Here is a 60,948-nt window from a genome sequence, read left to right on the forward strand (position 1 = left end):
TCTCTCTCTCAGTGCAGTATTCATGTACTGGAGTGTCCAGTCAGTGTGTCTGTATTAATATTAATTGTAGGGGTCAACAATTTTGAAACCTATTTTTGCAGAACAAAGTGTACTACTCAATAAAATGTTTTGTGTTTGAAAAATCATTGTGTTAAAACAGAAGTATACATATATTTGAGTCTAATACATGACTTGTTGTTTATTTTATACATTCATTTTTGCTCAATTTCATGAAGGGTGCCACTAATTCTTGAGTTGACAGTATATGTCCACTGTACTCTAACTGTATCTGTATCTGTAGATATATTCCCTAGATAGATATATTGTATTTATGTTAAACCCCTGTGCCTGCAGCAGTACCAGTACTGTATCTGTACTGTCTCAATATTTGTACTGTATCTGTCTATAGTGCTCTATCTGTACTGTATCTCTATTGTATCTTTGTCTGTATCTATAGATGTATTCCTTAGATCTATATTGTATCTGTATATGTTATTATTGATATATATTGTATATTTGGAACTGTGAAAAAGTTCAAGTAGTGAGCCAATAGGATTGGTAGCCAGAGTAGGGGTCAGTATGCGTAGTCTCCAAAGGAACAGTTAAAAGGTTTATTCCTCCTGAAAAGAGAAGAAAACACAACGTTTCGGCTGTGGAGCCTTCTTCAGGTGTGAACTGTGTCTATAGAGACATGTCTCTCTTCTCTTCCCAGCAGGGAATAAAGCTGTTACTTGTTCAAGTGTACAAGAGTTGACATTAAAGCGCTAAGTCGTGTTTCTATGCCAGGAGCTGTTACTGAGGATCAGCTGGGCGTGAGTGTTGATGTACCGGAGCCCTCTGCTTGTGAGAGAACCATGAAGCTGCGACATTAAGCGACTCTAACTTGGCAGCACCTTTAAAACTAGAAGTCCCCTAAAACCTACAAAAAACCAAATCCTGGACAAGTCACATTTATAGCACAACAACACTTTGTACATCCTCAAGACTACTGTAGGTGGAATGTGATAATGAGACCCACAGGTAAGAGGAAATTGTCATTCTTCATTCTTTTTTTGCTTTCTTGCAATCTTTTTGTTTTTATATTACTTCCTCCTTGCAAACTGACACAGAGCTGTGCTCTTCTAGACAGGAAAAAGTCTCAGTCCTGACAAAACAAAAATGTGCGCCTATTCAAAAATACCTCAGATCTATTCTACAGACCCTCAGCTTTTTTTTTGCCAGAAAAGCGTGAGACCCCTCCATGTCCATCACTGCACAGTCCCCATCTGGGAACAGGAAGTGGTCTATAAACCCCAGCAATATTAGCAAGGACACTTATCTGACAAAACCCATGTGGAGCAACAACAGGGGCGACAGACTGAAACTGGCGTCGAGTCCGGAGGTCAGGAATCCTGCCCTGCCCAGCCAATCATGAGCCTCACAGCAACGCCCCCGCAGAGCTGGAATTACTGGAATTACTGCAGTGTTTCCTGATTGCACAAGTGATGGAAATTGATTAATCATTAATCAATCTTCACATAGATAGATACTTTATTGATCCCGTGAGGGAAATTGCAGTGCAACAGCAGCTTAACACACACAACACAGCCACAGTGTAACGAATTATATAATAATAGTACAATACATACAATACAATACAAGAGTTACTCACAGTCCAGACGCACAAGAACAAACTAGAACAGAACAGTACACAGAAAATCATATCACACATATGAATATAAATATAGATGTAACTGTAGATATAAATATAAATGTATTGCACAGGTCCCTGGCATATGTTGCACAGAAAGTGGTTGTAAACGGGAAAAAGAAAAAGAAGAAGAAGAGAACAGATGTAGCAGTAGATGTGTAGATGCGTTCAGTCCAGAAACAGGTCACTGTCGATGTTGCCTCTGCCAAGATGCAAGGTGGATGCGTTGTACAGTCTTATGGCAGACGGCAAGAATGACCTCCTGTAGCGCTCCCTGTCGCACCGTGGATGAATCAGTCTATTGCTGAACGTGCTCTTCATTCCTGCAAGCCTGTCATAGAGGGGATGGGAGAAGTTGTCCATGATGGCCTCTAGTTTGGACATCATTCTCCTCTCAGCCACTACCTCCCAGGAGTCCAGGTCAGACCCAATGACAGAGCTTGCTCTCCTGATGAGCTTGTTCAGCCTTTTGGAATCTACTGCTCTAATCCCAGAGCCCCAGCACACCACTGCGTAGAAAATGGCGCTCGCTACCACCGACTGATAGAACATGTGTAGCATCTTACTACACACATTGAAGGACCTGAGCCTCCTCAAGAAGTAGAGTCGGCTCTGTCCCTTCTTATAGATGGCCTCGATGTTCTTAGACCATTCCAGTCTATCGTCGATGTGCACTCCCAGGTACTTGTACGAGTCCACCATCTCCACGCCACTCCCATGGATGTAGACAGGAGTAGGTTTGACCTTTTTCCTCCTGAAATCTACCACCAGTTCCTTTGTCTTTGTAACATTCAGTTCCAAGTGGTTTACCCCACACCACTCCACAAAGCTGCTGACCAGTCCTCTGTACTCCTCCTCCTGCTCACCCTTGATACATCCCACAATTGCAGAGTCATCTGAGAACTTCTGCAGGTGGCATGACTTTGAGTTGTACTTAAAGTCCGAAGTATAGAGAGTGAAGAGGAATGGAGAAAGAACTGTCCCTTGAGGTGCCCCTGTGTTACTCACTACCTGTTCAGACACACAGTTCTGAAGTCTCAAAGACTGTGGTCTGCCTGTCAGGTAGTCAGTGATCCACGAGGTCGTGGAGGCATCGACTTGCATCTTCTCCAGCTTCCTCCTTAGAAGTAAGGGCTGGATGGTATTGAAGGCACTGGAGAAGTCGAAAAACATGATCCTTACAGTGTTGCCAGCCCTGTCCAGGTGTGAGTAGGCCCTTTGCAGCATGTAGATGATCGCATCCTCCACACCAACACTGGGCTGGTAGGCAAACTGTAGGGTGTCCAGTGATGAGCTGACCAGGGGTCTCAGGTGGGATAAAACCAGCCTTTCCAGTGTCTTCATGATGTGAGAAGTCAGTGCAACTGGTCTGTAGTCGTTGAGGACAGAGGGGCGCCCTTTCTTTGGTACCGGGACCAGGCATGATGTCCTCCAGAGCACCGGGACTCTCTCCAAGCGCAGGCTCAGGTTGAACAGTTGCTGGAGCACTCCGCTCAGCTGATCAGCACAGGCCCTCAGAACTCTGGGACAGATGTTATCTGGTCCTGCGGCCTTACCCTCGTGCAGCCTCTTCAGCTCCTTCTTCACCTGGTCAGCTGTGATGGTCAGCCTGGCCTGGGGGATGGTGCTCATAGCGCTTTCAGTGCTGCAGGTGTTAATGGCGGAGGTGTTGGAGAGTGGCAGCTGTGGGGGATGGGTGGGTGAGTAGCCGTCGGGGGCTGTGGCTGTAGGCGGCCATGTTTCTGGGGGGATGGAGGAGGTGTTGGGCAGTCGCAGCTGTGAAGGGTTAGGGAGCGTGTGGCTGTGGGGGGATGGGTGTTGCGCCACAGAGGACCCAGAATCAAACTTGTTAAAGAACTGGTTCAACTCGTTGGCCATCTCCAGGTTCCCCTCTGTTGCACCCCCAGCCTGTTTGAAGCCAGTGATCTCTCTCATGCTGTTCCATACATCTCTCACCCTATTCCTTTGCAGCTTGTCCTCTACCCTCCTCCTGTATGCGTCCTTGCTCTCTCTTAACTTCTGCTTTAGCTCCCTCTGTACACGCTTGACCTCTTGCTTATCTCCCCTCCTAAAGGCTCTCTTCTTGTCAGTCAGAAGAGCCTTCAGGTCGCTGGTGATCCAGGGTTTGTTATTGGAAAAGCAGTGTACGTCTTTGGTGGGGATGGTGTTGTCTACGCAGAAGTTAATATAGTCAGTGACACAGTCCACCATGCTGTCTATGTCGTCCCCATGTGGTTCGCACAGCACATCCCAGTCGGTGGCCTCCAAAGCACCACGTAGATCCTCCATAGCCTCCAGAGACCATCTCCTCACAGTCCTCATGGTCGCAGGTTGGCGCTGGACAATAGGCGTGTATAGTGGTGTAAGCAAGACAAGGTTGTGATCTGATCTGCCAAGGGGGGGAAGGGCTGTGGAACTATATGCATCCTTAGCATTGGCATATAATAAGTCCAGTGTTTTGTTTTCTCTGGTCGGGCACTTAACAAACTGGTGGAAAGTAGGCAGAGTGGTGGAAATTGATACATGGTTAAAGTCCCCTGAAATAGCTATAAAAGCGCTTGGGTGCTTTGTTTGTAGCCTGGCTGTGACTGTGTTTATGACGTCACACGCTACCTCTGCGTTTGCCGTAGGTGGAATGTAAACAACAACAAAGATGGCGCATGTAAACTCCCGCGGCAGGTAGTACGGACGCAGTCCTACGGCTACCAGTTCGATGTCCGGGTTGCAGACGCGCTCCTTAACATGAGTATGTCCAGGATTACACCATCTGTTGTTTACAAGCACCGCGAGCCCCCCTCCTTTCCTCTTACCGCTCTCGGTGTTTCTGTCCGCCCGCACCGGCTGAAAGCCGCTGATTGTAACATTCGAGTCCGGAATAAGTTCCTGCAGCCACGTCTCGGTGAAACACATGATACTGCATTCACGATACTCCCTCTGGCTTCTCACCAATGCTCCCAGTTCGTCCATCTTGTTCACTAAGGACCTCACATTTCCCATGATGATCGAAGGAAGGTAGGGTTTAAATCTCCTTCTCTTCGCCTTTCGTGTCGCACCAGCCCTACAGCCTCGGCTTCTCCTCCTCAGCTCCTCCGGCACCGATGGCTTCTCTCCAGTGAGTAGAGCCGGACGCGCTAGCGCGATCAGCTGGTCCCGCGTGTAGACAATGCCTCTGTGGCTATCGGCATTGCAACTCGATAGCCACAGAGGTCCAAGTATCAGAAAAAACAAGAAAAAGTTTCTCAGCTTCCTAGTATCCATCATGTTGTGATCGCAAATCTAGTTGCCGGCAAAGGTATGAAGAAAAAACACTAACACACTAGCATTAACTAATTGAAAGAAACAAAAAGACAACAAATAGACACAGAGCTGCTGTAGCAGGCTGCCACTAACACAGCGCCATCTTGGTAACACCAATTCTGCCCAGGCAATAGCAGAGATTAGAAGTCTGAATCAAGGGGAGTTCAGACTCCACTGAGGTGAATGAGAGTTCAGCAACTGAGTATAATTGTCACAGGGGTGTATTGTAGAGGGGGCTGTAGTTGTGGTTCTGGTTGTCTGACCAACCATTGCTACTGTGTGTAAAGATTGTGTGTTTTTAATTCACCATGACATTCGTTTCAGAGCTCTTCCCCTTTTATCTCTTATCTAACCTGGGCTCTCCTCTTTATGTGCATGAATAAAAGGTTGATTACTGTCTCACCCAAATCTTAACAGTTACAAGAGTAGTTAACAGAGCTATTTATGCATCTTTGAGGGTGTCAGTAAGAAGAGCAAGACAGTAAGGACAGAGCAGAGTCAGCAAACATGGTCTAGTCCCCTGATCGCCAGTTCTGAAAACTTACAGAACAAGAGGCCAGTAGGGGGCGCTCACCCTGCAGTCTGTGTGGGTCCTTATGCTCCAGTATAGTGACGGGGACACTATACTGTAAACAGGCGCCGTCCATCAAATGAGACATAAAACCAAGGTCCTGTCTCTGCGGTCATTAAAAATCCCAGGGTGCTTCTCGATAAGAGTAGGGGTGTAACCCCCAGTGTCCTGGTCTTTACCCATCATGGCCTCCTAATAACCCCCCTCTCTGAACTGGCTCCATCACTCTGCTCTCCTCCCCACTGAGAGCTAGTATGTGTGGGGAGATTACTGGAGCATCATTCAGGTGGGGCTGCACACTGGTGGCGGTAGTGGGATTCCCCATTACCTCTAAAGCACTTTGAGTGGAGGGGAGATGGGAAATTCTAAAAGACAGCAGCTTGGTGATCAGAAAGTTGGTACGTGGTAAAAGTGCTGTAAGTCACCATGTTGTCACAAACCCCTGGGCTCACCACAGGCGAGAGCGAGAGCTCAGGAGAATTGTGGCCCTTCCTGCTCACTAGTCCCTGAAATAACTAGTGTAATGTGATTTCTGAGTGAATAAGTGCAGGTTGTGCAGTAGACATTTCACCGTAGAAATGTTCCAGAGTGAACCCTCGAGGAGCTGAAATTTTTAAATGTCTGCAATTTGCAGCTGCATGCCTTTTCTACACATACAGTATCGCCTTTTCCACGAACAGTATTACTTTAAGATCAGAAGTGTGATTTTTTTTTCCTGCATACTAAAATATAACCGAGACCTGGTGACCACAGATTGAAGGAACGAATAAAAAGGTTTATTCCATGCTGTGTCTCCACAGCCGAAATGTTTCTTTCCTTCTCTTTTCAGCTGGAATAATCCTTTACTTGTTCCTGTGCAGCCCGCGCATGCTGACGCAGCGCCCTACTTGAGCTACAACAACGGGATGAGTTTATTTGTTTGGGTTTTTCTTACGCCCTCTCGCCTGCGGTGATGGTGTGGAGCTTTCAGGACCAGCTGACTAGTTGTGGACTAGTTAACACACCTGACAAACTCAGATCTAACAAGCTAACTAACACCACACCTGGTGCTGTGTAGGGCTGGAGTCCTGCTGATCTTCTGAGGTGTGCTCTGATCCAGCTCCGGGGACAATTGCTAGGATCTGGGATTCACAGTGGTGTACTAAGTTGCAGTACTGTCCAGTAGTAGTTAACAGGGTACTGCCTAGTACTAGTTAGTACAGTACTGTAAGGATGCAAGCAGTCACAGCACATTGCAGTGAAGGTTTTAGATTAGTTTAATTGTAAAGAAAATGGCCACTTCTGGAGAACACTGAAGGGGTATTTCTTGTATGACACCTCCTCTGCAGCTCAGAGTCTCACTGTCTTTTCTTCTCATCAGATTGGCTGCTGTGGGGTCAACAGATTGTGCTTCTTCTCATCATTGTTTTTATTAGAATTCTTCCTTTACATATTAATATCACTGCTATCAGGTTCAACAAGTGAGGATTGTGGACGTTTGTCTTTTACAGTGTAAGCAACAGAACTGACAGTAATACTTAACTCTGCCCTATAGTGGAAGACATGGAGAAGTCAATCAAGTGTCTTAAGGTCACTCACCCATCTAGATGAGCTCTCAGTGTCCCCCAGGTGTTTGATACCCTGTCACTCTGAGAGACCTGTGCCAGCTTTGAACTCTCACTGGTGTCTGTGCTAGCATAAACACAGTAACACAGAGCTGGGACTGTCCTGCAGGACAGACACACTTATATACAGTACAGATACATCTGATACAGGAAAGTGTGACTGTAAAACTATAAAACTCGATACACAGCAGCTAGATACTTCAGTCCCATTTTAAATAGTGAAGTGGTATCCCATTTTTTTACTTTGAAATATAAAGACATAGTTAATCAGAACTGTCTTGCCGATTTAATGGCACTTTTACTTAAACTCCTGCCAAATCAATGCCAATTTTACAAATAAGAGCTTGAAGAGAATTTGTAAGGGATTTTGACTCTTTTCATTGACTCATACTGGTCATATATAAACAATTAGGTCTTAAAGTGTAGTCATTTACATTCAAATTACATAAAGCACTGCTGCCACATTGTACAAAAGGTAAGTTTTACAATATTTTGCGTATTGTGGTTTTACAATTAAGAAGGAATAATAAATGTAGTGAGATGTAAGTAGAGGTGAAACACAGAGATCTGTAAATTCCAACAGCAGTGTTCCTATTACAGATCCCTGTGGTCTCTCACTAAGTATATCAACCCAGGCTAGTATTCACCCCTAGTCTGTACCCCGACTCCTGTCCAGTAACAAATTCTTACACATACTGCCCTGACAGTCTTCTGCCTGCAGGGGGCAGTCCTGTGCTCTCATGAACAGTGTTATTATGGACAGTTCTGGAAGTTTTGCCCCTGCTCCTCCTCCCTCAGTGACCAGCTAAGCAGCTATTTGCTAAGGGTTAAGTGCAGTGAAATTCAAGGTCATAGTAAAAAGAACAAGAAGCCAAAAAGGAGACAAAGCTTAAGGTATCCAAGACAAAAATCATGGTCAAAAAAGGCAAGCAAAATATCAACAGCCAAAAAGGAGTTCAAGGGACATCTCACTATAACTAATACTGAGCACAGTTGTCACAGGGAGCAGGGTTTAAGTTAGAGGGGAGGCTCGATGATGGGTGAACAAGGACTGAGAGTGGATGAGGTGTGTACTGTGGATTTGGGTACCCTCTGGTGGTGGAATGTTGTTACTGTAACATTCATATACTCTTGTTTGGACCCATTACAGCTGTTGCTTGTTCGATGATCTCCTAGGGCTCCTTACTAGGAAAAAGAACACCAGGAGTTCAGTGTCCTGAAAGGATTATGGAGAGGGTGTGCCAGAATTTGCCTTAACCTGCTTGGCTGAGGGGCAGCCTCCTGGACGAGAAGGTTAAGACCCTCCAAAAAGAGCCAAAGCAAGAGCCCACAGCACCAATGCAGAATTAGGGAAAGCAGAGAGAGGGGTGATCTCAACACTGGGTCCTTGCAGCAGCTGCACAGAAAACTGATTGGTGACAGGTTTAGAGTATGTTGGACAGGCCTCAGGTAACCAGTGCCCGAGCTGCTCAATGAGACAGGAATGCGTTGCTGAGCCGTGGAGGAGGCGGCTTCAATCTGAAGCCATGGCCAGAATCGATCAGCAGCAAATCCAGACTTCAGTTCCACTAGAACTTGCAAGAGGTCCTCACAGGTACAAGACAGTTATGGGGGTTTACATTAGCGAAAAGAGTAGCAGTGGGTGATGCTCCTTGAGAGCCTCGAAGCTGTTGGAAGTAGATTAAAATTGGTCATAAACAGATATTCAGGTGTTCCTTACAATGGAAGAGGAAGTAAGAGGTACAGAAGGGGAAAGGATTGAAAACTTAGAGGTGGTTCAGTAGGAGCTCAGGTTGTGAGAGTAAACTGCTATCTGGAGTCAACCATTTTACTATGTGTTTTGAGTCAGTTGGAGGGAGGGATGATCCAGGGGAATCCAAGATCTGAATGAGGAGGAGCTGAACAGGGATCCTGTTAGCATCCAGGGCTAAGATCTTTAACTCTGGAAATGAGAAGAAATTGGCAATATAATCGACATGACCTGGGATGTGAGCTGCAACAATCAGAAATGGGTCTGAAAAGAAAGCCATTTGATGACTGAAGACTTGCATGATTCCCTTTGTTGATTTTAAGTAGCCACGTTCTCTGAAGGGATAAGGACCCATCGTTTCCTGATGAGGCCCCAAGAAGCAGCAGCAGTGAAAATCGGAAACCGTTCGAATAAAGGGCTGGAAATGAGAAAGAGAGAGAAAGGCCAGGACAGTGCTCAGGACCGACTTCGATAATAGCCTCCTGAGCTGTGACTGTAAAAACAGCACAAGACTCATTGAGATACAATACAGTACCTTTCCAGTTTGTTCACAACCTAAGTTTTATGCCAAATGGGAAAGAGTGGTGTAAAGATCACATTTCAGGAGCTGAAATAACAGTAGCAGAACCGAACCGACGGAAAGGTGGAGAGATCCCATGGGATGCAGGCATGAGGCTGAGATGCAGGATTAGTGGAAATGAGAAAGTTTTGAGGATGCAGGAGAGCTGGTGTGATAACAGGCGCCACAGTTGGGGGTTGAGCATGTAGTTGTGGGGTCTAAATGGGTATTGATATATTGATATGTAAACGAGCGGCCAGCTTGAAGGAGCTACTGAGCCACATTAAGCTGTTGACTTTGTGAACTACTTGTGTGGCACAACCAGCTAAGTGTAGGGAACTGCTGGGTAATGCGGATTCCTGCAGACTGTGCAACACGACTGAACATATTGCGGATGTATTGAACGGATGACAGTGTAGGAATACTGTACAACCAAGTGGACACCATAGAAGGGAAAACCAAAAATGATTCTTATTAGAAAGCCATTTGATGACTGAAGACTTCATGATAAGTTGAGATGATCTTCCATTGTTGAGTTTAAATGGCAACGTACTCTGAATGGATAAGGACCCATCGTTTCCTAATGAGGAATCAAACCAGTTAAACATGAACATGCAGCTGGGAAACCATCAGGTATTTTTCCACATCTGTCAAGAACTCAGGTTGCGAGTGCTCGCTTTCACAATTCTGCTTCTGGACTTCATTTCATTTTCACCAGAGGTGCCTGAACTGTTTTATAGCGCCTTTCCAGTCGGCATGGACACTGCTGCGAGGTGTGAGAAGAGGTGTGTGTAGTAATGTGTAGCAGTGTGTGTGTGTTGCAGTGTGTATTTATTTGTGTGTGAGAAGATGACCTCTTGTGTGTTGGGTGGAAGTCCGTTTGTGTTCATTCACAGCACTGGGTTCACCGGTCAAAAGTGAAAGCGCAAAATGAGTGCAGATCCCCAGACAGCAGGAAACAGTCATAAAAAAGAGAAACTAACTGTATTTTGTTCCCTACAAATAGTTAAATCCCAGTAGACAGGGTAATTCATAATAATAATTAATTGAAGCCCAATGACACTGTACATAGTGATGAAGAAAATAATTTAAAATAAAAAGTAAGACAAAATAACCAAAAAATGAAAGATGTGATCTGTGGTAAACAGTAGAGTGAGACAGGAGATTGCTTCTGATCTGTAATGTCTTCTTCGTTATAATGATTACATTGTCTTCAATGGAGAATAATTCAATAGGTATATTATAAATATTATATTGTTTCCTACAGGTAGTGTAGTTAAATCCCAGTAGAGAGAGAGCTCTTCATGTATAATGATCCAACCATTCTAATTATATGATATATTGAAAATGTTATTTCATTTATTATAACATAATTAAGTGGACTATATTATAAAAAAAAACAATAATATATCAATCATAGGAAACGTATGTTAATATTGTATCAATCACGAATTGTCCCTATGGCTGACATAAGGTGATATTGTTCAATTCAGTTGATCTAAATCATGATCTATCTTTGAGGTTAACCTTTAAATTAAATATCGAATTAAAATATGTAGGTCTCAGTCATTGCTGCTCACTATTCACTATCACACAATCACTATTACAGCAAGCAGACTCTCCGGTCTTGATTTTCACAGGTTTGTGCACGATGCCGATTCTGAAATGATCGAACTCCGACTTCTTGTGTGCTGCTGTGGGCAGTGGTGATTGACCAAAACTTCTGAGTATCTCTGGGGATCCTGTTGGAGACATGGACTCTGAGCTGAAGAGGTGAGAGTAGTTCAGAATCATTGAAAATCTTTGAAATTTTGAGATGGAGGATTGGAGATGAAGAAAGCTGTAACAAGACTCCTCTCATGTTTCTTCACAGGGTCCATCAGAGACCAGTGTCCAACTGTGTTTCTGAAAAGAGTGTCCAGTCAAAGGATGAGCCACTGACCTTCAGAGTTCGCCTGCTGCTCCCAGGTGCAGTTAAGGGACCTGTGAAAGAGTTTTTCCCAAAGGCATTTATCATGTGACCTTCAGATAGAGAGGCGGTATCTGTCTGTCCAAGAGGGAGGTGTGAAAACTGTCTAACTTTACACTAATGATCTCCAGGAAGAGAGTCAAAAAGGTGTGATGAGTCCTTTCCTGTCTCTTCACAGGGTGAAGCAGGAGAGGTCAGTGCCATGACACCATCTGTCTAAAGACAGAGCAGGACCTGACACAGGTAAGGAGTTTCAGTCTGCAGAGTTCGTCTGAAAGATAAAAAGATGGAGAACCTGTTATCAGAGGATATCTGAAATCTATCAACAGTCTCACACACCTTTCCTGCTCCTCTATACTCTCAGTGAGTGTTCTCTGTATTGAAACAGTTTGTTGCAAAGGGCACTACAGTACATAAAGAGTGATTCATTGATCAATATCTTGTATAGTTTCTTCCACACACCTAATCCTCGTGGACCTCTGTGGTGTTGAACATGCATGCTATATCTCCATCTAGTAGCTCCCAGTTGGCAGTCCTACTGGAGCTCAGCAGGTGTGAGTCTGGTCAGTACCTGGATGGGAGACTCCTGGGAAAAACTAAGGCTGCTGCTGGAAGAGGTGTTGGTGTTGGTGTTAGTTGGGCCAGCAGGGGGTGCCTGTGCAGGTCCTAATGCCCCATTTTAGTGACGGGGACCGTACATATGAGAGTACAGCTGGTGAAGAGTGGCCTGGAAGATGGTCTTCACTGTCCACACCTCATCACACCTCAGTCATCACTGTCCACACCTCATCAGATCTTAGCTCAACTACAGATGTCATACTGTATCATGGATTATAACAGTAATATTCTGCAGGTATTCTAATCTTTGTTTTCCCTTATAGATTCACAAGGCCACGAGTGAAGAGGACACATTGACTGTAGTAGAAAGTGAAAGAGATCTGGCTGTGACACTTCAGGACACTGGCCTTGATAAACTCTACTGGTTAAAGGTGTTTGAAGATGGGCTGTGTGTTACCAGTGCAGCAGCTCTGCAGCACTTAGGAGACCAAGAGTGTGAAGCTCTGAAAAAACACGTTCGCAGGGACTGGGAGACACGAGCTCTGCAGAGGCTGCTGGGAACTGAGGGCAGCAAGAAAACAGCTCCTCATCAGGACTTGGCTGAGAAACAGGTGACGTACACAGTAGAAAAACCCACTTTATTTAATTTGTTTCAGAAGCTGGAGATGAAGCAGTTCTCTTACAGTAAGATAAAAAGTGATGTAAATATGAATAGATCCACACTGCATGTATGCGTTGTCTCTCAATTTACATACTAATCATAGACTGGAAGGCGATTAGGTACAGCTGTGGTTACTATCTGTTCCTCCCAGTGTGCTGATAGCCAGTGCATCAAGTTTCTGCCCATTAACCTCTATTAACCTAAACAATACTGATTCTATTAATCTCTACACATATAGGGTCATGTCAAGTGGTCAGTGCGTTAATGTATTAATGTATTGGAACAGCTCCCTCTTCTTCATTATTTCCCTGTGCAGTTCCTGTGGAAGAGGAACCTGTGGTCTTTTCTCTTCTGGGCCCAATTAAGTTGTGACCCAAAACCTCATTTGTACACCTTTTCTCTTTTCTGATAAACTAAGAAAGGATGAAAAACCCAGAGGAGTCTTTCAGAGAGAGAATAGACCAGGTGAGCAGGTTCTTACGGAGCTTACGAAACTGCACAAGGGAGGCAAAGACCGGAACAGTGCTGAGGTGAGAGAACTGGAAGACAAGATTCGCTCGGCTTTTGACGTTCCTCAGGAGTGCTGGGTACCTACTGGAGAGTCTCTAAAGGAGCTGGTGGAAAATCTGCACCAACTGCTCAGTCTTCTGGAAGACTCCTCCCTGTCTCCCCCGGGAATGTTCCTGATGAGGAGGTGTTAAGAAGCACGTCTGGAGGCCTGGCTCTGCAGGGAGTCTACTGCACTGGGATTCTGGAGGACTCGCTGGAGAAGAGAGAGCAGCTCATTGAGGTTCCTGAGTGCTTCTCACTGCACAGACCCCAGCACAGCTCAGCACAGCTCCCTTTGCTCTTGTCGTATTCAAGAGTATTCGCTGTGTGAGCTCCTCACTGCGTATCCTGTGTGATTTTGTTTACATGATCTGTGTGGAGTAAAAAAGCGTCTTGAATTTTTTTCAGTATATAAAAAACGCTAAGAACATAAAAAGTGATTTACATTTGCTACAGTAAATGTTGCTTTTCTGATTATGCCTGTCCTCTAATTTTCTTTAGTGACAGGCCATTTCTTTCCGAGCGGGAATTGATCACATACAAAACATTTTCATGAAGAAAACAAACTTGTTACCTGTAAAGTCACGGTGAAACTGGTCTTTCAATGTAGTAATAATAATCATAATATATTTTTTCATGGCAGCATAACAAGAATCATTTTTTTTATCAAAGAAAGTTTAATACAGACACACTGACTGGACACTCCAGTACATGAGCACTGCACTGAGAGAGAGAGGGGTTAATACACACACACTGACTGGACACTCCAGTACATTAACACTGCACTGAGAGAGAGGGGTTCATACAGACACACTGACTGGACACTCCAGTACATGAACACTGCACTGAGAGAGAGAGGGGTTCATACAGACACACTGACTGGACACTCCAGTACATGAACACTGCACTGAGAGAGAGAGGGGTTCATACAGACACACTGACTGGACACTCCAGTACATGAACACTGCACTGAGAGAGAGAGGGGTTCATACAGACACACTGACTGGACACTCCAGTACATGAACACTGCACTGAGAGAGAGAGGGGTTCATACACACACACTGACTGGACACTCCAGTACATGAACACTACACTGAGAGAGAGAGGGGTTCATACAGACACACTGACTGGACACTCCAGTACATGAACACTGCACTGAGAGAGAAAGGGGTTCATACAGACACACTGACTGGACACTCCAGTACATGAACACTGCACTGAGAGAGAGAGGGGTTCATACAGACACACTGACTGGACACTCCAGTACACGAACACTGCACTGAGAGAGAGAGGAGTTCATACACACACACTGACTGGACACTCCAGTACACGAACACTGCACTGAGAGAGAGAGGGGTTCATACACACACACTGACTGGACACTCCAGTACATGAACACTGCACTGAGAGAGAGAGGGGTTCATACAGACTCACTGACTGGACACTCCAGTACATGAACACTGCACTGAGAGAGAAAGGGGTTCATACAGACACACTGACTGGACACTCCAGTACATGAACACTGCACTGAGAGAGAGAGGGGTTCATACAGACACACTGACTGGACACTCCAGTACATGAACACTGCACTGAGAGAGAGGGGGGTTGATACAGACACACTGACTGGACACTCCAGTACATGAACACTGCACTGAGAGAGAGAGGGGTTCATACAGACACACTGACTGGACACTCCAGTACATGAACACTGCACTGAGAGAGAGAGGGGTTCATACAGACACACTGACTGGACACTCCAGTACATGAACACTGCACTGAGAGAGAGAGGGGTTCATACAGACACACTGACTGGACACTACATTACAAAGAGAGAGTGGGGCAGAGTGTGTGTTGCAGTGTGTGAGTGTGTAGCAGTTTGTAGTAGTGTAGTAATGTGCGATGCCAAAGTGCGTCTCTAGCTGAAACTGAAAGTAACTGAATACCGGGCATATCGAAGGCGCTGTGGACAAGATGCTCGTGCACTTTGTGGACCTGGGACATGTGAGGAGCACAGAGACGGTTCAGGGTCGGGTTCAGTGTGGTCTGGGCTGCAGGTTCGGGTCGGCACGGAGCTGACGGCAGAGAGTTTCTCTCATGAGCGGTGTGTTGGAGATGTTTGGGCTCATTAGACCTGTTGAATGCATTAAACACGAAGCTCTCATCGGGTATTTTTCCACAGCTGTCAAGAACTCGGGTGGCCTCTTTCCTCTCGACTCTTCACTTCCTCATCTCTAATGGTGTCGTTTTCACCACTCAAGTGTGTGTGTAGTAGTACTGTGTGTGTAGTAGTACTGTGTGTATTTCAGTGTTTTCACTGCACATCAGAGGCGACTGAACTGTTTTATAGCGCCTTTCAGGCCCACACGGATAGGCTGTGTGGTGAAAAGTTGTGTATGTAGCAGTGGGTGTCACAGTGTGTGTGTACAAATGTCTGTGTAGCAGAGTATGTAGGGTAATAATAATAAAATTAATAATAATAAAGCGCCTTTCCTGTTTAACTGTTCCCTACAGGTGGTTGTTATTATTATAATAAATATTCACAAGATGCCTTTCCAAGTCCAAGGATGCATATAGAAAATAAAGTACAATAAAAAGTGAAAGAAAAAATAACCAAAAAATGAAAGACAGAGACAGCAGAGACAGACAGGGGAGAGCTTCTGATCTCTAATGCCTTCATTCTAATTACTGTGTACATGCTTAGTAATTATTACACTGTCTTCAATAGAGAATAATTCAATAGGTCTCATATAATAAATATTATATTGTTTCCTACAGGTGCTGTACTTCAAATCCCAATAGAGAGAGAGCTCTTCATGTATAATGATCCAACCATTCTAATGATATAATAAATATATTGTCATTACTTTATTGTAATTTATGATTATAGTATAATTGAGTGGATAATGACATAAAATATAGCAATTTTAGAATATGAGTTATTAATATGATATCAATCATGAATTTTCCCTATAGCTGATCTAACCCACGATCTGTCTGTGAGGTTAAACTTGAATTGAATATTGAATTAAAATATGCAGTTTGTTGTTCTGTGAAGTCGCCCTCCTATGAACAGCACAATAAGCTCCAATCACATTGGCTTGAGACAAAGTGGCATTTGTGCTGCTGTCTTTATACACATGTAGCGGCAAGGTTTATTAATAATACAGGAATAAAGTTTTCTGCTCCCTTGCCAATCCCTCTCCTTGTTCAGCAGTGGTGCTGAACACAGAGAGGCCATTCCAGTTGGTTCACATTTAAGGTGTTTTTCTAGCTGATAGAGTGTCCTGATAAGGAACAACCCCCAAGGCTGAGATTCTCCAGCCACCCTAATAAAGGGTCATCTCTGGCGCCTTACTGTCTGGGAGACTCCAGGGGAGAGTCTCATCCCATGAGTTTACCACCCTAATGTCAGAGAGCATGGTTACTCATCCTCCACCTCGATCAGCCAATCAGGAACTGGTAGGGCAGGGTAACCCCACGTGGCTCTCTGATGCCTGCGAAACATTCAACCAATGAACGACCGTAGTTCCTCCAGGTAAAACAGGCAGCACAAGGCTCCTCCAGGACATTCTCAGACTCAGCTCGGACAACCACGTAACGGCCAGTGTGTCTGAGTGCCAGGTCTTTACTTTGTTCTAAGTGTCGAGAACCATAGGATCCGCCCGAGGTAAGCTCAGGTGACAGCCTCGTGAACCGATGGTACCCCACCGCGAACACCCGCCTGATCAACGAGTGAACTACGGTCGAAACTGTGGACAGCTGAATCTCAGGATTCGGGACTAGCGCTGCATCGGGAACGAACCGGTCTTGGGCCCGCAGTCACTTTCCATGTGCACAAGCTCTGCTAGTTAAGACAGGATTGACTAGCCGGTCTTCCGAGAGCCTGCTGCCAGCACGCCGCAGCAGGAATCTCTCCCTCCTTCTCCCCCACCTCACGCTGAACGCAGGAACAGCCTTTCGCTGTTCCTTTGTGTCCGCGGGAGATCTGGATGAATATTCAACATTTTGCATTACAGCTCGAGAATTCAACTGTTACCTCAACCTGAGTCGATATCAATTTAATTCCTATGAGTGATTTACTTGCTTTTGGGTGTCTAGTGTAGAAGTTGTATCAAAGTTCATTTACAAAACGGTATAAGTGAATGGTGTGTTTCTCTTGGTATGTGTAACTCTTCGTGATTGAATGTATACCTTTTGTATTCTGCTAACCCTCACTATAAGATCTATTATGTTTATATGCACATTTTATATATTCATAACTGTATTCTCATGTATTAGTAGCTGTCTGTGTGCGTTGCTGTTATTCCGCAAGGTCGGTTTTCTAATGTCAAAATGTCATTTTGTGACTCACTGCTACAATTAATAATTGTCCCAGCAAATGCACCAAACCCCTACACCACAGAATTTGTTTCGTTCATTTGGTAAAACAAGTTTTTTTGTTCTTCTCCCAGCCCCTAGAGGACATAGACTAGATACTTCTCATTATGAGAAGTAGGTCTTAGAAAAACTTCAGAGTCAGCTGAAACATAGACCTTCGAAAGACACATTGTTGTGAATGACACCCCAGGCTTCCTCAGTCTCTGGAACTCCTCCTAGAAACCCCAAGATTAAAGTCGTTTATTACAACAGACCAGAAACTGACCTGTGGGAACCCAGTGAATTAACGTGTCCTAAATAACAATCTGAAAGAGGTGGTTACTCAGTGACCCGAGGATGCACAAGGAATGTTCGATTGTATTAATTCACTGTAATATTTATTGACTGTAATATTTATTGAAATGTTGTTAATAATTTGTCATCTTTTAGATCTAAGCTTAGATCTAACCTTACCCAACAAATTCTCATCAAGAGTGTAAGCATGCAGCTGTGTAATAAAGTGTGTCCATCAGTCCTCACAGGACAGCAGTGAAGCTGCCCCCCATACTAACAGCCCAAACAACGAAACCCAATCTTCATACTGCTTTTTCTCAAGATATAGTGACTGCTTTTTTGAGGAGTCACATTGCCCCCCACTACAAATAGCCAAAGATCATGACCCTTAAATAATTTGATAAAGCCTTTTGGCGTGTTTCAAGCCAGTGCTTAGCGTCTCGCTGATTTATGAGATATTACCTGGACCTTCACTAAGACGTTTTTATTCAGGGGTGTTCTCATAACAGCTACCATCTAGATTCATACCATCGACATCACTTCTGCAGGCATCCATACTGTACATTTCACTTTTGGAGGGAATGACATGAGGAAACATTTCCCTCATGCAATATTACTTTCCACTTCTGTGTCACCATTTAGCTGGACCTCCCTATCCTGGGAACCCATTTGTTTATTGTCTGACACCAGGCCCCAAAAATGAGATAATCCAGCGTTGTTTGAACACCAATGCTGACCTGTGATACATCAATGTTACGTTTTCTTGGTTACATCTGACTTATTATGTATTACACTGCTGATTGCTTCACACTTGTTCATGAAACCGAACCCAGTTTTTAAGGCCGTGACTTTAACACCACATTTTTCTGAGCGACACAGAAACCCTGCAGATTCAATATCTTTGTCATTCTGTGTCATACTCACACAAAGTTTAACCACTCATTGCAAGCATCACACTCCCCCTTTGTTTTTTTGTCTGTTGGGTGATTTACAGATGCATTACAGCTTCTGTTTCTGTTTTCAAAACAAGAGAGGGAGGGGCGAGCTGACGCTGGAGGAGAACCAACATCTTCAACATGATTGCAAAGAGCATGGGTGAGCTGAAGGAAATGATTAGATTTAATACAGCTGGAATTGAAGGTCTTAAAAAGTCCGTGGATTGTGTGTTTAAAGAGGTTGAGGACTTTAACGGAGTACAAGTTCTTAAACAAGTAAATACTGAACAAGAAACGCAGATTAAAGACCTTTAACTGAGAGTGATCGATGCAGACAGATACCGTCGACGGTGGAATTTAAAATGACTTGGAGTTAAGGAGGAACGCGATGAGGACATCGTTGCTACAGTGAAGGGTGTCTGTTAAAGGACCCTGCCGGACCAGGAGGACGTGATATCGGCCATTGATACTGTTCACAGGCTCGGGAGAGCGTACAGATCGATTATAATACAGTTCACCAGGAGGACGGCGAGGGACACGCTGTGGCGGGCGGCGAGGGGGAACGAGTATTTGAATGAGAACAAACTGAGGTTTGCAGAGGACCTGTTCGCCACGGGAAGGAGTCCCAGTGACTGCTCAGTTAATGATTATGTTTGATTAAATTTATTATAGCAGCATTTACTAGTGTTTACTTAGTGTTGGTTTGGAATGTTATAGGCCTGGTTTTTGAAAATCTCAACAGGTTAGATAATCTTAGAGTTATTTGCTTTTGTGCATGTCTTTTTATTTTTTTTATTGGTGCCAGAGGTATTTGAAGTGTGATTTTTTGCTTTTGTAAAAAATGAGTGAAGATTTTTATTTTATACAGGAGGACTGATTTCCTTTATTTTTTATAATTGATTTATTCTTGGATGGTGTGGAAAAGGATAAGAAAGATAATAACATGCACATAAGAAATCCTGGTAAACCCCATTTTATCCCTTTCTTGTTTATCTTCTTGGAATGCAATGTTTGAAAAAATAATTTGGAAATTAGTTTTGACAACTCCTGATAGATATTGTATTACAAAAAAGTTTAAAGAGATATTGTTTAAAATTGTTCATAAGCTTTATCCAGCTAAAAAAGCACTTTCTACATTTAAGCATGAACAGGAAGATTTGTGTTCTTTTTTGTGTGAAGTTATTTGGACAGACATCCAACGTTTTATTTGTATTTAAATTGCATTTAAATGTGTTTTTTAGATTGAAGTCTTCTGATATTTTGTTGTACTGAGAAAATGTTAAAAAGCATTTCTTTATAGCAAATTAGTCATTCTGGGAAAAGTTAACAGTAATACATTAAAATGGTCCAATAATACTTCCTTTTTTAGAATTTTAAATGTTAACAAGTTTAAGTTAACATTTGATATATGTAAAAAAATAATTTGGTTATATAATTTCCTTCATTATCTCTGGCAGTTAATTGTTTTTTTCCTGATTGTCTTTTTTCTCTTGTACTGGTTTCTGCTGCTCTAGTTGTATTTGTAAATTCTTTATATATTTAATAAAAAAACTGCTGTGAGTGATGGAGGGCTCTGTCTTCTTGTTTGTCTGTCTTCCTTTCACTGTGCGACCTGGGCAGTCTGACTTCCGGGTAAGGTGGCCTCATGGGTCCTAACCCGAATCCCACATCAACGCTGAGCTGTGCATGTGCACATCTTTCGGTATACCATTTTTACAGTTAAAAGGGGTCAAATGTTTTGTTTTCTATTCTTTTTTTGTACATTTTGTAAATTATATTGTTAAAAAAATGTTAAAAAAATGGGTGGATTGTTATGGTAGGAAATGGTTATAAGTTTATATATACATTTAAATTATGAAAGGTGAGATATGCAGCTCAATAACTTTAATGTAACAACGGTAGGGTCCAAGGGGGCAGGTCCATACTGTACCTAGTAAGGAGGCTCCTTCAGTTAGCCAGAAGGGAGTTAGTTGGTAGAACCTATGTGTGGTGAGATTCCTGGTTTATAACTCTCGGAGGAAGTGTTTGTGTATTGTTTTCATCATTTTGTTCTATTTTGTTGTTTTTTACACTATACATAATTGTTTTGTTAGTTTGTGGGGAGCGCTGTCCAAATAAACCACAATTTTTGCACATAAATGCTGCTCTGGCTGAGCCATCATTCTATTTTAAAATATTTAACTTGGGCACCCCCCCAGCCCTCCCTGTGACACTCCTGTTACAAACAGTTTTCACCTATAAAATATCTCCAGACTCACCTTCAAAATAAGATTGTGAATAATTAACAATATCATGGTGTTGAGGAGGTGCTTTCTTACACTATCTTTAATCAACGTGTTTATGTAACTAAATTTTGAGTGCTGCTTTCTATTTCTGTTGCATGACCTTGCATCAGATATAAAAACCAGAGCAGCAATCACCCAAGACTATTTAAGTAACATCACTCTACTCTATGTGCTGGTTAGTGGCTGTGTATAATTTATTTCCACTGAAGAACAAGAAACAAAAAATGTGCTCCACACAATTTTACCATTAACAAACTGGTATGAAAAATTCAATTTGAGATGTGATCACTGCAACAAGATGTACTTTTTGTGAACCCACATGAAAGAGAACTGATTTAAAAATGTTCACAAAATATTGTTGTTCTTTTAATGTTACTTTATTTTACTTCCAGCACACGTTTCTAGAAGCCTGAGTGAAAACATGCAGCATTTCCACATGAAAAATACTGCAAACTGGGTTTTCAGAACTGTCATTTCATAAGTGCATTTACAGTAAAGGGTTTACTGATCCCTATTTCTACATTTTGACTCTCAAACCCCTCAGAATATTTTTTAAGAGCAGTTCTTGAGTCCCGCATGACCTCAAATAGTGCAGTGCCAGCAAATATACTGGAGCCCATTGGGTACAATGGCCCCAGTGTGACATTCCCAAGACTACCAGAAGAGTGTTCCAGTGACTGTAGGCAGAGCAATATCACCAATTTAGGTTCTGTTCTGTTTCATATTGTATTGTTTCTTCTGCTGACTGTAGCATTGTGCAACACACATGGCTGAAGTAACATATTGACAACCAAGCCTCTCACAAGCTACGCTCAAGAGCCCATGGAATTTCCATGTTAGGTGGTACTGTAAGATCTCCCTTACCTAAACGTTGTGTTTTCTTTCTTCTCTTTTCAGAATGGAATAAACAATATTACTTGTTCCTTTGCAGCCTATGCATGCTCATGCAGCTACAACCCTAAGCTGAACAGTAAGCAGGTGTTTAAGGAAAGCCCTAGAGCTACTGAACGCTTGCTTGAGGAGCTTTTCTCTGGTGAGACTGAGCACAGGCAGACAGAAGTGTAAATATTGTTGCTCTGTACTTAGTGTCGATGTTCAAATGTACACTTATGTTTCTGATATCTGGACGGCTGCTTGACAGCTCTTGAACCCATCAGTATTTATTACCTTGATTCATGGAAATGCAGGTTTCCCCCAAAACACTATCATCCTTCTTTTATCTGATTTCAGTTTTGAAACCGGATCATTCCCCTCTTAACCTGGCATAAAGTTCTGGAATTAACTGGCACGTTCTACATTAATTAGCATGTTGATTTCGGCACAAAATCTAGAAAAGGGAACTGCAGGTGACTTTGATAGAGAACAATGCTGAGTTTGTGTTCTATCCTGTCATAGTGAAGCTACTATTTTGTTCGATCCAGTTTTTGTAGTCTGAGGGGGGGTGATAAAGAAGCAATCAGCCCTGGCTCATCTCTTCTCGTTACTGTTTTCTGGGCCGACGTGGCTCTCACAGCCCATGACCTTAGTCATTAAGAGAATGAACATGAGCTCTTCACAACCAGCACTGTGGAGAAAAACAGAAAGTATGGGAATAGCAGTTTTGCTCTCGCCACCCAAGAGCCTCGTGTTACAATGAAGTTTCAACTTCAGAGTGCCCCCAAGCTCAGATACAGCGACCCTTTCACTTTCAAAATGAGGCTGTGTATATTTATTGATATCATGGCTCTGGGGAGATTAGATAAGAGTTCTTTAAGCAGGTCATCAAACTAAGCATATCATATCTTCAATGAGTGGCATTCTGAAAATGAACCTAGCGAAGTCTGCAACCATAGAAATATATTTGCACTTCCTGGGATCGTGGTCTTATTAACTACAACTGGCAAAGCAAAATATCTGTCGAGGGGCCTGTTCACACCAGCTCAGGCGGTCAGAGACTTGATGACAGATCTGGAATAGTAGGATGGCTGTGATGCCAGATTCTAGATTATAGATCGTTGACTGAACTTTTGAAGTCACTTTTAAAATTAAAATGTGTGTGGCCTATTAGAGCTTCAGTACTGTCAAAGCCAAAGATAAAATCAACATTGTGCTGCTCAAACACCACAAGCTTCCTATCTATTACAACTGCACGCATAAGAAATGCCTGTGAAACTAACTGCCCATAAAGGGGCCTAAGAAATTCAGCACTCCAGTCCTTCTTCGGTATTTCCTCTTGGAGCAAGTAGAGTGATAATAACCAGTGTCCAGGAGTGTTCACTCAGGGTATGGATTGTTACCCTGCTGATATGAATCTGCTTTTAACTGATTTCCAGTTTGAAAGTGGATTATGTTTCTCTTAATATGGGATAAAGTTCAGGAATTAACTTGCATTTTCTATAATAATTAGCATGTTGATTTTTGACCAAAATATGAAATGGTCTTTTTTGAATGTTGTTTCTGCACTCTGTCTCGCTCTGCCTTGATCTGTTATTTTCCATGTTTTAGTCTCATCTTGCTTCCAGGCGATCCTGCACACTTCTGCTTCTGTTCCTGGCCCAGGTCCTGCTTACCTGGTGGTCTGTGCACTTTTGGTCATTTCCAGTCTTGTTCCTGATTGTCCTGTCCAGTCCTGCTGTGCTGCACAGTCACCTGCCTGGACCACTCCCACTGCTCCTGTCCATTAGTGCAGATCGGATTCTTCCATCATCGCTTGCCTCAGCTTCACATGTTTCCATGAGACCCCATCCTTTCAGGCACATCAACTCTTGCTCGCATTAATGCCTCTTTTCAATAAACTAGTCTTTATCTCATGTATGAATCCTCTCCTTACTCAATAGGCTGCAGGATTTCTTCCACTTTGCCACAGTGTAACACATACAGCATTCCCAGCTGGAAGAGTCAGTCTGAGAACAGAACTCAGACAGCTCTCTGCAGAGTACATCTTTTACCTGGAATCAGTGAGTCATTTTCCTAAGTCCCCTGTTGTTGTCAACTAAGGCTGGCTTGTGACACATCTCAAGGGCACAGGGGATATTGGGAAATTGCAAGGATGAGGCGCTGCATATGTGTCACTCTGTCCTACTAACACATGGTCTTAAACCCCTCCTCTCAAGGACGCCCCAGCCCTTCCTAGTTTTATTCTTGATCCCCTGCACCTGCCTCCAGTTCTTGCCCCCCTCCTATAAAAGCCAGGCGTTCCTGCCAATCTGGGCTCAGCTTTGGAAGATGGACGCCCGGAAGCCCGCCTACCTGCAAGTCCAGGAGCGACTCAGCGGCATCGGCTTCACAACAGCGCCCTGACCTTCTGGGTCCTGGATTAGGGAGCATCCCCTTTTATTCCCCCGACCCTCCGCCAGATCTGGCTCCGGTTTTTAACTTTGTTCGTCTTTGTCAGGATGGATCACCCGGTCTTGGACTATCCCTGCTCATGGATTTGCCTCAGACTCCCTTGGACTGTTTGCCCTGGACACACCTCCTCTGAACACCAGCGCACTGTGGACACGCCCCCTGTTTTCCTTCCAGCCCCTTGCATGCCTTTTTCCCCGTGTTTTCCTCACTCCTCCCTGGATTGTGTTGTCTGCATAGGGTCCTGAAAGAACGCTTCATGACACTGCGCTGAATGAAATGAACTACACTGCCAGACTGGAGGTTCTGGGTCTCTTTAGATTGAAGGGAGTGTCCTACACTGATAGGCTGAAGGAACTGAGTCTCTTTAGTCTAAAGAGAGTGTCCTACACTTACAGATTGAAGGATCTGCTGGTCTTTGGGGTGAAAGACCAGCAATCTTGGTGTCTGCAGTATCAAGGAGGAGATTCGAAGTAGCATTTTAGTGGATTATTCCAGAGATGATTTTACAGCAGAGCAACAGACATTGAGAGTATGCTGAGTGGTGTGCTGCTCATTGTAGTGTGGAGCCAAGGATATTGGTGTGAAGCCTATACTGTGTTGAGCCAACTGTACTGGTGCATTCAAGTATGTGGACACTATGACATTATGTGTTGTGACACAGCAGAGTACAATTTTTTCCTAAAAACTTCACCGGTAACACATAGAAGGAGCCCATTTTCAAATTTTCATAAAGTCTAGAGGTGATACTGGTTTGGAGCCAGGGTACTGTCTGTCTATGTACAAAATCTATTGTATAAGAGTTTGAGGAAGAGTTTAGTGAAAGGATGGGGAACATAGTGATGTTAGGGATTCGGTACGAGGGACCGAACCAGTGAGTGAACCCACTTGCAGGAGCGAACAAAGCCAAGCCGTAATCCAAAAGCAAACCGTAATCGTAGGAACGAGCCGGGAGTCCAGGGGAAGCCAGATATCCGAAAGGGAACGAGTACCGAAGCCAAAGCGTGATCCGAAGTCGTAGACGGTAGAGCAATCCGATAATCCAGGGGTAGCCAGTGATCCGAAACAGAGCGAAAGTAACCGAGCCAAGCCGAGATCCGAAAAGCCGAAGTCCAAAGGGAAAAACCGCAAACCGAAAGTCAAGACGAACACAGAGTAGAAGTAGGAGTAGCGCAACCAGGAAGCTCGAACAGAAAAACCAATACTGAGCAACGAGGTAGGGAAAGACAGGTGTTTAAGTAGGATGAGACGGGGGTGTGGTGGTGAATGGGAAAACTAATAGGTGAACTGATGGATAGGGGCTACGCCTACTTCTGCCTCCTCCGTTGCTGGGAGGCAGGGATCGTAACAAGTGAAGTCTGAACAAAACACATTTCCTCCTTTAAAAATGTCAAAAGTAGCTAGTGTGATGATTCACAAGATTGTGGGTGAGTGCTGTAATCTAACCTTTGTTCTAGGACCTAAAATACAAAGTTAGCTTGAAAATAGCACCACAAAAGTGGAAGATTGCACTGTTGATTCTATTAGTTTCCAGCATTATGGTGATTTTAGACATTGGTTATCCCAAATAGATTAAAGCTCTAAAAGGATGACACTATTACTGTTACATGTTCAATTTGGGGTACCACAGGGATCAGTGCTGGGACCAATATTGTTCTCTTTCTACATGTTGCGCTAGATAGGATAATACTGCAGAAGTTTTTCAAACTATGCAGTCTAGTGTCTTGAAGTAGGCTTTGTGCTCAAACATATATAAAGAATGCTGCCTGTCCTTGGTCAGTAAGATAAGGGGCATGTATTTGGTAAGCTGGCTGTACGCCCAGAATATGAAAAGAACTAACTGTTGTCTAGTTTGCAACTTAGATATAATTCATTGGCATGTGTTGCTGTTTTATCATTTGTTTAGAATATGTCATAGTAACTCTTTGTGTTTTAAGGTATAAAGGACCATTTTCAGCTACTTATTTTTTAAGTCTGGTGGTCGCAAGCCGGACTCCCATATGCATATGAATAAAGAGACTTCTGCTTCACAGACACCTGAACTTTGTCATTTGTTTGACACTACAATTTGGCGCTGTGGAACAGGGTACTCCCAGCTGAGGGAACTCTGACAGAGATGTGGAGAGGAAAAGCTAGGCGGCCGCTTCTAAAAAGAGGTAAGGACTCCTCTTTTCTAAAAAGTCCCTTATCCTCTCCATGTTGCTGTCGAGGGTTTTTCTGAAGCTGAAGCCAGTACAAGAATAATGACTTCATGGTGTATGTGGTGGTAGACGTCTGATAAGTGTGCCGGCTGTTTTCCCAGTTGAAAGATACTGGAAGTGTTTTCCCAGTTGAAGGATACTGGATGTAGTCTCCCAGTTGAAAGATACTGGCAGAGGACGGTGGGGTCAAGATAGAGGAATTGCTGAGAAATAGCATTCTGCCCGGTTAGTGTGGTAAACCCAGTAAACCCAGGACTGATGCACCTGGTATTTGCTATACACTGTGGTCTCTTTAGTTGTTGTGGAGAAGCTGTGATCTCAGGGTGGTAACCTGAGCTGTATGTGTAGTGGAGCTGGGGACGGTAACTTGGTCAGTTAAAGCTAAAGGAAAAGAACTTGGTTCGTGTGATACTGTAATCAGCATAAAGGTTGCTGAACACGTGGGTGGTCGCAGAGGATAGATAATGGTCTGGCGTGAAGAAAAATTAGTAGAGGTGTCTGACTGGGTGTCAGAGAAAAAGAAATAAGATGAATGTGAAATGAAACTTAAAAAGAAATACGGACTGTCAGACGGAATATGGTCTAAACAGAAATGTAGAAAAGCGAATGAACAATGGGCTAAAAATAAGTAAACAGAGACAGGACTTATATTAGGGAAACATTTGAGAATTCGAAAGAATATCATAGAGAAAATGGAATGGGATAAGACAGAAAAGCTAAAAGCTTTGGCAGAACAAAATGAAGTTATATATACTGAAAAAGAAAAGGCAAAAGAAGAAATAGAACGCCTCAAGAATGAATTAGGGAAATGCAGTAATGTGAACGTAACACCTAGATCATATCCATATCTGAGACCTTTAAACGGCAAAAATGAGGTCTGGGACAGATATCCCGACTGGCCATATCCAGAAGGGTGGTCGGATTGGGAAGACATAACGTTTTTACAGGGAAAAGACAAGAGTCTCCAAGCCCAGTTAGGGTTATAAGCAGGGCTGAGAGACCTCCTAGTGAAAGATCAGAAGAAAAAGACGGGATATAGACTGATGGGCTAAAGAAGTGCCAAACCCTAGGTCAGGCATGCAGCAGACCTGGAGTGCACTTCAAGAATGAAAGAATACGTACGGGATTAGACCTATAGAAGCAGCAATAATTTTGAGTAGAGTTGGTGAAAGAAAGGCAGGGCAGTTAAAACAGGTGTGTGTAAGAGAGAACCTGGGAGAAGGGTGGGAATTAGTGCGGAGATTTTTGAAAGAACATTACCCACCGAAAACCGATTGGAAAAAAGTGACAGCATGTCAGCAGAAGGAAAGTGAGGATGTTTTAGATTTTACTGAAAGGTTTATAACTCTATGGAGAGAATACTCGGGGTCAGCAGATGAAAAAGAAGTGAATGAAGATACTTACACAGTAATAAAACAAATCGACTTGAGTGGGTTAAAACCTGATGTTGCCAAGCATGTGCAGCTACGTTCTCCTGACATTACGGAGAGCGGAGACAGATTTGATTTAATAACTCGCGAAGCTTGGAAGATAGAGCAAAGCATGCATGCTAAAGTGCGAGCACTGCAAATGGGAGATACAGAAACTCCCAAAGAGGAGAAAAAGGAACAGCCAGCGTGTCACTATTGTAAGAGACCGGGCCATTTTTATTAAGCCTGTAGACAATTGTTAAAAGCAAAAAGACAGAGTGACAGAAGGGGAAGGGGTCCCCCTCATAACCCTGCTGATAGAGAGGGTCAGAAGGGGCTGATATCTCAATTAAAGAACATGTCAGAAGCTGAAACGAGAGCCTTGCGTGAAATAGTAGATTTAAACTAGGAAACCTGTTTATAGCCTCCCTAAGTTTATCTCAGGATGTAAATAAAAGAGAGATAGACAGTGTGCAGTAAATGGTCTCCAGGTTCCCCTATTGAGGGATACAGGAGCACAGTTGTCCTGTTTTTAGAATAAAACAGCAAAAAGATGTGATATAACGTTTTCTAACGGGTAACAAGAGGCTAAAGGAGAGATAGGGAGAGAGGGGCAAGGGTTGTGTTTAAAGCAGATACTGCTGTCACAGCATGCTTGGGAAAAGATGTACAGTTTCAACTACTGATGTGGGTGGGGGACACCTCAGACCCACTGGGCTGGGATGCCCTGCAGCATTTATAAGGAATTACTGTATGAAATAGCATTTTTGTGCACTACCTCAATAGAGCTATCTGATATTGTGATTGTTTTACCTAATGAGGGAATCCATAAGGCCTGCCTACTCCAAGTATTAGATCTTCAAACGGGAAAAAAGGGGTATAAAACCAACTACATGATAAAGTCAGGGTGAATGCCTTCTCAGAACAAGCTCGCCTGATGACGAACTGGCTAAAGAGAGGTAGTGCAGTCTAAAGACAACATTGCCTTGACCCCTGCAGCAGAAACCGTTTTTAATGTTTTGAGACAAGCTTTCTTGCAGGCTCTGGCCCTGGACTGGACTCCCTCAGATGGATCATCTGTATGTAATCTGTCTGTAAGTGAAAGAAATGGGTTGGGAGCTGTTGTGCTGGTGCAGGAGCATGGAGGCATCGTCTGGTGGGTTATTATTCAGGACCCCTCGATGCGGTGGCCAAGGGGCCGTGTTTATGTGTTGTGCAGGCTACCTGCCTGGCTGTATAAACTGTGAATAATCTGGTGTAGAACTAGCAGACCGAATGAAAAGATTTAATTGAAACTTGTAAATATGCTGAATGGAAAATTGTAGCAATGTATATAGACTGTATATATACATTTGGTGTATGCCACAATTTTGGATGGCAGTGAAGGAATAGGGATTTCCTCAACATGGCAGGGACTCCAGTCAAGAATGCTGGGTTTGTCTCTGAACTGTTAGAAGCTTTGCAGCTGCTGACTGAAGTAGCTGTGGTAAAGTGTAAATCACATAATAAAGAAATGTTTCCAGTAACTCGAGGGAACAACTTTGCAGATGTAGCTGTCAGGTGAGCAGTCCTGGTAGAGCAGGAGTCTGAGACCCCTGTGAAACCTCTGTTGGTGAAAAGGGGACAGCTACAGGATATTCAGGCTGAGGCCTCTAAAGCAGAGAAATAGACATGGTTAGAAAAGAATGTAGGGCTGCATGATGATTGGGTGTGGGGCTGCCAGCACACTGGACGCCCTGCGTGCCCTCACAGCCTAATGCCCTTTGTAGCTCGACAAATGCACTCTGTCGGACACCTGGGTGTGAGTCAAAAGGTGTGCCGGTTACCCAAACTGGGTGGGGACCGGGTCTGAAGCAGTAGCCACTTCTGTGGTACCTCGATGTGACGCTTATCAAAGGAACTCAACAATAGTTCAGGTGCGAGTGCAACAGCTCAAAAGGCCTGAGGAACCTTTCATGCTCTGGCAAATTGACAATTGGAAAGGGAAACCTGGGCTCTTATAATCTGTTTTCCCGGTGGGCACTGCCCTGCCACTTGTATTTTGATGAAGGGACGCACTTCACAGGGAACGTGTGTCAGGCTGTGGCTGCACTGTTCAGGGTGAGAGGGACTGGGATCACCCTCAGTCTGCTGGAACAGTGGAACTTAGGAACAGAACTCTGAAAGATCGACGAAACGTCAGACTGAAGGAAGACCGTGGGTAGATGTTTTGCCTGCTGTCCTGTGTAGCCTGCGGGCTGGATCAAACAGAACTGTGTAACAGAGCTTGTTTGATATCATCACGGGCCAACCAACGAAATCTGGCTAATGGATCATTGAATTTGCTATCTCATTCTCTCTTGTAGTATTGTAGGTTGTTAATTGAAGTGGCGCACGGGGCTGGTGAACAGGTGCTGGACGCTTGGGGACCTCCAGTAGAGGGAAGACACGACCTGATACCTGGCGAGTGGGTGTGGGTGAGGATGATATACCCTGCCAGATGTTGCATCCCCACTGGGGAGGGACCATATCAAGTGCAACTGACTACCGACTCTGCCATCTGAGTGACAGGATGAGATCGCTGGATCTACGCGTCGCACTGCCACCGAGCCACTGCACCAGAGACTGAGTGAACATTAATTATTATATTGTCACTCTTTCTGTGTTTGTTGAGCTTCCTGAGGGAGGCTGACAGTGTGCCTGTTAAGTGTAAGGAGCTTTACTTTGATAAATGGGGATATGGAATCAATACTTCATCAATCAGCCACAGATAATAATCAGAGCTCATGTTGGGTTTGTATTGCTATAAAAGATGCTCATGGGAGTAATCCCCTTTGATAGGGGTGATTATTTAGGTTTATTGGCATGGGTAAATAGTTCTGCTTTTAGTCTGAGTGTAACTCAGACGTATTAGAATGGAAATAACTGTATGCTCCCTGCTATAAACACAGTTCTAGGCCATCCTCTATTAAGGTGATAAACAGCTGTTTAGGTGAGCGAAGACTAAGCAGTACTTGTATTCCAGACAATTCTGAGCACATTAATGACTTAGCACAGCACATTTATGATGAAGAACAATAAAAATATATCATAATTATAATTCAGATGACTGGGGCATTGGTGCGTGGCTACAGTCTGTGCTAGGAACATGGAGAGGGTCTCTGGTTCAATACATATTTGTGGGTCTGGTATTATTCGTTATGATCATATTGTTAATATCCTGCTTGAACAACACATGGACTAAAGCTGCTGCTTCTGTGCTAATTGTACGCCCTGACGGGATCACGAAGGTCAAAAATGATTTCTCTACATCTCTTATCTAGTGGTAGAACGTGATTGGTAGAACAATATGGTTCAAAGGGGGGAATGAAGAAGATAAGAGAGACGCCCGGGAAGTGAGATAAAAATATAAGATCTTGTTTTTGTAGTTTTTTTCAAACTATGCAGTCTAGTGTCTTGAAGTAGGCTTTGTGCTCAAGTATATATAGTATATAGTATATATACATAAGATGCTGCCTGTCCTTGGTCAGTAAGATAAGGGCATGTATTTGGTAAGCTGGTTGTACGCCCAGAATATGAAAAGAACTAACTGTTGTCTAGTCTGCAACTTAGATATAATTAATTGGCAGGTGTTGCCGTCTTATCATTTGTTTAGAATGTGTCATTGTAACTCTTTTTGTTTTAAGGTATGAAGGACCATCTTCAGCTACTTATTTTTTAAGTCTGGTGGTTGCAAGCCGGACTTCCATACGCATATGAATAAAGAGACTTCTGCTTCACAGACACCTGCACTTTGTCATTTGTTTGACACTGCAGTACGAAAACATAATATTAACTTTCATTCATATGCTGATGACACTGAAATATACATTTCGTTTACACCTAACGACAACTCGTCTATTATCACTTTATTTAATTAAATAAATTATTTAATGAAGTAAAGACTTGAATGTGTGAAAAATGTGTGTTACTCAACTCTGATAAAACTGAGGTTCTGTTGTTTGGAGGCTACAATACTGATCGGACTGCTATAACTTCAGCACTTAACTCAAAATTTGCCTCAGAGACTCTTGTTTAACTCTCATGTTAAAACAGAATCAGAAACATGCTTCCTACAGTTAAGAAATATTGAAAAAGAAAGACAGTTTCTCTGCGCTCAAGACAGAGAAATTAATACATGCTCTTGTAAACAGCAGGTTAGACTACTGCAATGCCCTACTATCAGGGAGGGAGCGCCCACCACTCTTTCAACACCTTACAGCGAATTCAGAATGCAGCAGCAAAAATTGTTACTAGGAGCGGAAAGTACGACCATATAACCCCCATACTTAGCTCTCTTCATTGGCTTCCTGTCAGGTACAGGGCGGACTTCAAAATCCTTCTACTTACAAGGCTCTCAGAGGTCAGGCACCTGTCTATCTAATGGAACTGATTAATGTTGACCATCCAAGTCGCCTGCTTAGATCACAGAAGGTCTTCTGCAGGTCCACACATATTCCACACATTAATAAAAAAACAGTTGGCAGTAAAGCCTTTAGTTACAGGGCCCCTAGCTTATGGAACAGTCTCCCACCCCATGTTCAGGATGCCGAGTCAATCTCAGTGTTCAGATCTAGACTGAAGACCCATTACTTCAGCCTGGCCTACTCACACCTTACATCATAGCCTGCTGCCACCATGGCTGCTGGTGCTGCTGTACAGTACATGCTATTGTGTGTTGCTGTGTTGGCCCACCAGGTAGATACATCTGTTCTGACCAAACTATCCTATTCTCCTCCTACCTGTAACATGTCCAGATGGTGCCCAGGCTGGGTACCATCTGAGTTGGATGCTGCATCACTGCCGTGTATCCAAGAGGGACATTATGGATATAGCTATCGTTTAGGAGGAATTTACTGGTCTTCAGAGATCTGCATAGAGTACTAACACACAGTAGACATGATGGATGGATGGATTAATACCCTCATCGTTTCCTTTTTTTTAATTATTAATTGACTTTGGACCCCTAGAGTTTTTTTTTCTCCTTATTAAGGAGTTTTTGGTTCCTCTCCTCCCTTGTCTTCTGGTCTTCTGTTCTGTATTAACAAATCGCATTTTTAAGCGCCTTGGGGCAAACCTTGTTGTGAAAGGCACGATATAAAAATAAATTGAAATGAATTTTTTGAATGAGTGACAAAAGAGGTATGTAAACTCTGCTGAGGCCACTAAATGAGGACCTCAGTTTATCATCCGCAGGCAAAGGTAGCATTTTAATAAACATTAAAAGGTTAAGCTGTTACTGTTACTGATTTTTCTGTCTGCTTTCAACGAGGTCCCTCAGTTACCTACAGATTTATTTTCTTATGAGCTATTGTATTTTGGGACATCTTTTAGTTCTGCTCAATATTTCAAAAGATTTGTGAGAACAACAGCTGTAATTAAACATGAAACAGATGAGAGGATGTGAGAAAAAGAACACAGGAGAACTTTCATAATCATCAGGCTACTTTATGACAGCTTCAATCTCTCAACTCTTTGTCAACCAAGAAAGTCTTCATTACATATCATATATATTGAGGTGAGAAAATAAGTACAACCCCTTAAGATTTAATGGTTTAACCTTTTTAGACATATTTGCAGAGTAACTGGCAGATTTGTGTTTTGCCTTTACGAGCAAATTATTTGGATTTTCTTGAACATGCAACAGCACAATGATCCAAAACACACAAGCCAATGACATCATGGCTCAAAAAGGAGAAATGTTTTAATGGTCAAATCAAAGCCCAAACCTAAACCACATAAAGATGGCCAGACCGAAAGAGAACTGTCCATATGAGCTCTCAAACATTACAGAGCGAGAGTGGTTCTAGGCGATGTGAAGAAATGTTTAATTAATGCTATTGCAGCTCGAGTGTGCCACTCAAGTCACTGAATCAAAAGGTGTGCTTACAGCATACTGTATTTTCACACAAACACATTGAATGCTGCTGACTTTTTAAATAAATAATAACAAAGTAGAATTTTTGTGTGTTGTATGTCAAATGAGGGTAGGTTTATCTACTATTTTAAGTAAATGTCAGAACAAAAATATAATATTCCTTCTCTTTTGTGGGATTCAACTTGAAATACTTCATCACTCAGTAGGCTGCAACTCCCTACTACCTTTTCTGCTTTTCCACAAAGCTCCAGTCCAAGCCAGTCTGGGTTCTAGTGTTACCACCTGTTCGGTAATATGAATGAGGACCCTATGCATCAGTGGGGAGGAGAGCAGAGTGATGAAGCCAATTCATAGGTGGGGATTATAAGGGTGGCCTGATTGGTAAAGGCCAAAAGGAAGTTTAGCCAGGACACCAGGATAACACCTACTCTTTTTTCAAGAAACACCCTGGGATTTTTAATGACCGCAGAGAGTTGTGACCAATGTTCCCTCTAAGTTGTGCACACACACACACAAAGGTTATAAAATTGGCGCACAAAAGAATTTGAATTGCGGACAAAAAATCAAATTCCAAAAAAATATGATGATAATAAAACAAAAACAGTGGTCATCAATTGAAAATTGCAAAATTGAGACTGGCTGCGAGAGGCCCAACTTGGCTGCGTGCATTATTCTTGCTACTCGATGTAGTACACACAAGTTTGTTTTCACTGGGACATATTTGTGCACACAGGTCATCAAGAATTAGAGGGAACATTGACATTGTGACCTCAGTTTCACGTCTCACCAGCCCCTAATACCTCTTCCACCAGCAACCTTAACTTTCCCAGGAGTACTGACCTGGCTCACTCCTGCTGACCTTCAGTGGGCTGTCAGTTGTGTGTATATTGCAGGGTGATATAGCTGCTGGCTTAAGCCAGCTTTGAATCAATTACATATGTAACTGGAAGCTTTGAGAAGTGAAAGAGTTAAGGCTGATACCATTTGGATACCAGCTGTAGGACAGATGGGGAAGGAACCCATTTCTGTAGCGGCCTAGGCCTGTGCATGGGACAAAATAGCGATGAACAAATGCAGACTGACTCCATGCACCCTTGTCAGCAAGGCGGAGTAGGACTCAGCGACTGCAAAAGAAGCATTAGGGTGAAGGGATAGACTGTAGGTGCAGAAGGCTGGATGTTGAACCAGAAACAGGAAGAGAGAAGACGTAAGGGAAGAAAATGGAGCAAGAGAGAGTAGAAAAAGAGAGAGAAGGGAGGAATAGTTGCCATCGTTGCTGGGAGATTCTTGAGGTTTGATGACATCAGGAGGCCTGAAAGAAAAACACAGATCTGCTGTCTTTTGAGTGAAGCATTAAGGCTGAAGAGACAAGAACAACGTTTGTACTGGACAACGGTCAGCAACACTTAACGTGAGATATAAATCTGACAAGGACAAATATACAAATATTTGTTCTCTATAAACAACACAATCTACTGTACAGTATGTGTAAGGTGATGAGATGTGGGGCACCTCACACAAGCTGGTGGTTAGACCCTTGCTGCCAGTCTGCTGCTCTCCTGACAATCCTGTGTGAGGTTCTCCTGACTGGGCACAATCAACTGTGAAACTACCAGATCTGTGAAGGACCTCCTAGACTTCACCTAGACTTCACCACAGCAGGCTGTAACTGTGGTGGACTGTGATATCAGGAAGTCGAGCAATGCATCTTTCTCATCCTTTTTCCCTCCAGTCCTCCTTACCCTACAATTTTCTTTGTATTTATTTTGTGTTCTACCACCCTTGGATGATTTTCCTTTGTTAAGGTTCCAGTGATAAACTAGGAAGTGAATCTCCCTGTTTGTAACGCCTCTTGGCTCAGCCAGGATTTCTAAATTAGGGCTTGCAGTGAGGATGATAATGACAATCCTCATTAAATCCTCATTAAAACTTTACGTCCGACTGTAAAGCAATGGTTGAATAAGACATATCTCATTGTTTTATCATTGTTATATCTCAACTGTGGTTGCCATAATCCTGGATTAACTCATGAGAATCTTGTTCAAAAGATCATCAAATTGTGACATTAAAGAATCTGATTATCATAACCCATTTATGTATCCGGGTAGCTTTCAATTATTTTAATGCACTTCCCTCTGAGAAGGATAGATGGAGAAAAACAATGGAGGGAAAACTGTCAGGAAAACAATTAAAGGAAAATTAAGAATATCAATGCTAATGCCATCCAGCCGCCAGTGAAAACTGACAACGCTTAGATTAGCAAATACATTATCATTCCAACTTGCAAAAGTTGGTTATAAACTGTAATTGTCACGCCCAGTACACCTAGAGGGCGCTCTACTTCTCTCCTGTTCCTAGTTCCCCGGGATTATTCATGTCTTTCTGGTGTGCCTTGTTGTGTAGCCAATTGACTTCCTGCTTCTGCTCTGCTCCTTCGCTCTGCACTGAGGTTCGGATGTCCTGAAACACTCAGCTGCCCTGAGACCCGCTTAGCACCAGGTCGCCCCACGTCCGCTACCTGAGGGCATATGTTTCTATACGGCACTCCCTGAGCAGCTGAGCCCGGGCTAACCCCCGTCTCGCCGCTACGCATAGGGTCTTGATCACTCTCCTGCCATTCCACGGTTCATCCCCGCAAGCGTTTTTTCCTTTTTGTTTCCTGGCTTTTGGATTTTCTTTTCTTTACTCCTGGTTCTGGGCTTCCATGCTCCCTGCTCTTCCCTGTCCGTTGTGGGTTATTTCTTTTACATGTTGTTTGTTTCCCTGTTCCTTCAAGGTTTCTATCCGTTGCGTGTTTTACCTCTGTCCCGGGCTCCCATGCCCTTATGTGTGGTCTGTTGCCCTGTTCCGTCATGGTTTATTTTGTGATTTGTTTTTTATTTTATGTGTTTTGTCTGTCCCTGGCTCCCACGCCCTCTGGTCTCCCTGGCTCTGGGCTCCCATGTCCTCTGGTCTGGGCTTCCATGGCCTTATGTGTTATTTGTTCTCCTGTTCCATCAGGGTTTATTTTCATTGTTGAGATTTTTTGCTTGTTTGGTCTGTTTTTTTGTCTCGCTCCTCCGGAGCCCAGTCCGGCCCCCCATTCCTCTACTCAATAAAGGTGTTTTACCCTGGAGGAGGGGGCAGCTCTCAGCCGTGGACTCCCAGAGGTTTCCTTTCAGTTAAATGAGGTTTTTCCTCCCCCCAGTGCTTTGCAGCTCTTTTTTTGGGCATCAGGAGCCGCCCTTGAAGGGGGGGCGGTGTTTTGTCACACACAGTACACCCAGAGGGCACTCTACTGATGTAATTAGTGGTGTAGATGTAGGGTGTAAATGTGATCAGATGTGCGGTGATCTGGTAAGAAGCCAATCTGACTCTTGCTCAGGACATTGTGTTCAGTAAGGAAGGCCAGTATCGTGTGTTCAGGATACTGCAGAATACCTTCCCCAGGTTACTGTTCACACAGATGCCCCAGTAGTTGTTGGGATCGAGTCTATCTCCACTCTCATAGATGGGTCAGTCCTTGGTTCCAGGCCTCAGGGAAACATCCAGCTGTCATGATGAGATTGAGGAGTTTGAGCAGGGCTTGTTGCAGCTTCGAGCTGCTGTGTCTCAGCATCTCATTGTTGACTCCATCTTGGCCACTGGCTTTGCATGGTCTGAGGGCCTGGAGTTTATCCAAGAGCTTCTTCTCATTGATCAGGGATTAATAGCCAATTCCTGATTCCTGAAGTCTGATTTATTTGTATTTGGGAGCATTAGGTACTGTCTTGGGATTATCTTCTGGAGCTGAATTGTGATGTAAAACCCCTAGAATAAAAGGATTCATCTGTAGTTTTGCCAAGCACAAACTGAAGGGCTCATGATTCTGAACACTTGAATTACTTGTGCTAGTAACCTAAAGTGTGGGGCAAAATTTATCCTGTCTACTGTAAATACTTAACAGCTGATATAAGTGACTATTGAAGTATGTTTAAGAGTCTGGATACAATGGGAAACTCTTGGCTTGTGTCAACATTACCAGGTCTCAGAGCATCAAAGCAAATAGATATTTGCAGATATTCAGTCATCAAAGTAATCATGGACTTTTCCTCAGAATGCCTTAGTTAATTGTGTTCTTGGTAAGCCACAGAGTGTCACCAGTAACACTGCTTAAAAAACAAACAGGTGCAGAGAAAGGGAGAGAGACGAAAGACACAGAGCAGGACAGGAGAGGAAGACTGAAGGTGAGAGCTCCTTCTCCAGATCATCTGGAATGACTGTAAGAGGTGTTAATGGGACCAGTAGGGGGCGCTCATCCTCTGGTTTGTGTGGGCCCTAATGCCCCATTGCAGTAAGGGGACACTATACTGTAAATAAAGTGTTGTCTCATGATCCAAGTGGTTGTGGTGGAGGGGAGTCCCCGTTACCTGCAGAGTGCTTTGAGTGGAGTGTCGAGTGAAGTACAATGTAAGTGTAGGCAATTAGTTTTTATCTGTAATAATAATAAATGCCACAGAAACATACTGAAAGACTGCAGACACTTAAGTGAGCACACTGGTCATGTGCTTTTCTGGATAGGCTGCATTGTATTTGCCTACATTTCAGTTGGCTTCCCTCTCCCGAACATTATCTCAGAACTCTCCATCGTTGACATCAGCCTCTAAAGCATTAGTAGGTGCGACACTGATGACTCATTTCTACAGTATATAATTTAAACATGGGTTAGTGTATTGTTTGTTGGAGTTTGGTTAAATATTACAATACGTTTCACAGTGACATAGCCTTAAAATCATTACTGTAATATTAGTCATATGCTGCTATTTCATTCAAAACTTTCTCATGAGATCTAATGTTGGCTTAGTACAGTACTTAATTGCTTAATTGCAAGAGTGGTACTGTACTAACTTAGTCCTGTTCTTTAGGGTCCTCTAGAGGGCAGCAGATAGCACTTTGAGTTCTTTGCAGTGGAGGGGATTTTCAGCAAGGAGCTGGGGACTGTCTTCAACCTAGCACAGCTGTTGTTGCTTTATTTGTGAAATATTGAAGCAGTAATTACTTGTTATATACATAGTATATTCCACACTTTCAAAGCAAAACCAAGAAAAAGTAAATAATATAAAGAAACATGGAAAGATAAAGCCTTTACTATGGCAAACCTACATTGAATTACGCAATTAGATTCCTAATAAGTCACTCAATTAGTTGGCTGGAAACTGTCTGGGTGCAATAATAGTGTTTCACATAATTTCAGAATAAATTCATCTGTCTCGGTCCAGTGGCTGAGATTTGAGAGCATGTCTCTGTGTCCACAATACCCATCGCTCTACTAAGAGGCCTGAAAATAAAATCCCAAGTCACTCATGGGGCTTTTAACTCAGCACAAAGTAAACCTGCAGGCATGTGTCAAAATATCTTGCACTCTCTTACTAGCTGTGCTAAAACTCCCTAATGTTTCTGAGAACTTACAGCCTTTCTCACCATTTGACATGTGTGAGTACATGCAGGATGTGCAGACTACAGCCCTGAGTACAGACATAATAACCACAGAGAAACATGCCACACGATGTGCTTCCCTTTCTCTGAGAATGAAAGTGAAACAGGAGAGGTGTGTGACAGTTACAAGCCTACTGTCTACCTTTTAGTATTTTGTAGTTTACAATCTTATTGAAAACCCTGCACTTGTCTAGTTTGAAATGTAATCTTCCATGTGCTCTCTCGGTTTTGATTTAATCTAAATCTTTTTCCATTTAATATGCTGCCTGTGGAGGATGTGCTAATTCTTCTTTGAACTGCACTTAATTTGCTAAGTGTACCAGAGTGCCTGGTAGGAAGACACCCTCTCTCTGATGTTTCAGACAGGATTAAAAATGCAGCATTTAACTCCTATCAGCATTTGCTAAACATCCTCAGGATGCTCAACATTTAGAAATACATGATCAGTTATACCACAGCTGCTCTTTCTTAGGTCATCTCCCTGCATCTAAAAGCTTCAGGTCTCCAGCTCATGATCAGAGTCTTACTGTCCTGTCTCTACTAGTTCTCCTCATCGGCTGGGCTGGTGTGGGGTCAACAGATTGTGCTTCTTCTCATCATTGTTTTTATTAGAACTTTTCCTTCACATATTAATATCACTGTTATCAGGTTCAACAAGTGAGGATTGTGGAACTTTTACAGTGCAATTAACAGGGCTGACTGCAATACTAAACTCTGATCTATAGTGAAGGACATGGAGAAGTCAATCAAGTGTCTCAAGGTCACTCACCCATCTAGATGAGCACTCAGTGTCCCCCAGGTGTTTGATACCCTGTCACTCTGAGAGACCTGTGACAGCTTGGAGCTCTCACTGGTGTCTGTGCCAGCATACACACAGTTACACCGAGCTGGGACTGTCCTGCAGGACAGACACACTGCTGGGGTCTCCTGGCTCTTATATACAGTACAGATACATGTGATATAGGAGACAGTCAGTGCAGATTCAGACTGTATTGAGCTCAGTACACCCAGTAACACAGAGCTGGGACTGTCCTACAGGACAGACACACTGCTGGGGTCTCCCAGCTCTTATATACAGTACAGATACATGTATACAGGAGACAGTCAGTGCAGATTAAGTCTGTATTGAGCTCCATACAGACAGTAACACAGAGCTGGGACTGTCCTGTAGGACATCCAGAGTCCTGTAAGCTTGCAGAATTTGTGACATGGAAGCAGAATGGAGAATGTAGCCTGGCCTTTATTTACCCTTACAGTAGGGCACTTGGGAACAGCAGTCATTTATACAGCAGAGCACTAAACGTACAGGAGAAAGTTTGCAAGAGGTATCTTGTTCAAAGGGTGCAGATATCAGATTATAAAGAGAGTTCCTCACCTGTTCAGAGTACAATTGTGTAGAGCATCATGTAGATATTGCAGAATTACTATCAGGGAAAATCTTGAAATTAAAGAAATTTGTGTCAGTCCACTTCGCATTAATATCTGACATTCCTCAGTAAAACCTGGACATTCTGGTACATTTCAATTTCTGACAACTATTCAAATTAGGATGGTTTTGAAATCATGGTCTCAGGGACCTTCTTGACTTTGCCTGTAGCAGACGAGGAAAGGAATTCCAGTATTCACAAGCAACAGGAACATTATTAAAGTGTAGCTCGGGGTGAGGAGTGTCACTCTGTATTCACATCTTGATCTAGCTGTGGTATAAAGACAGCACTGTGAAATATTTTGCAGGGCCCTTTTCTATTCAGGGGAACAGACTGTGTTCTGTCTTAGCTTGTGTCCTCCCTGAGCCCTGCTGTGACCTGTGTGGTTATGTCCTTGGTGCGACAGGTACGGACGTTTTTGAGCTGGCATGGCTATGTTTAGTCAGGGTCTCTAGGAATCAGGGCTCTGATGGGAGTGTTTTTAAATTTTTCTGTGAATAGAGAAGTACGCTGCACAGGGTTAAAACAATGACATCATGTCAGACAGGAGGTCAGAGAAGAGAAGAGGCTGGCTGATGTTGATACAGCTATAGTTAGGCTCTGTCCTCACTCTGTATGGCTAGTTTCTGGAAATGTCCCTATGGCCATGTAGACACTCCTCTGGTCGACCAGTTAAGGCCAAAGTAAACAGCCATTCTTGACATACTGATTGCTTTAAACATCACATCTTCTAACCTGAGTGTGAGGAGGTGTGGGTTTTGACGTTACATCTGAACGGGAAGGCCAGGCGTTTCCCTGTATAAGACCTGCCAGACCACCATGAAGCAGGCTTGCATCCTGAGGTCTGGCTGCTTGTGCTCATAAATGACCAGCTCTGTACACCACACTTGTCCATACTGCCCCTTTGTGCTTGTTTCTCCCTTTCTCTTTTGTTCAGATGTGTTATTTGGTCCTAATGCTCACAGAAGGAAGCAGGAAGATCGTCTGCTGAAGCCTTTTCTTCTTGTCTTCTTTCCTTTCTGCACTGAGAAAGTTTGTTTCTCAGTTAGGTTGGTGTGTTGGACTGCAGTATATTGAGACAGAAAAGAGAAGGTTTTTGTTTTCTTTCTCTTTGAAAAAGGGGCAATAAAGGCCAGTGTTTCTTATATAAAACGTCCTTGTTTTTGTTTTATGTTTCAGCTTGTGTTATACCTGTGACATTATAACAGACCCAGGGCTGAGCCCATAACATGGTGATTTCCAAGAACAGTCAGATATACCCATTCATTTTACTCTGTCAATAGAGCATAATTAAAAAAAATATATTTTAACACTGAAATGTATTCAAGAAAATTCTACATTTTATTAGTTATTACTTAAAAGGTAATGGGAATGCTCTATACGAATTTAGAACACAAATTGTGGCAAGCTGTAGTGATCTGTTCTTACTCATTGGCTATTTCTTTAAACTGTGTTTAGACATTTTTGCCATTTGTAGAAAATGAGAAAACCACTTTTAGTGCTTCTTATTGTATATCTGTGTGACAGTTTTCAATCACATGTTCTCAGTCCCCTTGTGTGTAATCAGTTACTTGTGAAAATGAGTCCACAAAAATACACCCTCTCCCCTGGTTAAGTAAGGGTTCTGTCTGGCAAGACAGTTGCAGGTGAACCTTTCTTAGTCACACAGCAGCAGCTGCTATTGCAATCCATTAGGTAGAGAGAGAAAGGAAACTTTGTCCTTTAAACAGGGTGAGCAGTACTTAAGTAGGGTGAGCCGTACTTCAGACACTTGCATGAAAGCAAAGAGAGACTAAAGTGTTAAAGAGCTGGAGATAGCAGATCACTCACTCTGCACTATTCTTTTACAGAAGGACCTACTTGATCTCTGTAATGTGAACTCTCCTCTCCTAGACAATTTCATTATCTGACTCACAGTCAAGTCTTGAGTAACCCAGGAGAGAGAGTATACAGTACATACAAATCATCTCCAATCTTTAACGGTGGCATTAAATTTCATCACAACAGCTAAGAAGAGGTGAGCTAAGCTTGTTTTCCTGGGTGTGATTATCATTTCGCACTTGCAACCATCTTGCAACAACATGGGGACGACATCGACAGCGTGGTGGACTGTGTCGCTGACTACATTAACTTCTGTGTAGCCAACACCATCCCCACCAAAGACGTACACTGCTTTTCCAATAACAAACCCTGGATCACCAGCGACCTGAAGGCTCTTCTGACTGACAAGAAGAGAGCCTTTAGGAGGGGGGATAAGGAAGAGGTCAAGCGTGTTCAGAGGGAGCTAAAGCAGAAGTTAAGAGAGAGCAAGGACGCATACAGGAGGAGGGTAGAGGACAAGCTGCAAAGGAATAGGGTGAGAGATGTATGGAGCAGCATGAGAGAGATCACTGGCTTCAAACAGGCTGGGGGGGCAACAGAAGGGAACCTGGAGATGGCCAACGAGGCTCCACGGCCGAAACGTTGTGTTCTCTTTCTTCTTTTTTTCAGCATGGAATAAACCTATTACTTGTTCCTTTGCAGCCTATGCATGCTGACGCAGCTACCCACCTGTTCTTTAACAAATTTGAATCAGGGCCCTCTGTGGCTCATCACCCATCCCCCCACAGCCACACGCTCCCTAAGCCTTCACAGCTGCGACTGCCCAACACTTCCTCCATCCCCCCACAAACATCCACAACCCCCGACGGCTACTCACCCACCCATCCCCCACAGCTGCCACTCTCCAACACCTCCGCCATTAATACCTGCAGCACTGAAAGCGCTATGAGCACCATCCCCCAGGCCAGGCTGACCATCACAGCTGACCAGGTGAAGAAGGAGCTGAAGAGGCTGCACGAGGGTAAGGCCACAGGACCAGATAACGTCTGTCCCAGAGTTCTGAGGGCCTGTGTTGATCAGCTGAGCGGAGTGCTCCAGCGACTGTTCAACCTGAGCCTGCGCTTGGAGAGAGTCCCGGTGCTCTGGAAGACATCATGCCTGGTCCCGGTACCAAAGAAAGGGCGCCCCTCTGTCCTCAACGACTACAGACCAGTTGCACTGACGTCTCACGTCATGAAGACACTGGAGAGGCTGGTCTTATCCTACCTGAGACCCCTGGTTAGCTCATCACTGGACACCATACAGTTTGCCCACCAGCCCAGTGTTGGTGTGGAGGATGCGATCATCTACATGCTGCAAAGGGCCTAATCACACCTGGAACAGGGCTGGCAACACTGTAAGGATCATGTTTTTCGAGTTCTCCAGTGCCTTCAATACCATCCAGCCCTTACTTCTAAGGAGGAAGCTGGAGGAGATAATAATAATAATTGCTTATCTGGACAGTCCACTCAAAGCACTTTACAGGTAATGGGGACTCCCCTCCACCACCACCAATGTGCAGCATCCACCTGGATGATGTGACGGCAGCCATAGTGCGCCGGAACGCTCACCACACATCAGCAATCAGTGGGGAGGAGAGCAGAGTAATGAAGCCAATTTATAGAGGGGGATTATTAGGAGGCCATGATTGGTAAGGGCCAATGGGAGATTTGGCCAGGACGCCAGGGTTACACCCCTACTCTTTTCTAGAAACACCCTGGGATTTTTAATGACCAGAGAGAGTCAGGACCTCGGTTTTACATCTCATCCGAAGGACAGCACCTGTTTACAGTATAATGTCCCTGTCACTACACTGGGGAATTAGGACCCATGTGAGCTGCAGGGTGAGAGCGCCCCCTGCTGGCCCCACTAACACCTCTTCCAGCAGCAGCCTTAGTTTTTCCCTGGAGGTCTCCCATCCAGGTACTGACCAGGCTCACACCTGCTTAGCTTCAGTGGGTTGCCAGTTGTGAGCTGCAGGGTGATATGGCTGCTGGCTGAGATGCAAGTCACTGACTACCTGACTGGCAGACCACAGTCTGTGAGACTTCAGAACTGTATCAAGGGTGGGCAGGAGGAGGAGTACAGAGGACTGGTCAGCAGCTTTGTGGAGTGGTGTGGGGAGAACCACTTGGAACTGAATGTAACAAAGACAAAGGAACTGATGGTAGATTTCAGGAGGAAAAAGGTCAAACCTACTCCTGTCTACATCCATGGGAGTGGCGTGGAGATGGTGGACTCGTACAAGTACCTGGGAGTGCACATCAACGATAGACTGGAATGGTCTAAGAACATCGAGGCCATCTATAAGAAGGGACAGAGCCGACTCTACTTCTTGAGGAGGCTCAGGTCCTCCAATGTGTGTAGTAAGATGCATACACATGTTCTATCAGTCGGTGGTAGCGAGTGCCATTTTCTACGCAGTGGTGTGCTGGGGCTCTGGGATTAGAGCACTGGATTCTAAAAGGCTGAACAAGCTCATCAGGAGAGCAAGCTCTGTCATTGGGTCTGACCTGGACCCCTTGGAGGTAGTGGCTGAGAGGAGAATGGTGTCCAAACTAGAGGCCATCATGGACAACTTCTCCCATCCCCTTTATGACAGGCTTGCAGGAATGAAGAGCACGTTCAGCAATAGACTGATTCATCCACGGTGCGACAGGGAGCGCTACAGGAGGTCATTCTTGCCGTCTGCCATGAGACTGTACAACGCATCCACCTTGTGTCTGGGCAGAGGCAACATCGACAGTGACCTGTTTCTGGACTGAACGCATCTACACATCTACTGCTACATCTGTTCTCTTTCTTTTCCCCTTTACAACCATTTCTTGTGCAATATATGCCAGGGACCCGTGCAATACATTTATATCTATATTTACATCTATATCTATATTTATATTCATATGTGTGATACGATTTTTCTGCGCATTGTTCTGTTCTAGTTTGTTTTTTGTGTGTCCGGGCTGTGAGTAACTCTTTTAGTGCTCCCCTCACTGTACTGATTGTATTGTATGTATTGTACTATTATTATTATTATTGTATCATTCGTTACACTGTGGCTGTGTTGTCTGTGTGAAGCTGCTGTTGCACTGCAGTTTTCCTCACGGGATCAATAAAGTATCCATCTATCTTCTTTATAAGACTAATTGGCTGTGAACATCCCACCTCATGCCTGATCATAGTGTCATTCTAGTACTGGGATTGTCAGGCTGATGTGACGAGTCTACACTCAAACAGCTCAGACTGCAGGAATATCAGCGGGAGGTGTGTCACAGTGGGCTCGCTGTATATGTGATAATTAGGATTGACTTTAGTGTGTAATATTAGTTTCATATTCCGTTAGTTTTTGCCTTGTGCTTTGAAATCAACGCTCCCTGCAGTGCTGGATATTGCTACAGTTCTCAAGGACTTTAAATGGGACATATTTCTGAAATTCCTCAGTTCTCTTTACTATATGTACACACAGCTTTCTATTATTAAAATTGCAACCTATACTATATATTCTGCTTCTACAGCTAAAAGAGATAGTTATCACAGTGTTAAAATAACTCCAATTGTTTGGCTGACAGCAATGCTGACCTTGTGGGCAATTGTATATGATTGAATGTTACACTGTCCTTCCCAAAACTGTGCATTACTGTTTTCCTGTTTGAGTGATTTGCTAACAGATAACTTTCTTGCTTGTCTTTATCCAGCTGTAAATCAGTGGTAATACTGGCTCCTGCTACTAAAATAAACCACAATTAAAGATGTACCTTCAGACCTGTTGTAATTATTTGGATGTGAACATCCTAGTCACACCATTCAGTAGTGTTGGGATTGACTTACCCTGATGAGTGAAGACACAGACACAGTACAGACAACATGCCTTTGTTATGGTACAGTTTGTTATTGAGATTAGTAAGATTCAAATTGAGCTCATGAGCCTGGAAAGGTTACCGGCATTAAACTCTTTGATTGGCTTTATGATCAGTGTTGTTTTGAGAAGCGGTCCCTTCACTCACAAGTTATCGGACTGAGATAAGAACTTGATGAAGACAACTAGGATGACCTTCTCACTTCCCAGGCATTCTTGTATTTGACCTGATTTTGCTCTGAGAAAACCCAAACCATCACATCGAGGGATCAGCGGACATGTACAGTAGTTTGGACAATGTAACAAGTAAAAGGTTTATTCCATGCTGAAAAAAAGAAGAAAGAAAACACAACGTTTCGGCCCTGGAGCCTTCTTCAGGTTTGGACAATGTGCTCAGGAAGCATGCTGGCCAAGCTCCCCTCTGGCTGTGTTCAGAGTTTTACTGACCTCTAGTGGTCTGAAGTGGAAACACATTTTCCTCTTTAGGCTTTGACTTGCCTACAGAGCCTTGCAGGCGTATGCCTCAGTCAATCTGGAGATAAAGCTTTTCAGTGTTGATGAATCTTCTTGTTAGTATGAAAGCCCAAGCCAAGAAGGACACAACAGCTCATATTAAAAATTTGTACACGCAGCACAACGTAGTGGACATGCAGGGTACATCACTGTAATGATTACAGTATTATTGAGGTAGGGTATATCATGTTAAATATTTTAAATGGGCAGGGCAGGACAGCTTCATCTCTCACTTCATCCTAATGGCCCAGGTCTCAGCTCAGATTGCTTCAGTGTAGCTCAGCACCTGAGACCCCAGAGTATTCTGTCCATTACAGGTGAGTCTGAGTGCTTCTCAGGCGAGGCTCAGAACAGCACCAACACCCACCTGAAAAATTCAAACACTGAAGAAAACCTGCAGGCATTAATATGTGGTCTTACACAATTCACAGGATTAGGAGACTCACTCTCATCACCTGAGCAGCGTGCTGAAAGAAAACTGTCTTTCTGACAGGAGCAGAGCAGTTGTAAACGTCTTAAAAGAAACGTCTGCTCACCTGTTGTTTATAAAACTGCTGCTCCTCACAGAAAGGAACAGCTTGTTCGCACCCGTCAACAAGACTGGGCCTGCTCAGTCCTGGGAAAGGAGACCAGCAGAGGGTGCTCTTCCCTGTGAAGCAACACGTCCAGTCCAATGCCCCAGGCTGGTGACAGGAGACACAGCGTGTTGTCTTATAAATCCAAGAAGATATGAATTTTAAAGGGAACACAGACATTTCACTCGATTGACTTAATAGATACTGACTTTAATATTTGCCAATGAAAAATGAATTTGTTTACTGGCAAGATAGTTGTTAACACCGTTACTCGATACCGATATTAACAAATGTTGCAGTCACTCAATGTGCTCTCTAAATAATAAAAAGACGGTTGTACAAGAAATTTCAACATACCAGGTACGATGGCAGTGTTTTGCTTTAAAGCAAGTTTATTTTTCTCCGGAATTTCTCCCAGTGCTTTATCAAGATGAAAGGTTGAAAGTTAAAGGAGAGATCCAATTACTTATGCCCTGTTCTGGTCATAATGAAACTCGAAAGTGAAAGGAAATGTGTGACTACATATATAACTCGAGAGCGATCATCTCCTCTGCCACATCCCCAGAGCAGCACGACAGAGGAGGAGCGGAGGATACAGGTAAGATGATCAATTTCAGACTCAGCACAGCTCTTAGACAAGCAGCCATCGTGACGAGCAGATGGCTTTAAATACTTCTGAGTTTCCAGGCCAGGATTTAGCGCGCCCACCGTTAACTGACATCATTCTGACGTGATGTGCAGTAGCTGTACTCATCTCCGTCTTTAAACAGAGGCGCATAAAGCAAAGCGCTGAAAACGATACAGTTAGCAAAAGCATGAACCTGTTGAATGAATACATTGGCACTAACTGTTGAATGCCGTGTCCGATTCAGACTGAAGACCCTCTTGAATCACCACAGGTCCGGCTGCAAGAAGCACTTTGAAACCGGGCGGACTGTCGAAGTGAGGAGGCGCAGTGATAGTGTTATCTCGATAAGAAGGGAAACATCAGAGCGGCTCAGCGCACGTGGTGCTCCCCCGATCAGATGAGGTCAGTTGAGCTAAAGTGAGAAGTGTAAAGAAATAGAAAAACATTTTTTTGCGGAAAAAATACACGTTTCCTGCTTGAAAGTAGCTGTTTCACCGCGAAAAGAGGGGTCTTCTCGGTAAGTAAAGGGTTGCGTCACGCTTTTCTACTGAACTTTTAAACTGCCCAGGAACATCTCTAGCCCTATTTCACCGCTTTTAGGAGTTGGCTGGTAATAATTTTAGGATTAACGGTGAAATTTTTTACTGAAGGTACTGTACTGAATGCTTAATGACAAGAAGTCAATTTCTTCGAAATAAAGTACTACGTCATGTTCAAACACTTCGAGCCTAATTAAACTCTACCTATATAAGAAAAGGCCATCTTATGTCATTTTCGAAAGCTTTGAAACTGCAAAAAAAAATTGTCACTTCTCAAATTTCATATTAAAGATTTGAAATCGGACATCAGTTTTATTTCCTTCTCTTTCTTTAAAAGCTTCTCTTTACATTTTTAAACCAAACTTGAATTATTCACAGTGCACGGCTGTGCCGCACTGCAGTTTTTCTTTAGTTAATAAAAGTTAATTGGCTGCACACCCAGGTGGGGCAGTAAAAGGTTAACGTGGCGTTGAAGCATTTGCGCTTTTCACAAAAATCGTGATCTTTAAAATGCCTGTGGTTAGAAGACTATGTCATTTTTCGCAACCTTATTGACATCTGGAACATCGTGTCTCATAAAGAGACGTTTTAATATGCGAACGTTATGAAAACCCGAGGAAAAAAACGAACCAGAACAAAATAAAAGTTTGCAATTATTAGTTATTATTACTAAATTAATGATCAGATACATTATTATAGTTTCAGTGGTCTTTTTAATACCACTTTGTTATTCTCGATTATAATTATAATATATACAATTTTAAGACTGGTTGTAAAGGCCCCATTGGGATACAGTATTTTGAATTGTATTGAATTTATCCGATTTAACAGTTTTTTTTTACCAACACTGTTGACAGTATTCAAATTCGCTCATTCATATTTTCAGTTTATTTATTCAACATGTTGTGATATATAAAAATAATTTTTAAATGAGTCTCTATTTGTTAAAAAACACATTCTTTGACAGGAAATGAAACACCGACTTCTGGGTTAATAGCCAAGCACCCAGTACACTGTGCCAAAGCGTCATTTAGCAACACTGCTGAAACAGACAGGTTAAACGTATTCACGAGCAAACAAGTCAAAGAAATGAATGCAGATGTTCACAAATAAAGTGGAATACAGTAATACTTCTGAATCTATCTATCTAAATATATTATCTTTAGATCCTTAAATTAATATTATTAAGTTCTTTACATATTATATTCACTATTTCGCAGATTTAAAAAGAACAAGTTTTTTTACTGCAATAACGTGTGCAAGTATTAATAGAAAGGGTTAAAACATTATAGCTTTTTTATAAAGTATGTAAACTTAATATTGTCAGAACAAGCATGTCCAAACTTTTCCAAAATAACCACAATAAGTGACCGGGTGAAAGACTTTGATACATAAAATGTTTATGAAGAAAGTGGGATACTGTTGTGTATTTTTTATTTAAACTTCCACTACCAGACATATACAGTTTGTATAATATATTTATATTCCTAAATTAATATTGTTTATAGACATTATGCTCATACCAAATTTACCAATACCAAAATTTCCCTTTAGTTGCAAGATTGCAAATTAAGCGGATTTAAACATGCACAGTACAGAGATTAAATGATGCAATCATTTCACTAACAACTAATGCACCACAAGTGCCAACTGTCGATCTTCATCATTTTGAATAGGTGCATCTGTAGACTGAGGAGGGAGTACTGAGTAAGTCAAGTCCTGGCAGCCGAGTAAACCATCCACTGAGTGTAGTTGTATAATAAACCAATAATACAGTATATCTATCAACAGTAAATGATTTGTGTATATAACAGACACAGTTCACCTGGAACTTGTTTATTATATCACTTATATTTGTATCTGCCCTAGACCCCAGCTTGAGAAACACTGCCTTAACAATTGCATGTTTTGGCTGAACCTGTTGAACCCTACAGTAATTTCTATGTGGAATGGATGTGCCCTAAACGTCTTCAATCACCTCGGAAAGAACAGACGTTCAGGCCTGCTTCAGGGTTTCAATTCGGGATTACTCCTTGCGAATGAAGTCTGAAACTTCAGATAATGTCTTACTCTGTACACACACTAGAAAGACATAGGCACAAGTAATAGGTTTATTCCATGCTGAAAAAAAGAAGAAAGAAAACACAATGTTTCAGCCGTGGAGCCTTCTTCAGGTGTGAGCTACCCACCTGAACTACTAGAAAGACATATCCTACAGAGAAATGACAAACACATTTCATTTTCAAAAGACAATTTCTCAAGTTGTTACTTTGAAATACAAAGACTAGTTAATCAGAATTGTCTCATTGATTTAAGTCTACTTTTAAATAAACTCCTGCCAAACCAACACCATTTTTACCGATAAGAACTTAAAGAGAATTTGTAAGGGATTTTGATACACTTTATACTGGTCACTTATGAGTAATTATGACTAAAAATGTACTAATTGTTAAATTACATAAAGCACGGCCACCACATTTCTCAGTAAAGTCACTATGGGCTTGTGAGAAAAGGTGGTCAGACCCTATGGGGTGCTGAGAGAGTAGGTAGTGTAGGAGGTTGGCAGACTTGGTCGGGTTTCTGGAGAGTCTGGTCGAGAGCATACAAACCCAAAAGATGCTAGGCGGAGACGAAGTCGAAGCCAGAGACAGAGCAGGGTCAGGTATCCAGAAGCCAGGTCAGAAAGGTATCCAAATCCAATAGCCGCTAGACAGAAACGAAGATGAAGCCGAAGACAAACGGGATCGAAATCCAGAAGTCTGATCAGTAAGGTTCGCGCACAAGAGAAAGGCTAAAGTCGATCTCAACAGTGAGCGAGGACCGAGAGGAATGAGAGGGTATAAATAGGTAAAAAGGGCATGAGCAGTGCTAATACTGTAGCTTAACTGGGGCGCAGGTGTTGATGCCAAGAGGTGCACGCAGGAATTAATTATTAAATTATTGTTATTTTGCAATTAAGAATGAAGAATACGTTTAGGGAGTTGTAATTAGTGGTGAAACAAAGGGATCTGTATATGGATCTTTAAGTTCAAACAGGAGTGCTCCTGTTACAGATCCTTGTGGTCCCTCCCTAATTATGTCAACCCAGCTTTGTGTTCGCCCCTTGTCTGTACCCCATTTCCTGTCCTGTAACAGATTCTTACACATACTGCCTTGAAGGTCTTCCGCCTGCAATCTGAGAATTAACTTCTATGAGGATCTTTTCCAAGTCTAAACGTGCCATATCAGATAATCTCTCCATTGCACCCATTACAGCTATTGCTTGTTTAATGATCTCCTGGGGCTTTAGTTTATAGTCTATAATCTGCAAGAGGTTCTCACAGTTAAAAGACAGTATGGAGCTTTTCATTAGTGAAAAGAGTGGAAGTGGAAGCTGCTCCTTGAGAGACTGTAAGCTGAAGATAAAGGATTAGGGGTGATGGCAGTAGACTATTACTAAGATTTTCCTTACAATACAAGAGGAAGTAAGAGGTCCAGAATCAATGTACATAAGAGGAAAGTTTGTGAGAGAAAAATGCTATCTGGAGTTGACCATTGTACTATGAACAGGATTTTGAGTCAGCTGGAGGTAGTGATGGAAAGGGTGACTCAGGGGAACACAAGATCTGAAAAGGGGAGGAACTGGAAAGGGATGGTGTCAGAATCCAGGGCTAAGATCTTTAACACTGGAATTGAGGAGAAGGAGGTAGGATGCAGGACAGACCAGAGACCCAGGAGATGGCAGCAGGGATCAGGTTTAATTTGTTCAACAAGAATTATGACGAAATTTCAGCAACCTCTTTTTCATTCACAAGGACAAAATGCTCACAAATGTAATCCACAATAATGACGAGGAAGACTAAATTGCTTTACATTTTTGTTTGAAGTGAATTAAGATGAAACTAAATGAACTGTCTGACTAAAAGTCTTACTGAAATTATTTTCCTCACAAGGGATTCACCATTTGTACATTTATGATTCCGGCCAACATTGGGCTGGTACACGGGTATAATCCCAGGGCTGCAGCTGTCTGTGGGCTGTGTAGTGCCTCAGTTCACTGCTTTCTCTCCTGTTTCTTCTGTTTGTGGTTCTCCATGCTTTCTGCTGAAGAAAACAATCTGGCAGCACTTCATTTGGGGAAAGCAAACAGGAAAAGCTATATATGTAAAAAACGTTCTTAAGAAACAAAAGCAGAATACAGCTATGCTATGAGTTAAATTAAGCAAAGCTGAAGTGCACCCAAGCACATCTGGACTGACTGGAGACGACCATTTATACATTGTAGCTACTCAAGAAATTAACTAGAAACCTAAACAAGAGTTTGCATATTGGAAAATTACTAATCGTCTTGGCTAGAGTTTAACGTGCGAGAAGTAAGTTATTCTTTCAAAACGTGAGTGTTGTTTGAATATGCATATACGGTATGCTGCATTTCAGCTTTATAGTGGCGCTCTGTCAGAAATGACATTCTTGTTCAGCATGACATTAACATTTGGGCTGCTCTTAGACTACGGTAGTTTCACAACTGAACTATTATGGGAGTGTAAAACCTAGCGCTGAATAATAGCATACTAGTGAGTTAAAGAATGTATACATACTGTAACTTGTCCCGTCCGGTTTTAATACTTTAAGTAACTCATGCAGTGATTTTCATACAGTCATTGCAAAAGCAGTATTGGCACAGGCCTCTACTGAATGCATTTGTAATATTGCTTTGAGTCTTTGAAAAAGTTACTTTAAAATAAAAAAGTACGGAATTAGTATTAACAGTGCCTTAATAGATGAGGACAGTTTTATAATGTTACGCTCCACATCCCTCTTCTGGAGGGCGCTCCTACCCATTTCGGTTATGATACATTTCCATTATTTCCTGGTGCGTCTCGTCTGGTTTTGGGTTAAAAGCCTAGCGTCTCTGCAGTTCTGGGCTCAGTATTCGAAAGATGGACTATTTTCCATCTTTTCCCCGGCGTCCTGACCATCTGAGTCTGGGATTCAGAGCACCTGGGCCCGTTGTTTTTAGTTCCCTCTTTTTAACCGTTTGTCTTGGATTTCCTTGGACTTGGTTGCTTCCGCATTTCCCCCGTGCACCTGCTCGCTACAGTCACAGCCCCCTGTCTTGTCAGCCCATCCTAACCCCGCTCTACCTTCCTCCCACGTCTTTTATGGATGATACCATTCGCATAGGGTCTTTAATAATGCACTCCTCGGGAGTCAAAACCGGCTCCCGTGACACATAAGATGTCTCTGTACACATCTTCCTAAATGAACAATAAATCTGAAACACAAAATACAGTAAGCGACTGATTGCATACGTGTTCATACCCTTTACTTAGACACACCTAAATAGGCTCTAGTGCCTTTGTTGAATGGAGACTACCTGTGTACAAATAGAGCATGTCACATGAGCTCAGGATAAGTATAAATATATCTGAGAGGTCCCACGGTTGATTAATATATCATGAATACAAACTCTTAAAGTAAATCGGGGATAGGGTTATTAAAAAGCACCAATCAGAGGAAGGGTATAAGAAAACTTTTCAAGGCATTACATATCCCCAAAGTAAAGTCCAGTTTATATACTGTATATATATCTATCTATCTTCATTCTTTGGCAGTTCAGTAATATTGCTATAATTTTACAGAAACAAACTAAACTTTAGCTTCTTTCTTTGATAATGTTACAATTTTTAGGAATTACAGTACTTAAATGTCTGAACTACAGTCAAATTTTCAGTACAAATTATTTATGTATTATGTCCAGTGTATGTATTACATGTGTATGAGTCTTTCAGTAAAAAAAATAATGGAGAGTGAATAGTGAAGTCTAGTTTCCTTCTGAAACGTGTGTACAGCAGTACAGGAATGTCTGGCCTGGATAGAAAATGGGGACCAGTTATATTTCCTCCTCTTAGCCTGCATTTGGTTATTAGCTGTGACCCAAAAACTAATTCATACACCTTACCATTTTTGTTTTTCAATAACCTAGGTGAGGACAGTTGACCAACAGGAGTATTTTAAGGAGAGAATCAACCGGATCAGACAGGACGTTAAAGAGCTTCAGGAGCTGCACAAGGAAGGCAAAGTTGGAAACAGTGCTCAGGTGAAGGAACTGGAAGATCACATTCGCTCGGCCCTTGATGTCCCCCAGGAGTGCTGGGTACCTGCTGGACATCCTCTGAAAGACCTGGTGGGTGATCTGTTCAAACAGCTCTGCCTTCTGGAAGACACCTCCCTGTCGCCCCCTGAGGACTTCTGCCCGGACAGGGAAAGACTTCAGTAAGATCTCAAGTCTATTATTGAAACGGAGGATAGAAAAAAAAGAAAAGAAGATATTATTAAAGACCAGAAGACTTTAGCTACCTTTAGGGAGATTATTTTCTCAGAGCAAAATCACTCAGGTTATAATCTGGCACAGCCCTCATTAGAGGTTGGCCGTCTCCCAAACACAATGGAAGAACAATACAGTAAGGCCTTTATGAACCTGCTACAGAAACTTGGGCTCAAGGATTCACATCGCAGAACACTGATGAAGACCAATGTGCTTGTTATCAATACTTTGTCATACCGTGCCACTGAGCCAGAAACAGAGAACGAGCTGTACCTTCACTATCTCTATAAGCTCATGATGTTGGACTACAATTATTGGACCTTGTTTATTGAAGTTCATGAGACCACTGAACCAAAGCAAAAGTCAAGTGATACCAAAATATGCAGTGATGACTTTTTCAGTCCTGCCATCCAGAGTTCCACTCCCTGCGACAACACTTACAAGGAATCTTCTAAAGTGACACACATTCACCCCATGGACGTCCACATGGCTGTGTTCCACTGCTCTGATGACTTCCTGAGGCAGTACCTCTTCACCAAGCTCTCCACCTGTCAGTTCGCCTTACCCCTCCTGGTGCCCAGCCCCGAGACTGGGGCAGTGGAGCTCCCTCTGTGGGCTCTGAGGCAGGTCAAGAGGTCCTGGTGCAGTAAGGAGCCCTCAGAGAGAGGCAGCTCTGTGAAACACAACTGCAGGGACATGTTCAACACTCCAGTGCCAACGGTGTCCTTCATCAGGCTGGGATTGTCCTCCATCTCCAAATCCCAGATCCTGAACAGCGTCGTCAGCCCCAAGAGACACAGTGTGTTTTTCCACCGGCACTGCAGGGGCAGCTCCCCACACCGCCTGCTCATGGACGGGGTGGTGGAGATCGCCTGGTACTGCCCAGGAGGCAGGAAGGACGACGTGTTCGACAGCTGTGTGGCTTTCCTGAACCTTCACGGCGACGCCAGCAAACACCCCGAGCAGCTGCAGTTTCTCCAGGAGGTCAGCACTGTCAACGTGCTTCTGATCCCAGAGTCTCCACTGGAGGGAGAAGAGAAGAAGACAGCTGAGGCTCTTGTCAAATCTCCTGTCCCCCTGATCTGTCTGTTTGCTGGACAGAGTAAAGTCCCTCCAGGGAACAATCCAACCAAGGTGAGACTGGCAGCCAAGAACAGGAGTGAAGCAGACCTAACTAAAGAAATAATATCAAACATTAAACACTGTATCTCCACTGGGAACAAGACCTCCAGCCTCCAGACATACTTACAGGCAGCGAGACGACAGCAGTTCAGGGTGGATGAAGACAGTGAATTCTGTACAGAAGGGAAGGAAAAGGCCCAGGTTTTGCTGCACCTGTTGAAAGAGGAGAGATTATTAACCCTGAAAGAGACTCTGCTGCCTCTGCAGGGGGAGCTGTGGCACAGGTGGTGTATGAAGGACAAAGAACAGTATCATCTGAACAGCAAAGCGAACAATAGTATCGAACAGCAGCTGAGCGAGATCAGAGCTGAGAAAAGAGCCCTCCGTTGTGAGCAGCTGAAGAGAGCTTTCCCTCTCAATGACTTCATGAGATCTTTCCTGGAGTGTTTAACTTCTGCAGATCCACACGACACCAAGCTGTTCATGCTGCACTGGCTGGGGATGTATCTAGATGAACTGACTGCAGACACGCTGAGTAAGCTTCAGGAGAACTACCACTCCACTTGGACAAAACTGAGACTGAAAGACAAGAGCAAGGACAAGGAGCAGGAAATGAAACTGCAGAAGGACCTGAACACAATATCTGGACAGATTAGTGCTGCTACTCTCGGACTTCAACACCTCATGAGAGAAACCGCTCAGCTCTATGAGGCTGTTCAATCAAGAGAGGGTCTAAATAATCAGAGACAGTTTGTCAGTGTCCTTCCTGCTGTTGGAGCAGAGATGCTGATTTCAGGACATCCGCTGGAGCTGATGGACGGAGATGCTGCCCATGTGCCTCTGGTGTGGATTGAGGCCGTCCTGGACAAGCTCACTGAGAGACTTGGAGACAGAAAGGTGTTTGTCCTCTCTGTGCTTGGAGTCCAGAGCTCAGGAAAGTCCACTCTGCTGAACACGATGTTCGGGCTGCAGTTCACAGTGAGTGCAGGCAGGTGCACCAGGGGAGTGTTCATGCAGTTAGTGCGAGTGAGTGAGGAGGTCAGAGCCCAGCTGCAGTATGACTTTGTCCTGGTGGTGGACACAGAGGGGCTTCGGTCACCAGAGCTCAGTAATAAAACCACACTGAGTCACGACAATGAATTGGCAATGTTTATTATCGGGATTGGCGACATGACTGTGATCAACATCATGGGAGAGAATCCCTCTGAAATGCAGGACATTCTCCAGATCTGTGTCCAGGCCTTCCTGAGAATGAAGTCTGTTCAGATCAAACCAAGTTGTGTTTTTGTGCACCAGAATGTTGCAGAAGCTTCAGCAAACAGCAAGAACACAGAAGGAAGGATGCATCTCCAGGAGAAACTGGATGAAATGGCCCGCATTGCTGCCAGGGAGGAAGGCTGTATAGTTACTGGCTTCAGTGATATAATCCAGTTCGATGTGGAGTCACAGGTTTTCTACTTCAAGAACCTTCTGGAAGGAGACCCTCCGATGGCTCCTCCCAACCCCTCCTACAGCCAGAACGTCCAGGAGCTGAAGACGAAGCTCCTCGATGTCGCTCGATGGCAGCCGGGAGTGAAGTTTCCCTCACTGTCCGAGTTTAAATTACGGATCAAAGATCTCTGGAACGCCCTGCTGGCGGAGAACTTTGTCTTCAGTTTCAGAAACACCCTGGAAATGTTGGTTTACAGTAAACTGGAGGACAAGTACGGAGAGTGGTCATGGAAGATGAGGAAACGAGCCCTGGAGATCCAGAACAGACTGAGCAACCAAATTAACAATAATAAAGTTCAGGCTGTGACATTGCCAGATCTGATGACAGAATTTGAGAAAGTCTACAAACCACTGACAGCTGAAATAGAAAAGTATTTTAAAGAGGAAAAATACCAGGAGATCTTAATTAAGTGGAAGGTGAATGTTGATAAAAGATTTGAAAGCCTGAGGAATGAGCTCATCGAAGAAACCCAAAAGCAGAGCAATGAACTGATCAGACTGAAGAAATGCCAATCAGAGCTGGACAGGAAGAAATCAGAATACGAAGCACAACTGATTAACATGAGCAGAGACCTGGCGTCCAGACTGAAGGAGCAGAAGCTCAGTGATAAGAAAGTGGAGGAGGAGTTTGACAGACTCTGGGAGAGCTGGGTGACCAGGGTGTCCTCAGAGCTGCCCCCTGAGGAACAGCTGGACATCAGAGCCAGAGTGGAGAACATCCTGCTGGAGAAATTCAAGAACCAGGGAGATGTCGTCAACAAGACTTTGAAAAGAGAGGTGTTCCAGTTAAATAAGAAAAAACACATCAAACACAGCCGGGCAAGATCTCTATGGAATACAGTTACTTTTCAAGACCCACAGTGGGAATCTCATGGGAATGAACTCACTCAGCAAATACAGAGAGCTGTTAATAAATACATTGACAGGAGAACAGAGGAAAGGGTGGATTTCAATGACAACTTCATCCATGAAATCCTGGGGCTGATAAAAAGCAACATAACTGATTATGAAAAGTCTATAGAACAAACAATATTCACAAAGGAGTACGAGTTTGAACTGTCTGTCTATCTGTGCACCACAGCAGTAGAGCGATTTAAGAAAATGCACACAGCCTTCAGGAAAGCCAACAATCCTCTGACTTACCTCCAGAGTAAGAGGGATCAGTACCTCAACTGTTTTATGAGCTTCTGTAAAGGAGCATCATCTGTCACATTCTTTGTAGATTTTCTGTGCAGATGCCTCAAACCTGCGATCCAGCAGGCAGCGTGTGATAAGACCTGTATCCAGATCACAGATGAAATGAAATCTAACTACCCTGCTTTCAGTGGTAACAGATCCAACCTGGAGAACCACATTCTGAGACACCTCGCTGAGCAGGAGGACTTTGACTCCTATATGGAATATATTAACCACCCAAAGGGTTATTTTGAAAGGTTTATCAGGGAGCGTGTTGAGAGATACTGTAGAGACAACAGTGATCAACTGAGAAGGATGTTAAATACCAATCTGAGTGACCTAGTACAGCAGGTTTTAACAGTGAGCACTACTGTCACTGCAGCTGTGAGAGAGAGAGATCCTGGCGCCACCTTGTGGCTGGATGAGTTCTGTGCAGCACTCAGTGATCACATGGTGCTCCCCAGACAAGACTTCAGAAACATAGAAAACGAAGACATCACAGACCTGCAGTTCCTCAGAGAAAGGATGGCCAAATCCCTTGAGGAGATACTGAAAAGTCTTCAGAAAGAAAGCAGCAGCACACCTGACCTTGACTTACAGATGTTCAGACGCAGACCTGATGAGATTCTGTGTGAGGCGCTCAGTGGCTGTTGGGAACAGTGTCCCTTCTGTAAGGCCATCTGCACAAACACCATCCCTGGTCATAACTCTGATCACAGTGTCCAGTTTCATCGTCCTTCTGCTCTGTCTGGCTGGCATTTCCGTGGGACAGATATATTTTATGTTGATATTTGTACCACCTCAGTTAGCAGTGACAAGAGTTTCTATCCTACTCGGGAATCTACTGAATCTGTTCCCTATAAGACCTACAGAGAAGCAGGTGAACCTTACAGCAGGTGGAGCATCACCCCAGATAACAGCGAGCAGTCCTACTGGAAATGGTTCATCTGTACTTTCAGGTCGCAGCTGGAGGAGAAATTAAAGTATAAATTTGAAGGTTGTGGTGAAATTCCCAATGAGTGGAAAACAATTGGAAAGAGCTCTGCACTGAAGGAACTGAAGTAACTATATCTTTAAAAGAAAAAAGTGCCATTAATAAAATAAAGATAATGTAAGTTTAACTTTTCCTATACAATGTTTCTTGGTGATTAAAAAACTGTCTTTTGTATAAACTGATACCTGAGTAAAAATGAAGTGAAAATTTAAGTCCGATATCAAACAGTTCTACTGGAAATGGTTCATCTGTACTTTTAGGATCAAGATCGAGTGGGAATTTGGATTAAATTCACAGATTTGGGTAAAATCCCTGAAGACTGGGACAGAAGCGCAAAGGAGGCAGCCCTGACAGATGAGCAGTAAACCCCCATCAGTGTAATAATAATAATAATAATAATAATAATAATAATAATAATAATAATAAAAAACCTTATTTTATATAGCGCCTTTAAAGGTGTCTTCTCAAAGCGCTTTACAGGATGACAACAATAAATAAGAAGAATATACAAGATAAAACACAATTACAACACACAGAGGAGACTTTGGATGGTGCTACTAAGAAGAGCAGAGGGGTGAAGAATGGAACCAGTTCAGTAAAGGCTTTTCTGAAGAAGAGGGTTTGGAGTCTGGATTTGAAGGAGTTTAGAGAAGGTGACTCTCTGATATCCTTGGGCAAAGAGTTCCAGAGCTTGGGGGCAGAACAGGAGAAGACCCTGTCACCCCAAGAGTGTAGAGGGGCTTGGGGGACAGTAAGGAGAGCAGAATTAGCAGAGCGAAGGTTGCGAGGTGGAGAGTAGGGCGATAATAGTTCAGACAGGTACTGAGGTGCCAAGCCATGCAGAGCCTTACAGGTGAGCGTGAGGATTTTAAAGTCCTCATGGAATTTAACTGGATGCCAGTGCAGGGACTCCAGGATAGGAGTGATGTGGTCACTTGCACCAGACCTGGTCAGGATTCTGGCTGCTGAATTTTGGACAGACTGCAGTTTGTTCAGAGTAGATTTAGATACCCCAGCGAGTAGAGCATTACAGTAGTCAATTCGGGAGAACACAAATGTGTTGATCAGCTTTTCAGCCACAGTTAGTGATAGCATAGGGGG

The 60,948-nt window shown here is 43.3% G+C and overlaps 1 protein-coding gene across 1 annotated transcript; it reads left to right on the top strand.

Annotated features, from left to right (window-relative positions):
- The first annotated feature begins 48,100 nt into the window (after positions 1–48,100).
- LOC148812601 (interferon-induced very large GTPase 1-like) lies at positions 48,101–59,918 on the top strand. Its single transcript, XM_088908521.1, has 5 exons — positions 48,101–48,188; positions 48,616–48,620; positions 54,723–54,893; positions 54,961–55,075; positions 55,177–59,918. The coding sequence occupies exons 1-5, from the start codon at positions 48,101–48,103 to the stop codon at positions 59,916–59,918; spliced, it is 5,121 nt and encodes a 1,706-aa protein (XP_088764647.1).
- The last annotated feature ends 1,030 nt before the right edge of the window (positions 59,919–60,948 follow it).

Source organism: Atractosteus spatula (assembly GCF_055471065.1).
Source record: "Atractosteus spatula isolate fAtrSpa1 chromosome 10 unlocalized genomic scaffold, fAtrSpa1.hap1 SUPER_10_unloc_2, whole genome shotgun sequence".
NCBI classification, from domain to species: domain Eukaryota; kingdom Metazoa; phylum Chordata; class Actinopteri; order Semionotiformes; family Lepisosteidae; genus Atractosteus; species Atractosteus spatula.

Excerpts from the sequence above, each read along its gene's own strand:
- LOC148812601 (XM_088908521.1), top strand. The coding sequence starts at position 48,101 with ATGTGTGACTACATATATAACTCGAGAGCGATCATCTCCTCTGCCACA. Across the intron at positions 54,894-54,960 it reads ATGTCCCCCAGGAGTGCTGG|ACACCTCCCTGTCGCCCCCT; the intron begins GTACCTGCTGGA and ends GCCTTCTGGAAG. Across the intron at positions 55,076-55,176 it reads AGAAAAGAAGATATTATTAA|CAAACACAATGGAAGAACAA; the intron begins AGACCAGAAGAC and ends TTGGCCGTCTCC.